Genomic DNA, 72,089 nt, shown 5'->3' with positions numbered 1-72,089 from the left:
CCCTCATGGAGTCTGTTTCTGACCGTTTGAGCAGACACATGCACATTTGTGGCCTGCTGGAGGTCATTTTGCAGGGCTCTGGCAGTGCTCCTCCTTGCACAAAGGCGGAGGTAGCGGTCCTGCTGCTGGGTTGTTGCCCTCCTACGGCCTCCTCCACGTCTCCTGATGTACTGGCCTGTCTCCTGGTAGCACCTCCATGCTCTGGACACTACGCTGACAGACCACTAGAGTGAAAGCACTGCCAGCATTCAAGTGACCAAAACATCAGCCAGGAAGCATAGGAACTGAGAAGTGGTCTGTGGTTACCACCTGCAGAACCACTCCTTTATTGGGGGTGTCTTGCTAATTGCCTATAATTTCCACCTGTTGTCTATTCCATTTGCACAACAGCATGTGAAATGTATTGTCAATCAGTGTTGCTTCCTAAGTGGACAGTTTGATTTCACAGAAGTGTGATTGACTTGGAGTTACATTGTGTTGTTTAAGTGTTCCCTTTATTTTTTTTGAGCAGTATATATATGGGTGTGTCTATCTATCCATCTATGTCCTTAAATCAGTATAAAGGAGGAAATGTTGCTTACTTGTTGAGCAAACCCAGAGACAACTGCAAGTCTTGACAGGTGGTCTTGCAGTCAGCAACCATCTTCTGGTAGACAGATCGCTCACTGAACAAGCAGGAGATGCTGCTCTTGCTTCTTCAGCTTGACTAATTAAACAGCTTCTGGCAGATTATCAGGTCTTCAGATCTGCCAGTTGTTCCCCTGGCACTGCCAGCACAGGTCTGTCCTGGGCTTAGTGCTTGAGCTGTGGCGCTGCAATTTTCTCCATAGATTCCTGAAGGAAGACAGCCCGACTACACGTACATCTGGAAAATACAGAAATAATGTGAGATCAATAAAAGTAGTGCCAATCATGTTGGAGGTCAATTAAATAATCAAAATGTGTTTATGCTTTACATTACAAGGAATCAATGACAACACTTGGTGAGACGCCACACTGCTGCTTTTGCCACATGGGATGGCAGTAGCTTGCCTCCAAAGTGTTTGTGTCCTTGGTGTCGTTCTGGCAATACTATGTCATTGTCCTCTGCGTATTTGTTGATAAAGTTCACCACTCGCTGCAAGTCCCCATGCTTCAGGTGTAACCTGTACTTGCTTGGGCCAGCTCTCTTTTTGATGGGAGGCATTAGACCATTCTCCTTGTGTGACTGGTGGAGGAGAGTCAGGTGTGTTCTACTGTTGCTGAAAGACTAATTCCAGGTACAAAAATGTTAGCATTATACAATAGATGCGAAATGGCATTCTGAGATATCACTACATACAGTTCATACACGTAATGTTAACTAGCAAGCCAGCCATCTAATGTCAGCTAGCTAGCTAACAGCAAGCTTTAACTTGGGGTATTTTGTTTAGACATGTTGCTACCTAGCCAGCTAAACAATGAACCATAATCCCAATCCATAGAGTACTAGCATAGAAACCGATTGGCATAGCTAGCTAAAGTTAACCAAATAGGTTCAATGTTGCTAGTTAGCTAGCTAACATTAGGCTATAACTAGCCATGCGAAATGGCATTCTGAGAAAACACCCCTAACGTTACACAGTTCATAAACGTAAGATAATGTTAGTTAGCATGTAAGTCAGTTAGCTAAACAAGGAACTATAATCCCAATCCATAGAGTACTAGCAATACAAACACATTGTGAAAGCTAGCTAAAGTTAACCAAATAGGTTCAATGTTAGCTAGCAAACCAGCGATCGAACTTCAGCTAGCTAGCTAACAGCAAGCTTAAACTTGCAATGAAAACATTCTGACAAAATTAGAAATGTATAATATCTGAATCTGTAGCTAGACCCTTACCCGTATACATGGATGAAAGCGTCACAGCAGACTGCAACCCCTTCCATTAAATAAGACATCCTGTGTTGTTTTCATTTAGTTTGCACAGACATTCCACTGATTTCAAAACTCGGTCAACTTCTTCCATGACAACACTGTTGATTTCCGTTTCTTCCCCATCACTGGCATCAGAAGACAGTGTCTTCAATTAAAATGTTTTTCATCAGAGATCGTCCTCCAGAAAGTAGTCCATCAACTTTTTCCCACTGACCTTTGTCGAAAGCGCCTGATAAATTCAGGGCAGCAATGTTATTGGAAGCGATAGCAACATATTTGTAGTTTTCCATAGCCAACGTTATATCCTTTGAAAAAAACTGCAGTACAAAGGATTATCTACGCATAACGAGCAGCTCATTTTAGAGACACAAGATGCTACACCGCAGACCAATCTGAAACGCATCTCTCGGCATGTCCAGCACACTTAGCCAATCATGGCTAGCGGGAAGGTTCCTCCCTTTTTCTTTGGCTAAACCAACTAGGCTCGTAATTTAACAATTTTATTCGTATTTACAGATGGCATAAAAGTTTGTTATTAAGGCACATGAAAGTTCACATGTTCAAAAAGGCATTTCTGCCCCCCCCCCCCCCCCCCCCCAAAAAAAAGCATTTTGATAAAAAACATTTTACATTCAAATGGCTCTCCTGTGAAGTCGTGACTTACACCTAGTTTCCTGAAACGGGTCAGAATATATGGCGAGCGACTGAAGCTCATTGGTTGAACTCAAATTGCTAGGGGCTGTCCCACTTGGGGGGGAAATGACACAGCACAGCTTCCAGAGAAACAGTTGCTTAAAAACTAGGGATTTTGTGGCAAAACAGAAATTCTGCTCACAGATTATGCATGTATGAACTTCACATTGACGCATACATCCCAAAGCGTGAGGTAAAAAAAAAAATATTTTAAATGCCAGGGTTGGCATTCCTGTCGTATTAAAACATTCTTGTTGAACAGGACCTGTTCTCCAGCAGAAGGCTGAATGGATATGATCAACAACGAGGTGCCACCAGAGACAATCATGATGAATGTGGTTTCTGTTGTTTGGCACGCTAAGTATTAGAGATTGATCACTCTCCCACATGTCAGAATGCCAGGTATTATGTTGTACTTTCCTGGGGGTTCTGACCATGCCATGCCATAACAACATGCCACTGACCTGGCATGGACTTTTCCTAGAAACAGTGCTCACTAAAGAACTAACCTGCCTGTATTCAATGTTTGGATCAACACACAGAGTAGATGCCCTTGCAAAGGGTATTTTGATTGAAATGCATTGTAGATCTGTTATGTTGTGATACTGATATATTATGTGTGAATATGAATGAGTCTATTGCACAATTGCTGGATTTGATTCAATCCAACCTACAGTAGGTTCTGCCTTCTGAGCTGAAACTACAACAGGGATTTCCATACCATACCCTGGCCAATGTTAAATCATCCAAATGTGGAAAAAAGTGAAAGGGATGCCTAGCCATCTGACATCGGAGGTGCAGGAAATATCCTAAGCCATCCATTCCTAAACAGAAATGTATACAGAAGAGGAGCTGTGGTCAGCATGTCAATGCCTCTGGGAGCGCGGGGGAACGAGAGCACAGCACCAATGCAGACATTGTTCCTCCTCACAGCTGTGTTTTCAACTTAAATCCACAAGTCAATACCTCAGCAAGGCAGTGGCTGAAACTGGACTGCTGCCTCCAATTCCTACAGTACATATTGCATGACTGGCCTTTTTCTCTATAGTAAAGTTTTATTGTTTAACGTGTTGGGGATGGAGGGTAGCCTTAATCCCCCAGTTGGGATTGCTAGCAAGGTGGGAAATTCAAAACATCAAAAATCTAATCATTTCAATTTCTCAAACAATCAACTATTTTACACCATTTTAAAAGATAAACATCTCCTTAATCTAACCACATTGTTTGATTTTCAAAGAGGCTTTACGGCGAAAGCATAAAGTTAGATTATGTTAGGACAGTACATAGCCAAAAAAGTACAAACATCCATTTTCAATTCAAGGACAGGCGTCACCAAAAGCAGAAAACCAGCTAAAATTATGCACTAACCTTTGACAATCTTCATCAGATGACACTCCTAGGACATTATGTTATACAATACATGCATTTTTGTTCCATCAAGTTCATATTTATATCCAAAAACAGCATTTTAAAGTGGCAGAATTTTTTTCTCCCTCAAATGCTTCCGGTGAATCAGCGTTACAATTTACAAAATTACTATTCGAAAACATTGGTAAATTATAATATTGTCATTCAAAGAATTATAGATTAACATCTCGTAAATGCTACCGCATTGCCAGATTTCAAAATAACTTTACTGGGAAATCACACTTTGCAATAAACGGGGTCCTATGCTAAGAACAATAGGCTAGGATATACAGGTTAGCACCATCTAATATCAATAATACTATTGTTAATAATCCCTTACCTTTGATTATCTTCATCAGAAGGCACTTCCAGGAATCCCAGGTCCACAACAAATGTGGTTTCTTTTGACAAAGTTCATAATTTATGTCCAAATAACTCCAAATTGTTCCATGTTGTTAGGCGTTCGGTAGGCTCCTCAAAATGTAGGGGGGGGGGGGGGAAGTCACGACGAAAAGTTTAAAAAAAAATCTATTTACGTTCGTTCAAACATGTCAAACGTTGTTTAGCATCAATCTTTAGGGCCATTTTTAACGTGAAACATCAGTAATATTTCAACCCGACCTCTCCTGTGTCTTGAAAACCGTTTTTGAAAAATGTCTCGCCTCACATGCACGCGCAGGTGCGCGCAATAATGAAGTGACGACATCCCAGGGACGTCAACTTCTCTTCGTTGTCATCTGGTCTCTGTTCATCATAGACGCTTCAAACAACTTTATAAAGATCGTTGACATCTAGTGGAAGCCGTAGGAAGTGCGAAATGAATCCTTTGTCACTGTGTGATCTATTAGCAATGACTCGAAAATAGTACAGCCACAAAATTCTACTTTCCTGGTTGTATTTTTCTCAGGTTTTTGCCTGCCATATGAGTTTTGTTATACTTACAGACACCATTCAAACAGTTTTAGAAAATGCTGTGTTTTCTATCCAAATCTGTTAATAATATGCATATCCTAGCTTCTGAGTTGGTGTAGGAGGCAGTTAAAAATGGGCACATATTGTTTTCAAAATTCTCAATACTGCCCCCTAGCATTACAATGCTTTAGGATGGAGTTCTGATGTTTTGCTGTATGATGCTCAAGTTCGTTTCTCACTGAGTATAAAATGAATGCAGGTCTATGAAGGCAGCCAGGTACAGTACAGAGGCAGAGGTAGGATCCTGTACTATATTTCAGATGTGTTGGCTTTGTTTGAGTTCAGCCTGAAGTGGTTATAGAGGTGACTGCGCTGCACCATGCACAGAGACAATATGAAAGCATAAACACAGAGAGTGCATTGTCAGGAAATAACTCACCTCAGCAGTGTGAGACGGCCCTCTGCAAACCCTCCTCGGTTAGCCCTCTACGGTGACAATGTTATTGGGGATGCAGGAATGTTAGATTCGTCTTTTAACAGAGCTATGAACCCCTCATGTGAAGCCAGCTCCTCTCTCCCAGATGGCCGTAGTCCACTCCAACGCACGCCCAGTCAGCAGAGAAATAACCGTGGCAACCTTGGACCTCTCAGTGGTGGGGGCTCTCATCTAAATAGACTGAGCACTGCAGTAGGAAGCCACGGCATTTAGATGGGGTTCCTTCATATTTATCCGGGAGGGACAAACGGGCATCACTGACCTGGGCGGACTGCTGAATGGACTGATGTGCTGGCTCGCTGGGTCGACTGGTGGAAGAGTATCCTCCGCTAGTGGAACAACGGGCATGTTCGAGACATTGAAGACTGCGAAGAACCTCTTCCATAGCCGACCCCAGTGCATGCAGCTGGTCATGGTACTTACGAAGTAAGTATCCTGTTAGTCGACCATCTGGGAGATGTTCGGATTTCCTGCTGCTTCCATTTGGTGAGGCAATATTCTGTAACGTGGACGCTGGGAAGCAAGTGGTGAGTTTAATAATAAACGGCTCATGGACCTGAACCACGAGTAGCGTACAGACATGAAACACATAGTGCCATTCTGCCAGGCAGTATTGCACTAAGGGAGTGACAGATATAGGGGAGGTAATCCGTGAAGTGATGGAGTGTGCCTAATGATGACGTGCAGGTGCGTGTAATGACAAATGCCAGGACCGGTGGTTAGTAAGCCGGCGACTTCGAACGCTGGAGGGGAGGAGCGGGAGTAGACGTGACAGCAGTTAGGTGATGTGGCCTTTAAATCAAATCAAACCAAACTTTGTGTTATTAGCACCACTGTGTTTGAATGGTTAAAAACCCTGCAGGGGAATTTTCTGGGGGATTTTCCTAGATTCAAAAATGAGAAAGTAGCTAGAAGGGCAATTCTTAACATTTAAAATAAGATAATATTTTTTGACCAAAAGTAAAATCGAAAAGGGCACCTTTCTCATAGGAGGGCAAAAGGGCAGGTGCTCAGGAACCCCTAGATCTGTATCTGTGGGCCACTCCGGCAGTTCAGCGCAGTCTGGCCACTCCGGCAGTTCAGCGCAGTCTGGCCACTCCGGCAGTTCAGCGCAGTCTGACCTCTCTGGCGACTGTTGACTGGCGGGCAGCTCTGACGACTGTTGACTGGCGGGCAGCTCTGACGACTGTTGACTGGCGGGCAGCTCTGACGACTGTTGACTGGCGGGCAGCTCTGACGATGACTGTTGACTGGCGGGCAGCTCTGACGATGACTGTTGACTGGCGGGCAGCTCTGACGATGACTGTTGACTGGCGGGCAGCTCTGACGATGACTGTTGACTGGCGGGCAGCTCTGACGATGACTGTTGACTGGCGGGCAGCTCTGACGATGACTGTTGACTGGCGGGCAGCTCTGACGATGACTGTTGACTGGCGGGCAGCTCTGACGATGACTGTTGACTGGCGGGCAGCTCTGACGATGACTGTTGACTGGCGGGCAGCTCGGACGATGACTGTTGACTGGCGGGCAGGTCGGACGATGACTGTTGACTGGCGGGCAGCTCGGACGATGACTGTTGACTGGCGGGCAGCTCGGACGATGACTGTTGACTGGCGGGCAGCTCTGATGATGACTGTTGACTGGCGGGCAGCTCTGATGATGACTGTTGACTGGCGGGCAGCTCTGATGATGACTGTTGACTGGCGGGCAGCTCTGATGATGACTGTTGACTGGCGGGCAGCTCTGATGAAGACTGTTGACTGGCGAGGCTGGGTTGACGCACTTGTAGCCTGGTGCGTGGTGCTGGTACTGGGATTACCAGATTATGTACACGCACCTCCAGGCTAGTGCGGGGAGCGGGAACAGGACGAGTCGGACTGGGTTGACGCACTTCCGGGTCCGCACGAGAGACAGGAGCTGGAAACCCAGGGCTATGGAGGCGCACAGCCGGTCTAGATCTTACCTCCTGCACAACCCGCCTTGGCTGGATGGAACTAGTAGCCCTGTACGAGCGGGGTGCTCGTACAGGGCAGACTGGGCTGTGTAGGGGCCTGATGGTAGCCGTGCGTAGAGCGGGAGTTGGGTAGCCTGGTCCTCGGAGGCGTACCGGCGACCAGATGCGCTGCGCAGGCATCCTCCTACCAGGCTGGATGCCCGCTCTAGCACGGCACCTGCGAGGGGCTGGAATAACGCGCACCGGACTGTGCGTGCGTATGGGTGAGATAATGCGCTCCTCAGCGAAACATAGCGCTCTCCACCCCATACGCTCCTCCATATAACCACGAGTAGCTGGCTTCCGGCTCTTCTTACGCCTAGCCAAACTACCCGTGTGCCCCCCCCCAAAATTTTCTTGGGGGTGCCTCTCGTGCTTCTCCTTCAGCGCGTACTTGGCCTCGTACCACCGCCTCTCTGCCTTGGCTGCCTCAATTTCCCCCTGCGGGCGTCAATAATCCCCAGCCTGATGCCAGGGTCCGGCCCCGTCCAGAACTTCCTCCCAAGTCCACTTCTCCCGCCAGGCCAACTCGAACTCCGTCTGCTCCTTCCTCTGCTGCTTGGTCCTTTGGTGGTGGGTGATTCTGTCACGGCTGTTGTCGGTGAATGAGGACCAAAACGCAGCAGGTACGTGAATGCTCATCTTGCTTTTTAATTATCTTTCAAAACGAACATACAAAATAACAAAAACACGAACGATCAACAAAAACAGTCTGGTAAGGCACAAGGCGAAACACAGAACAATCACCCACCAATCACACATACAAACACACCCTAATATATGGAACTCTCAATCAAAGGCAGATAGACAACACCTGCCTTCAACTGAGAGTCCCAACCCCAATCAACCAAACATAGAAACACACAACCTAGACTAACCATAGAATTACTAAACATAAACCAAAACCCGGAATTACTAAATCAAACACCCTTTACACAAAACACACCACCCCGAACCACAGAAAACAAATACCCCCTGCCACGCCCTGACCAAACTACAAAACAATTAACCTTATATACTGGCCAGGACGTGACAATCTGTGCATGTGCCTGGGACAGGCCAAAATGCTATTCTTTTTGTATATGCCAAGCTCTACTGTTTATAGTTTAAGAGTTACATATCTGTGGTTCATCACCTCCATGGAATGAAAAACTGTTTAACATTCAAATACTGCATGGTTTTGATCAATAGCATCCTTGTTCTCTTATCAATTTTTCCAGCCAATGAAACAATGACCCCCCACTTTGCATCACTGCATTGCCATCGGACACAATTTCAAAGTGATTGTGCCAAACTTCAGTTTCACTTAATTCTAGTCTGTTTAACTGTAAAGAAATTGCATTAAAGTTACAGCATTAACAGTGGGCCAGGTTCCTGGCAGCCCATGCGGTTGGATGTGATAGTAACACGTTTGGGAGCTTTCACGCTGTCAGTCACAGCCGTCACTTGGTGCCGCTCACCCTGCGGGTTTAATACCATAATCACATTATCAGGCCACATTGAATTCAAAAAGTCTGATTTGGGAAAGAGACGTTCCTATGTGAGCAGTAATTCAGCAGATCCAGTGGGCGCTCTGAAAGATTAGGCTAAGACATGGTATCCCTGCCCACTTCAACAGACTGTCTATGCGGCTACTCTTCCCATCAATGGCTCCCATCCAGTTGACACTATTGAACTCAATGTTGTTTTTTAAGACTGTTATGACTGCTACAATTACAAGTCTTGCACAAGGTCAAAAGTGTTCAAGCCATCAACAGTGAAAATGGTTTATGTGCAGCTATACTACAAACCGGAAACTTTTTTTCTACTTTCTTCCTACTTTTAAGTGAACACTCTAAGTGTGACATGAGCGTTGGTTGGACTTGGAAAGGTCATCATTTCTATTGTGTTTTGTTCCCTCCCATCCAGCGGGGGCCCCGTGCACACTGCTGTGCAACTGTCATCTGCAGTAAGCCTGTCGGTCCCTGGTGGTCCCTGTCGGCCCCTGGCGGTCCCTTTCGGGCTCTGACACAGTGGGGCTGCCAGCGGGACCCAGGCCAGCTTATTCTCCAGGCCTTGACAGCTACAGAATAGAGCCCCTGACCCAGAACACTAAACTATATCTAATATGACAAAGGAGCAGGGCCCAGGCAGCTGGAGCAGCGGGGGGGGGAAAATTAAGCAGGATTTGTGGGTTTAAAGAGAACCCTTTGCCCCTCCAACCGCTCCTGTACTGTACACACCCTGTTTACTGTGATGCTCAGTTTAGGTCTGTGCTGTCTTCATCTTGTTAAGTTCATTCAAGAGACCATGGAATTAAAATGATGTGTTAGACACTGCACTGTCTCCATCTAGTAAAGGTCATTCAAGAGACCATGGAATTAAAATGTCTTAGACACTACAATGCATTTTTAAAGTTTAGAAGCATCACTTCTGTATTATGAAGTTAAATTATTGAGGATAAGAATGATGTGGTCCTATAAACTACCCTACTTTGACGTATTTTTATTGAACCTTTATTTAACTAGTCAAGTCAGTCCAAACCCTCCCCTAACCCAGACGGCGCTGAGCCAATTGTGCACCGCCCTATGGGACTCCCGATCACGGCTGGTTGTGAGACATCCCGGGATCAAACCAGGGTCTGTAGTGACGCCTCTAGCACTGAGATGTAGTGCCTTAGACGGCTGCGTCACTCGGGAGCAGACCTGGCATGAGAAACAGAACACACAGTGCTCACAACGATAATTCATTTAGGACAAATTATCACACTGTATTTATTTTATTGATTTATTAAGTTTATTTGAGCAGGGACAATTATTTGAGCAGGGACAAAAACATTAGTCTCAGTACACTTGAGAGAAGATTTAGCTAGCAGCTAATTTCCATCTGCAGTCCCATGTTTGGAGCCCAATCAAAGGATCAGAGAAAAATAACACTGTTTCTGCTGTATTCCTTTTACTCCTCTTGACATCCAGCGTTTTTGGAGTAAGGAATCTAAAATAAAGGCTGTATTTGAGCTAGAGTAAAGGTGCTGATAACCCCACGCCTCCCCCTACTCCCTCTCTCTTTCTCTTACACTCACACTCCTTCTCCAGCTGCCTCATATCAATACACTGGCTTGGACTGGAAAGGGTGTTAGGTTATCTTTTCAATTTCTCTCACAGCTGAGAGTGATTAGGTCATCGTGTTGTCCTTTTGTTAAGCATGGGACGACAAGTGAGAGGGGGAACAGGCCCAGTGCTGCTAACTGATGACATACAGAACTGATACTACTACTTTCCCCAAAGTGGTCTGTCACATCCATTTTGAGTCAAACGGGGTGCTTGGATGTGCTGTCTCCAAACTGCGGTGTTACACCCCTCCCCACCTCCTGTCACCACCACCACACCACAGCTCCACAGTCCACTGTGTCCATGTTATGATGTTATGAAATAATACATGCCCTCTGAAACCTTCAGCAGGAGAAGAATGACTCACTAAGTCTTCATTTGCTCTACTGGACATGTAAACAGAGGATTTGGTGGAAGTGTTGAGAGGTTTTTGGAAGTTGGAGACTACACAGCAGGAGGCTTTCTTAGTGTGTTGCACATCCAATCCCACTGGGTACAGATGTAGTTTCAACGTCTAGCTTTAATTTACATTGGGTTGAGTTGTCAACTAAATTGAATTCAACGTGAAATCAACATCAAATGTCACCATGTCATTGGATTTAAGTTAAAAGTTTTGTGAAAAAAGAAGAAATCCCCTTAAGTTCATGACATTATGCAAATTAAATCAGTTTACCATGTTGATATAACACCATCTCATAGATTTTTTGTTGTTGAAATTACATGGTCATTTTTTTTTTAAATATGTGCTTTGGCATGTTGCTATTGTTGCCAATCCATAGGAAACTTCGATATCTGGGAAGCATTAAAATTTAGGTAAGACCCCCTGAGCACTGCACTACTACTTGGGCAGTGTCCAGACCAGGGGAGGCTGGTGGGAGAAGCTATAGGAGGACGGGCTCATTGTAATGGCTGGACCAGAATACATTTAATGTTATCAAACACATCGAACATTTGGAAAGTTTGGAAACCATGTTTGACTCCTTTCCATTCAACTGCGGCGGTTCCGAGGAAAGGCTATTTACCATTTTCTCATAGAGAATAATATTATGTGAAAAAGTCAATACCCCCGGTGTGTCACAGTAGTAAAGAGAGACCAGTGTATTTCTCAACAACTGTCCCCTGACAGGATCCCAGCTGGAAAGGACAACGAGGCCACTGAGGTTAGAGCCTTGTGCCTCATACAAAGATGTAATGTAGGCAGCAGGATATAGCCATTTGTCAATGCATGTGAATAGAAAGTCTATATTCTCCTATCAGCCCTATTTGTATAGAACCAAAGAACAGAAGAACTGCTAAGCACTGAATACTATGGATGACAAATCACAACGGCAGGTAGCCTAGTGGTTAGAGCATTGGGCCAGAAACAGAAAGGTTGCTAGATTGAATCCCTGAGCTGACAACGTAAAATTATGTTGTTCTTCCCCTGAACAAGGCAGTTAACCCAGTGTTACTAGGCTGTCATTGTAAATAAGAATTTGTTCTTAACTGACTTGCCTAGTTAAATAATAGTAAAAAAAAAAAAAGAACAGCACACATGGACCTCTCCCAATAATGAAGACAAGTTCAGTACACCAAGGACGTTAGTCATAAGGGGAGGGGATGTTAAAAGCATAGCAATTATGTTTCTCTCTTTGAAACCCCAGGCCAGGATTTAGCCACCATTCAAGCTTTCCAGTCCTTATCGCCTGTCATCAGAACTGGAGGGGAAGTGAAGTTTACACTGTCATGAGGAGGCTGTCCTCTGTATGCTGTCAGATGCTTGTTACTGTCCCTGCAGGCCAGGCCAGGCTCCATTGACCTCAGTGACTGTCCACTGACTGCCAACCACCAAGTCAACTGCCACCCACCAAGTCAACTGCCAACCACCAAGTCAACTGCCAACCACCAAGTCAACTACCCACCACCAAGTCAACTGTCAACCACCAGGTCAACTACCAACCACCAAGTCAACTACCAACCACCAAGTCAACTACCAACCACCAAGTCAACTACCAACCACCAGGTCAACTACCAACCACCAAGTCAACTACCAACCACCAAGTCAACTACCAACCACCAAGTCAACTGCCACCCACCAAGTCAACTGCCAACCACCAAGTCAACTGCCAACCACCAAGTCAACTACCAACCACCAAGTCAACTGCCAACCACCAGGTAAACTACCAACCACCAGGTCAACTACCAACCACCAAGTCAACTACCAACCACCAAGTCAACTACCAACCACCAGGTCAACTACCAACCACCAAGTCAACTACCAACCACCAGGTCAACTACCAACCACCAAGTCAACTACCAACCACCAAGTCAACCTGTCAGACTTCAGTGCAGCTTTTCACATTTCACATAGTCTGCTGCTGGAAAAACGTATGTGTTATGGATTTACACCCCCTGCTATAATGTGGATAAAGAGTTACTTGTCTAACAGAACACAGAGGCTGTTCTTTAATGGAAGCCTCTCAAACATAATCCAGGTAGAATCAGGAATTCCCCAGGGTAGCTGTTTAGGCCCCTTGCTTTTTTCAAACTTTACTATCGTCATCCCACCTGCTTTGAGTAAGGCCAGTGTGTCTATGTATGCGGATGACTCAACACTATACACGTCAGCTACTACAGCCACTGAAATGACTGCACCACTTAACAAACAGCTGCAGTTAGTTTTGGAATGGGTAGCAAGGAATAAGACAGTCCTAAATATTTCTAAAACTATAAGCATTGTATTTGGGACAAATCATTCACTAAACGCTAAACCTCAACTATGTCTTATTATGAATAATTTGGAAATTTAGCAAGTTGAGGTGACTAAACTGCTTGAAGTAACCCTGGATTGTAAACTGTCATGGTCAAAAAATATTCATACAACAGTAGCTAAGATGGGGAGAAGTCTGTCTATAATAAAGCGCTGCTCAGCCTTCTTAACAACACTATCAACAAGGCAGGTCCTACAGGCCCTAGTTTTGTCGCACCTAGACTACTGTTCAGTAGTGTGGTCAGGTGCCACAAAGAGGGACTTGGGAAAATTGCAGTTGGCTCAGAACAGGGCAGCACGGCTGGCCATTAAAAGTACACTTAGAGCTAATATTAATGACATGCATGTCAATCTCTCATGGCTCAATGTGGAAGAGAGATTGACTTCATCATTACTTGTTTTTGTAAGAGGTGTTGACAAGCTAAATGTACCAAGCTGTCTGTTTAAAATACTAGCACACAGCTCGGACACCCATGCATACCCCACAAGACATGCCACCAGAGGTCTCTTCACAGTCCCCAAATCCAGAACAGACTATGGGAGGCGCACAGTACTACATAGAGCCATGACTACATGGAACTCTATTCCAGATCAGGTAACTGATGCAAGCAGTAGAATCAGCAGCAGCTAATGGGGATCCCTAATAAATGCAAATACAAAAACTGCCTACCACCAAGTCAACTGTCAACAACCAAGTCAACTACCCACCACAAAGTCAACTGCCAACCACCAAGTCAACTACCAACCACCAAGTCAACTGCCAACCACCAGGTCAACTGTCAACAACAAAGTCAACTGCCAACCACAAAGTCAACTGCCAACCACCAAGTCAACTGTCAACCACCAAGTCAACTGTCAACAACCAAGTCAACTACCCACCACAAAGTCAACTGCCAACCACCAAGTCAACTGCCAACCACCAGGTCAACTACCAACCACCAAGTCAACTGCCAACCACCAAGTCAACTGCCAACCACCAGGTCAACTACCAACCACCAAGTCAACTGTCAACCACCAGGTCAACTACCAACCACCAGGTCAACTACCAACCACCAAGTCAACTGCCAACCACCAGGTCAACTACCAACCACCAAGTCAACTGCCAACCACCAAGTCAACTACCAACCACCAAGTCAACTACCAACCACCAAGTCAACTGCCAACCACCAAGTCAACTACCAACCACCAAGGCAACTCCCAACCACCAAGTCAACTGCCAACCACCAGGTCAACTACCAACCACCAAGTCAACTGCCAACCACCAAGTCAACTACCACCCACCAGGTCAACTACCAACCACCAAGTCAACTACCAACCACCAAGTCAACTGCCAACCACCAAGTCAACTGTCAACCACCAAGTCAACTACCAACAACCAGGTCAACTACCACCCACCAGGTCAACTACCAACCACCAAGTCAACTACCAACCACCAAGGCAACTACCAACCACCAAGTCAACTGCCAACCACCAGGTCAACTACCAACCACCAGGTCAACTGCCAACCACCAAGTCAACTACCAACCATCAAGTCAACTGCACCACCACCATTGTATTTAAAGCTGAATGTGATGCCTTGTGGCAATATAGATATTTGTATCTTCCCCAAGACCCCTGTTGTAAAAAGGTTTATGGAGAGTTCTGGGAAAGGGATAATTGTAACTGATGGGTTACATTTAAAGGGTTAAGGTTACTGGATGTAGGATCCACCACTGTACTGGGCCCACAGTGCATTTTAATAATAGTGTGTTTTACTGTCTGTTCATAAGTCCAACACAGCAAGAAGATCTAGAGGGATCATGGTTCCTGTCTTACTACTGCATGTTTGGAGAGATTGTAGGTATTTCAAAAAATCTGCCGTCAACAACAGCAAAAAAAGAAACGTCCTCTCACTGTCAACTGCATTTATTTTCAGCAAACTTAACATGTGTAAATATTTGTATGAACATAACAAGATTCAACAACTGAGACATAAACTGAACAAGTTCCACAGATTTGTGACTAACAGAAATTGAATAATGTGTCCCTGAACAAAGGGGGGGTCAAAATCAAAAGTAACAGTCAGTATCTGGTGTGGCCACCAGCTGCATTAAGTACTGCAGTGCATCTCCTCCTCATGGACTGCACCAGATTTGCCAGTTCTTGCTGTGAGATGTTACCCCACTCTTCCACCAAAGGCACCTGCAAGTTCCCAGACATTTCTGGATGGAATGGCCCTAGCCCTCACCCTCCGATCCAACAAGTCCCAGATGTGCTCAATGGGATTGAGATCCGGGCTCTTCGCTTGCCATGGCAGAACACTGACATTCCTGTCTAGCAGGAAATCATGCACAGGACGAGCAGTATGGCTGGTGGCATTGTCATGCTGGAGGGTCATATCAGGATGTGCCTGCAGGAAAGGTACCACATGAGGGAGGAGGATGTCTTCCCTGTAACGCACAGCGTTGAGATTGAATGCAATAGCAACAAGCTCAGTCTGATGATGCTGTGACACACCGCCCCAGACCATGACGGACCCTCCACCTCCAAATCGATCCCGCTCCATGGTACAGACCTCGGTGTAACGCTCATTCCTTCGACGATAAACGCAAATCCGAAGATCACCCCTGGTGAGACAAAACCGCGACTCGTCAGTGAAGAGCACTTTTTTGTTTCCATAGGTGACGTTGTTGCCAGTGATGTCTGGTGAGGACCTGCCTTACAACAGGCCTACAAGCCCTCAGTCCAGCCTCTCTCAGCCTATTGCGGACAGTCTAAGCACTGATGGAGGGATTGTGCGTTCCTGGTGTAACTCGGGCAGTTGTTGTTGCCATCCTGTACCTGTCCCGCAGGTGTGATGTTCGGATATATCGATCCTGTGCAGGTGTTGTTACACGTGGTCTGCCACTGTGAGGATGATCAGCCGTCCGTCCTGTCTTCCTGTAGCGCTGTCTTAGGCGTCTCACAGTACGGACATTGCAATTTATTGCCCTGGCCACATCTGCGGTCCTCATCCCTCCTTGCAGCATGCCTAAGGCACGTTCACGCAGATGAGCAGGGACACCGGGCATCTTTCTTTGGCGTTTTTCAGAGTCAGTAGAAAGGTCTCTTTAGTGTCCTTAAGTTTTCATAACTGTGACCTTAATTGCCTACTGTCTGTAAGCTGTTGGTGTCTTAACGACCGTTCCTCAGGTGCATGTTCATTAATTGTTTATGATTCATTGAACAAGCATGGGAAACAGTGATAAACCCTTTACAATGAATCTGTGAAGTTATTTGGATTTTTACGAATTATCTTTGAAAGACAGGGTCCTGAAAAAGGGACGTTTCTTTTTATTTTGAGTTTATGTACATGTAAATGCCTTTGAGTTTGGTCCCAGATTGGCTTAGCAAAGCATGTATCTAATGTATCCATAGTATCTAATGATGGAAGTTGAGATCTATTGAGTCAGATAATTAAACAGATTTTGTCATCATTTAGAAGACAACAAGTAATGATTTATAAAATGAATCAATAGAGGCTTGAACTTGTACAAGCTGGTTGGCTATCATAATTTTGTTTGCCTGTTTTCCATTTAAACATCCCTTGCTTTAATGTGTGTTTTTCTGAGCCTACCACAGCCATTTCCTATGGGGCTATTGTTTTAGGTGGGCACCTGCAAACCATGTTAATGGTTCTAATGGTCATGTGTGTTGATTGTACCGAAGAAATGAGCTGTAACGTCCCATCTGCTAACATTTATCACTACGTAAGGTCTCTGAGGAGGAGACCAGTGAAATGCTTACTTCTAGCCCTGCTTTATGTTGTAACAAGGATATTTAGACTACTTTTAATCTCAAGAATATGACTGCCTGGTGAAAACGTATTTCTTCATATCCTATTTTATTGACAGAGCCTTCTAGGCTACTTATCTTTCACGTATGATAATGTTGAAGAACAAACTGTGTCTTTGCATAATATGATTGTGTGTGTGTGTGTGTGTGTGTGTCTGTGTGTGTGTGTGTGTGTGTGTGTGTGTGTGTGTGTGTGTGTGTGTGTGTGTGTGTGTGTGTGTGTGTGTGTGTGTGTCTGTGTCTGTGTGTGTGTGTGTGTGTGTGAGAGAGAGAGAGTTGGGGATGACATTTAAAGGAACTCAATGACTTTCAATTCTAAATGTAAAGATACTCCAATCCTCATTTGTGAAGACACAGTGAATGAGGTAGAATCCGTAGAATAGCCCGTAGCCTAAATGTGGAGTAGCTTGAAGCCCTTTGAGCTTAACTGCGGTGTCTATACAAAAAACCCAATGTAGGCTAAAGTCAGGAGGAGGATGTAGCCTAATAAAGCGACTATCAGTAACAGTAAACGATGCCATTATAATGTATTTTTAACTCAAATGTTGACATTTCTCATTGCTCATCCAGCTACTAACTTCATGGTTTCTTCATGGAGAACTGCAACACCACCGCCAGCAATCATAATTGAAGATGTTTCTCAAGTAATTGCAGTGATACCACAATAATAAGTCAATTATGTCTGTCAAGTCACTCTCTAAGAAACGGGAGTGGCTTGGTTGAGGGGCGTGCTCCAGTAATGTAACCTACCTTTTCACTAAACCCGCCCCAACATCGGCAGTCTGGTGCCTGCAGTGTAGCCCACCATAGTTGTCTGTCTGTAGTCTACAACCGGCCCCTCTCTCTGCAGTATGCATGTTCGCCAGGGGATCCGCGAACCGCTCACGACCCAACGCACGTTACCGGTGAGAAACCCCCCAGCAACCAAGAGTCAAGCATAATCGATTTGGATGTGGCAGATGCGCAAGCACTTAAGAGTTGGAATACGTTGGAAAGCCAGAGTGACCGGAGCAGCTGTGTGCAAGAGGAATACTTGTATTCGGGGGTGCTGCTCTCTACTTAACGTGGACAATCATGCATGTGCTGTTTTGGGGACTAGGGTTTCTGCTATTTCTCCCTGACGATTTGAATGTAGTGTTATCCACGGAGAAATCGCTATTGAATTCAAGAAAAGGTAAAGTATTTCGACCTGCCCCAAAAACATTTTTACCCTGTGATGTGTTATTTTGTAACCGGCAGACGGAGAATGAATGACTTTTTTTCAGCATCAGCAAAGCACATGACTTACAATACATGTATAATGGTCTTATGTTTCTTGAATGGCTTCATTTCACAGGGCAAACGTAATTAACTAATTTAACATTAATATTATTATTATTGTTATTATTATTATTTATTATCATTGCTTATGCTATAGCCGTTATACCATGGCTTTCTTCACCAGCTAAAGTGTCTGAGCAGCTTGGCGCATACGAGATTGTAACTCCGGCGCGAGTGAATGAAGCCGGTGACAACTTTCCCACGAGCGTGCACTTCAAAAGAAAACGGCGGAGTGTGGACGATATCCCTGGCAACTCCTCTGATCAATGGGACTCTCCAACAATCCATTACAAAATATCTGCTTTCGGACAGAGCTATCACCTCAACCTGACACTCGAGTCCGGATTTATTGCTCCCCTATACACTGTGACAGTACTAGGAGCACTTACCGATAGTAACATAACGGATTTCACACCGGAGGTGGAGGCGGAGGAGGATACGGAGTATCAGCATTGCTTCTATAAAGGACATGTGAATGCTCAAACGGAGCACACCGCAGTCATCAGTCTCTGCTCTGGATTGGTGAGTCCAAGCACTTTGAGTAGCCCTCCCTTGATACAGTGTGCAAGAATGTTTCTCTAGTCTGCACTATGATAGGCGCACATGTTGTATGACTAGATATGATACTGGAATGCCAATTGTTTACCATGTAGCTGTTCACATAATAATACTATGGCAACATGAGAACATTAGGGGAACCTTTCCCTGGCAACGGAGTGCATTTCTACTTCTGCACAAAGCGTGCCTTTCCAGCTTTGTGGATTTGTGTTCAAAATGCAATTGGTGACTGTTAGTGAGAATAAGGCATTATGTTAGCTCTTGTATCCCTGACAATCTAAAACGAGCTTCTAAGATAAATAACGTCGAGCCTAGAAGTCCTCTCTCTTGTGCTCATCCACTTCATCCATCATTCACTCTGCAATGCATGCTCCTCCGGTCGCTGGTGACGTCCTACGCACAATAGTGAAGAGGGAGCGCCAGTGGTGTTGACGTCATCACGATTCACAGTCCGACTCCGAACATAATCTCCATGCATCCATGACGTTGTGGAGTAGAAGCAGTGGTGGAAAAAGTACCCATTTGTCATACTTGAGTAAAAGTAAAGATACCTTCATAGAAAATTACTCAAGTAAAAATTAAAGTCACCCAGTAATATACAAATTGAGTAAAAGTCTAAAAGGCCATCATTGTAAATAGGAATTTGTTCTTAACTGACTTGCTTAGTTAAATAAAGGCTGATTAAAAATGATATATATATATTTGGTTTTAAGTATACCTAAGTATCAAAAGTAAATGTAATTGCCCAAATATACTTAAGTACAAAAGTAAAAGTATACATTATTCCAAATTCCTTATATTAAGCAAACCAGATGGCACCATTTTATTTTTGTATTTAATTACAAACAAAGCATGCATGTTTAGTGAGTCTGCCAGATCAGAGGCAGTGGGGATGACCAGGGATGTTCTCTTGATAAGTGCGTGAATTGGACAATGTTTCTGTCATGCTAAGCATTCAAAATGTAATGAGTACTTTTGGGTGTCAGGGAAAATATATGGAGTAAAAAGTACAGAATTTTCTTTAGGAATGTAGTGAAGTAAAAGTAAAAGTTGTCAAAAATATAAATAGTAAAGTAAAGTACAGATACCCCCCAAAACGACTTAGGTAGTCCTTTAAAGTATTTTTACATAAGTACTTTACACCACTGAGGAGAAGTCCCCTAGGGATACTTACAGATTGATACAGTTATTAACTAACTGCCTGATGTGAACATCATTGAGGTCATCACAAATCAAACAAATGGGACTTGCCTGCACCGTAGGCCTAGTTGGTATGCTTGTGGATATCATTTCACATTGAAAGAAAGCAAAGTTAATGTTGGTCTGGGTGTGATTCAGGCCAATACAATGCACTGTTAAAAGGTGAAAATGATGAAGCATTTATATGTATCTATTTATTCATACATCCAAGGACTTGTAACTTGCTCTGGACCTAGTCACAGGGAAACAGTCAGAAGTAGGTATATGCACACTGATAAATTATGAATCATATCCACTTACCATGAATTAACCACTTTCTCATTTCAATTCCACTTTGCATTTTAATATTACATGAGTCATCATCCTCGGTCATAGTGAGAGTGGCTCCCACAACTAAATCAATACTTAGTGTTGTCATTATATAGTATCTTGTTTGCATGTGAGCACAATGGTGAATATTCCCGATGGTCATTACATTTAGCATACTACAGTATATTTATGAGATTCCCTTTTCCCTAATTTGAGGTGGTTTCAATCTCATACATAAACAATGAAATGCATTTTCATGGATAATAAGGTTCACTCTGGGCCACCCTATTGGTCGGTAGCATTACCCAGTGCAGCATTCTCCAACTCAATCAAAATTAGAAATGAGTGCTGTTTCCACATTGCTTAGCTTTGTACTTTGCTTGTCTGGTGTATCTTTGACCTCCAAGTTCGCTAGTAGTGCAGCCTGTGCTTTGTGAAATGCAACAAGGCTTCCACCAAGTCTACCAACTGTGCCAAGAAACAAACAAAAATAGTTGCATTGTTTTCTGATAGGCATCATATGCCTCATTCTTCTCCTTTTCCCTATCTTTTTCAGGGACAATTTTACTAATATGCATGCAAATACATGCATTTCAACACATTCTCATCAAATGAATAGCTGTGTAAAAAAGCCTAGCCAATGGGGCCCTGGCAAGGACCATTTCAACTAATCTTTGCTTTGGACTGTGTCCATGCAGTACGAATCCACGCTCCAATGTTACTGCAGTTATTTCAAACAATTCTGATTCCTCCTTTTTTATCCCCCTCAGCTTGGCACTTTCAGGTCATCAGAAGGGGAGTTTTTTGTGGAGCCCCTTCACAGCTACAATGGAGAACACTATGAAGAAGAACACACCAAACCTCATATTGTGTACAGGAAGAAGGCCCCAAAGAAAGAGGCAGCCAGGGAGGACACTGCTTGTGACACATCAGGTACAATGAAATGATGAGAGGAGAGATGCAATGGAGATTTTTGTTCTGATGCTTTTTTTTGTTGTTTTTTTTGTGAGAGAGAGAGCGTGAGAGCGAGAGCAGAGCGCGAGAGAGCTGAGTCAGTTTCATTACGTAAGCCAGTTTATCAGCTGACAGAGTCAGCCTTCACCTGGTGTCTGATGGCTCTAAGTGGAGAGGAGAAGAGAGAGGATGGGACTCCCTGTTGAGAGCTGCTAAATGTGTAAACAAATGTGTATGTGTGTGTGTCTTAGTCTGCCTGATAACATATCCAGCCTAACAAGTTCACACAGACATAAGCAAGGAAGGATAATCATTGTCTCTCAATTACAGTATTATATCCCAAAACTCCAGTATATGATTTGCAATAGGAACTTATTATAGTCATTTTACTATTACAGTCATGACCAATGACCATACTACTGCGCTTGTTTAGACTTTGGTGTAAAGCAGTGGCATCATTTTGCTCATAGAACTGAGGAAACACAGTAAAAACTGTTTGAAGTTGTGAATGAATGTTGGAAATCACCACACTGTCTGTGTGTGTGGACCATTTCAGTTTGTCGGTGATGTGTACACCGAGGAACTTAAAACTTTCCACCTTCTCCACTGCTGTCCCGTCGATGTGGATAGAGGGGTGCTCCCTTTGCTGTTTCCTGAAGTCCACGATCATCTCTTTTGTTTTGCTGCCATTCAGTGAGAAGTTATTTTCCTGACACCACACTCCGAGGGTCCTCACCTCCTCCCTGTAGGCTGTCTTGTCATTGTTGGTAATCAAGCCTACCACTGTTGTGTCGTCTGCAAACTTGATGATTGAGTTGGAGGCGTGCATGGCCATGCAGTCATGGGTGAACAGGGAGTACAGGAGGGGGCTGAGAACGCACCCTTGTGGGGCCCCAGTGTTGAGGATCAGCGGAGTGGAGATGTTGTTTCCTACCTTCACCACCTGGGGGCGGCCCGTCAGGAAGTCCAGGACCCAATTGCACAGGGCGGGGTCGAGACCCAGGGTCTCAAGCTTAATGATGAGTTTGGAGGGTACTATGGTGTTGAATGCTGAGCTGTAGTCAATGAACAGCATTCTTACATAGGTATTCCTCTTGCCCAGATGGGATAGGGCAGTGTGCAGTGTGCAGTGTGATGGCGACTGCATCGTCTGTGGACCTATTGGGGCGGTAAGCAAATTGAAGTGGGTCTAGGGTGACAGGTAGGGTGGAGGTGATATGATCCTTGACTAGTCTCTCAAAGCACTTCATGATGACAGAAGTGAGTGCTACGGGGCGATTGTCATTTAGTTCAGTTACCTTAGCTTTCTTGGGAACAGGAACAACGGTGGCCATCTTGAAGCATGTGGGGACAGCAGACTGGGATAGGGATTGATTGAATATGTCCGTAAACACACCAGCCATCTGGTCTGCACATGCTCTGAGGATGCAGCTAAACATGCCGTCTGAGCTGGCAACCTTGCGAGGGTTAACACGTTTAAATGTTTTGCTCACGTCGGCCATGGAGAAGGAGAGCCCACAGTCTTTGGCAGCAGACCGCGTCAGTGGCACTGCATTGTCCTCAATGCACGCAAATACGTTTTTAATTTTTCTGGATGCAAGACGTCGATGTCCGCGACGGTGCTGGTTTTCTTTTTATAATCCGTGATTGTCTGTAGACCCTGCCACATACGTCTCGTGTTTGAGCCGTTGAATTGCGACTTCACTTTGTCTCTATACACTTTGCGTGTTTGATTGCCTTATGGAGGAAATAACTACACTGTTTGTATTCTGCCTTATTTCCAGTCGCCTTGGCATGATTAAATGCGCTGGTACGTGCTTCCAGTTTTGCGCGAATGCAATCCACGGTTTTAAGTCACAGTGGGTACACTTCCTTATAAACTTGCCCACCGAGTCAGTGTATACGTCAATGTTATTATCTGAGGCAACCCAGAACATATCCCAGTCGACGTGATCGAAGCAATCTTGAAGTGTGGAATCCGATTGGTCAGAACAGCGTTGGATAGACCTAAACACGGGCGCTTCCTGTTTTAGTTTCTACCTATAGGGGAGCAACAAGATGGAGTCATGGTTAGATTTGCCAAAATGAGGCCTTGTATGCATTGTGGAAGTTAGAGTAGCAATGGTCGAGCGTGTTACTCGCTCGTGTACAGCAATCGATATGCTGATAGAATTTAGGTAGCCTTGTTCTCAAATTAGCTTTGTTAAAATCCCCAGCTACAATAAATGCAGCCTCAGGATATATGGTTTCCAGTTTGCATAAAGTCCAATGAAGTTCCTTCATGGGCAGATATAACAAGTTATGAGTGGTTCTTTAGTGACTGACATACAGTATCTGAAAGACAATGTAACTGTAACCAGTCATTCTTATGATCTCACCATCCTTCAGTCAAACACATTGTGGCACAGCAATTTCACATGAACAACTGATTGCACAGAGTTGTATGCAGATGCTATGCACACCACAAAGCAGTATGTCCAAAAAGTCAGAGGTTATTCAAGTTTTCAAGTGCAAGGGGCAGGATATTGATGCATTTTACGTCTAATTTCCTGTAACTGGGTACTTTTTCAGCTCATGCACAGGACAACCATTTTGGAAGTTCTTCCTAGTATCGCCAAATCTCAGTTTATTTCTAAAAGTTCCTGTTGACTCTTGTACTTCCTGTGATCATTTGATAAGAAAACACGATAGGCACACTACCATGAAGACACTGTGTAAATTCTATTGTAGGAAAGTGATGCCAACTTCAAACATTTAAATATTAATTACTATGAAAATAAATCTGAATGATGTTGAGTAATATGCAAGACATTTCACTGCTCATAGGTGTGTGTGTGTGTGTGTGTGTATTTTTGAGTGTGTTACAGCTCAGATTTTATGACCTGAACATTTATTTGAGTTCATATATGTTTTTGAAAATGTGGGGATGAAAACAGTGGCTTGCGAAAGTATTCACCCCCCTTGGCATTTTTCCAATTTTGTTGCCTTACAATCTGGAATTAAAATAGATTTTTTTGGGGGGGGGGTTGTATTATTTGATTTACACAACATGCCTACCATTTTGACGATGCAACATATTTTTTTATTGTGAAACAAACACGAAATAAGACAAAAAACTGAAAACTTGAGCATGCATAACTATTCACCCCCCCCCCCCCCCCCCCCCCCCAAAGTCAATACTTTGTAGAGCCACCTTTTGCAGCAATTACAGCTGCAAGTCTCTTGGGGTATGTCTCTATAAGCTTGGCACATCTAGCCACTGGGATTTTTGTCCATTCTTCAATGCAAAACTGCTCCAGCTTCTTCAAGTTGGATGGGTTCTGCTGGTGTACAGCAATCTTTAAGTCATACGACATATTCTCAATTGGATTGAGGTCTGGGCTTTGACTAGGCCATTCCAAGACATTTAAATGTTTCCCCTTAAACCACTCAAGTGTTGCTTTAGCAATGCTTAGGGTCATTGTCCTGTTGGAAGGTGAACCTCCGTCCCAGTCTCAAATCTCTGGAAGACTGAAACAGATTTCACTCAAGAATTTCCCTGTATTTAGCACCATCCATCATTTCTTCAATTCTGATCAGTTTCCCCTGTTCCTGCCGATGAAAAACATCCCCACAGCATGATTCTGCCACCACCACGCTTCCCTATGGGGATGGTGTTCTCGGGGTGATGAGAGGTGTTGGGTTTGCGCCAGACATAACGTTTTCCTTGATGGCCAAAAAGCTTAATTTTAGTCTCATGTGACCAGAGTACCTTCTTCTATATGTTTGGGGAGTCTCCCACATGCCTTTTGGTGAACACCAAATGTGTTTGCTTACTTTTTTCTTTTCTGGCCACTCTTCTGTAAAGCCCAGCTCTGTGGAGTGTACTGCTTAAAATGGTCCTATGGACAGATACGCCAATCTCCCCTGTGGAGCTTTGCAGCTCCTTCAGGGTTATCTTTGGTCTCTTTGTTGCCTCTCTGATCAATGCCCTTCTTGCCTGGTCCGTGTGTTTTGGTGGGTGGCCCTCTCTTGGCAGGTTTGTTGTGGTGCCATATTCTTTAAAAATGTTTATAAATGATTTAATGGTGCTCCGTGGGATGTTCAAAGTTTCAGATATTTTTTTATAACCCAATCCTGATCTGTACTTCTCCACAATTGTGTCCCTGACCTGTTTGTAGAGCTCCTTAGTCTTCATGGTGCCGCTTGCTTGGTGGTGCCCCTTGCTTAGTGGTGTTGCAGACTCTGGGGCCTTTCAGAACAGGTGTATATATACTGAGATCATGTGACAGATCAGGTGACACTTTGATTGCACACAGGTGGACTTTATTTAACTAACTATGTGACTTCTGAAGGTAATTGGTTGCACCAGATCTTATTTAGGGGCTTCATAGCAACGGGAGTGAATACATATGCACCCACCACCTTTCTGGGGGTTTTTTTCATTATTTTTTTCCCATTTCACTTAACCAATTTGGACTATTTTGTGTATGTCCATTAAATGAAATTCAAATAAAAATCCATTTAAATTACAGGTTGTAATACAACAAAATAGGAAACACTTCAAGGGGGATGAATAATTTTGCAAGGCACTGTATAAGACATTGTGCAAGCTTTTACAAAGACCCTTTGTAGCTCTGGATTTTCAAAAAGGTTATATCTTTCAGTCTGATAAGAATCATGGGTAGCAGAAACAGCTCAACTTTTGTGCTAGAGACGGGGTCGAAAAGAAGAGTGGAGGGGTATTTGTGCTACTCCATTACATTTGGTTGTCATGTCAAGATTAAAATCATACTCAGAAGTCACCCTGAGTCATCCTTGGTGCTCCTCCTTGAGATGTTGGGGCTTTTCTCCATCTTTGGTGCTTGGCCGAGTGCCAGACTTACCTAAAGTGAACGCAACCCACCCCCTCATCTCTCCTCCTCTCCTCCCCACTCCTTCACTTTCCAGGCCCTTGGACGTCAACACATTTGTTTTGTCTCATTCTTTCAGCAATAATATACAAAGAGCAGTAGCATATTCCCTTTGTATGCATTCACAAGCATCCCCTGGCAGTAGCAGAACAACTGTGCTTTCAAGTAGGCTTGAGCGGTATACTGTATATACTGTATATCGGGGTACTTTGAAATACTGACGTTACGGTTTTCAATACCGTCAAAACAATTGATTTAAAAAACAAACATTTATTGCGGGCCCTTAAAGCTCTGGGATGCGTACTACACCACTAACTATCTAAGATTTTCCAAATAAGTGATCTCCTGCTCAGGGCTCCAGCTATGCATTTGGTTTTCTAACTTGCTAGTTAAGTGGCAAGCTTGCCAGATCAAGCTTATTGGTTACAACAGAGACAATCTAGTCCTTCTTGGATCAAGATCCCTGCTGTTTGGAAAGAAATACCGCCTCTTGTGTGCACTGCCGTTAATACAGTAGATCCCAGTATGGGACAGGAACTGATACCACTTAACCCTACTTTCTAGGAAGAGAATGACAGTTTATTGTCTGATAAATGTAATAGCCTTTCATACAAGCTTGCAGTATAAGCTTGTGTTTTATATTGAGAGTATTATATTCATGACCATCTCTTTTCCAGGACATAAACACAGACACAAAAGGAACAGGGACAAGGTGAGGAGACGTCCGATGGCCAGCAGCAGCGGCATGCTGAATGACCTGGAGAGCCTGTCTGCCGATCCCTTCTCCAGATCAGAAAGAGAGAGCAGCAGACAGCCGGCTAATGAAAGCAGCGGTGACTCAGGACCTCACAGGAGATCAAAGCGCTTCCTCTCCTATCCCCGCTTTGTAGAAGTCATGGTGGTGGCAGACAGCAAGATGGTGGAACATCACGGGAGCAACCTTCAGCACTACATTCTCACGTTAATGTCCATTGTAAGTTCTGCTCAGTTAACCACCCGCCCAATGGCCAGCCAGCCTTTTTGATTGTAGGGGAGTGGGGCTGTATTCTGTTGTGTCCCAGGCCATGGGCAGCAGGCGGAGAGCTCAGAGGGTAAGGCCCATGGCAGGAGTAAACAAAAATGTTCAAACGGTCAGGAGAGGGGCAGCATGAGGTTTACCTGTCTGACAGCTTTGATGAAAGTGAAAAAATGAGCTCAGGTATGTCACATAGACGGCATATTCCTGGCCACTTCATATAAAGGCCTCCTCTGGAGTCTGTGGCTGAGAACCTAGGGGGTAGCTAGCCTGGCCTATATTCTGATCTTGGCAGTCTGCATTCGCTACAGGATCTGAGTACAGCCATAATAAACCTCTCAAACAAGACAATGAGACCAGGTTTTCTTCCCCATAAAACTGCATGTTGATTTTGAATGTCTGAACCACTGATTGAGTACACTCCTAAAGGGTTTGATGAATGTTGGATACTGAAATGTATTGATGTTAAAAAAACGGTTGATTTTTCTGTCTATAATCTTTTCCTTCAGGTGTCTTCCATCTACAAGGATCCCAGCATCGGAAATCTGATTAACATTGTGATTGTGAAGTTAGTCATAATCAACAATGAGCTGGTAAGATTACAACACTAACTCTAATCCTAATCCTTTTCAGAGAAATACAATGCATTTGAGTCATTCATAAGCCCCGTGAGCACAGTACAGTACTGTAAACCTCTCCCTTGTTCTCTCTACTGTAGGATGGCCCTACCATTTCCTTCAATGCACAGACCACTTTAAAGAACTTCTGTATCTGGCAACAGAGGCAAAATCACCAAGATGAGAACCATCACTCCCACCACGACACAGCCATTCTCATCACCAGGTACACTGTCACTGCTACCACGACACAGCCATTCTCATCACCAGGTACACTGTCACTGCTACCACGACACAGCCATTCTCATCACCAGGTACACTGTCACTGCTACCACGACACAGCCATTCTCATCACCAGGTACACTGTCACTGCTACCACGACACAGCCATTCTCATCACCAGGTACACTGTCACTGCTACCACGACACAGCCATTCTCATCACCAGGTACACTGTCACTGCTACCACGACACAGCCATTCTCATCACCAGGTACACTGTCACTGCTACCACGACACAGCCATTCTCATCACCAGGTACACTGTCACTGCTACCACGACACAGCCATTCTCATCACCAGGTACACTGTCACTGCTACCACGACACAGCCATTCTCATCACCAGGTACACTGTCACTGCTACCACGACACAGCCATTCTCATCACCATCTCTCGGAGTAACGGCTAAAGTGTTGTGTTGACAGTCTTAGCTTCGAGCCACGGTTGGGGCTACCCCCAAAATCCGCTATAATATGTTGTCTTTTATTTATTCTCTGGTGTCACAGTGCAATGGGATTCTGGGGTGTGAAACCAGTGACATAACTTCCATCTGTGTGTTCTTCACAGGCAGGACATCTGTCGAGCGCGGGACAAGTGTGACACATTAGGTAAGAGGAGCTCTCTAGACACATGCAATAAAGACTGCAACATAACGTTTGATTGGTGACAGTTTCATAATAATATTGATGTACTTATTATGATGCTGCTTTTTAGGGTGCTAATGACAATGTAATGATGATGAAGGTGATGATGGTGATGACAATGCTCTAATAACAAATATGATGATGATTATACTCTTGGTTTGCAGGGCTTGCAGAGCTGGGTACAGTGTGTGATCCATACAGAAGTTGCAGTATTAGTGAGGACAATGGACTCAGCACTGCGTTTACTATCGCCCATGAACTGGGCCATGTGTGAGTACAGCATGCTCTCTATTCTTTGATTGATTTCATGTAATCACAATTTTGCAGCTGTATTAGTTTGTCATGCTATCTCAGACAAGTGTCTTGTATGGCCCTGGTTTTGCTCTCAAAATCTTTCTAAGATCCAAGACTTAATTCAGCATGTAAAAAGTCCCAAGTCAGCATGTAAAAAGTCCCAAGTCAGCATGTAAAAAGTCCCAAGTCAGCATGCGCCAGCCAGCCTTCATCCAGCTTGGCCAAACAACTCCAGGCCGCTACATTGGAGACTGTTACTGACTTTAACAACCCCTGTGTCTTAAGACAAATACAATTTTTTCGCAACACACACAAAAGGTGGGATTGTTGAATTCCATTCTTACTGGCGTCAAGCGGTGACACCGCTGCTGAAGTCTGCTTAGCGACAATGCTTGTGGAATGCAGTACCTGTCATACTGTACCATAGAGGTGCCATACAGTACAGTACAGTACCATGGGAGAGAACTACCGTACTATATAATAAGTATCCCCTCTGACCCTACTATCCCAGACACTGGCCCCGGCACAGACCAGCTTGTAATGTTAACCCCAACCAGCTCAGTCAGTTAACCCTGTGTGTTACCATTCTGCTGCCTAAAGGATGAGGTTTAGTAGTTAGCTTAGCAATCAGCCCAACATGTAGGTTTATTGATGGTGGGTTAGAGGGTTAGACCTGTGTGTTGTGGTGAATATATGTTCTCACTTGTGGTTTGGCCTCCTGACAGATTCAACATGCCCCATGATGACAGCAACAAGTGCAAAGAGGAGGGGGTTAAAATACAGCAGCATGTGATGGCACCCACACTCAACCACTACACTAACCCCTGGATGTGGTCCAAGTGTAGCAGGAAATACATCACAGAGTTCCTTGAGTATGTAAAGGACATTGTTTTCTAGTATAGACATTCATGTCATTATGGAGAAGTGTTATTGTCGTTAGCGTTAGTAGCACCAGGCTCTTATCGCAGTAAGGGTTAAATGACCAGTCAACTATTCAATCAAAACTGGTATCTGGACATTTCTGGGTTAAAGGGAAACAACATTACTTCTGTGTTGTGAGTGAATGTTTGGAATTTGTAATACTTTCAGATATGTTTGTTTGTAGAGCGCCAGGTATTGTTTTCATAGCAATAGCCTTGTAGTACTGTACATACATTACAGTAGTGGTTCTGTTATTGTACAGAATGCTGCCTGTCCACCTGTACTGAGTGTGTTTTCTGTCTGTTTGTGTCTTTGTTTTTTTTGTTTTTTCTTTAAGTCATTTTATTTTTATTTCTTAATAGCACAGGGTATGGCGAGTGCTTACTTGATGAGCCCATTTCTAGGCCATACAGTCTGTCACAGCAGCTGCCTGGACGGATATACAATGTCAATAAACAATGTGAATTGATATTTGGGCCGGGAACACAGGTGTGCCCATATATGGTAAGAGAATGCACCATGCGGTATTAAAATGTTATGTTTTGTACGTTGGTCTGTCAAAGACGAAAAAGTACCCAGACACTCAGTTCACTGTCTAGTCCTACATTAATGTAGTCTATGGCTCCAGACATTCAATACTAGAGTCACCTTAATCTGTTATGTAATATCCAATTGCTGTCCCAGTTGGCTCTCAGCTAGGCCTTCTGCATGTGTTCAATATTTTGTTTACATGCTACACCTCCTGTGAAGCCCTGCAAGCTACTGGGCTTGATGTTTCTCAGGGATTAGTTTCAGCTTTTGTTTAAAGGTAACACACCTTGTAAGAAATACAAGAGTATACAGCACTGTGTCTGTGTTTGTGGATGGAGCTCAGGCAGGGGGATGGTAACAGTGTGTGTTCTCCAGGTCCAGTGCCGCAGGCTGTGGTGCACCAGCCCTGAGGGGGCCCAGAGGGGCTGCAGGACCCAACACATGCCCTGGGCCGACGGAACAGAGTGCTCTCCAGGAAAGGTAAGTAGCAGAGAGATCTACCACAATATATAGGGATCTGACAGGGAGAAGGACGAAAATGAACAGATTGTGATAATTGGAGAGGGTGAGATAAAGAGAAAGATCAAATTAAAAGTGGGAAAATAAAAGGGACTAGCACCAGATACTTATGTTGTGTGTACACAGAGAGAGAGAGAGAGAGAGCGGCAGATATAATCAAATAGTTTAATTTGCCTGTGCATGAACATACAAACACACTCACATACACCCCAAGCCAGCTTAATCACTATGCTGGAGCATACTGGAAATGTTCAATGTTATGAACTGTCAAAAACACCCCATAAATAACCACAAAGGAAACTTTGATTTGAACTTTCTTTGTTTCTGCTGCTATTTGAATGACTCATGACTATAAAATCTGTTATTATTTCATCAAAAGCACAAATTACAAAATAAAAAATAAGTTCAGAGAAGCCTGCCACAAAATCAATTTACCAATGACAACTCGATATGAACTCATAATTGAACATGAGTGGGGCACACGTGGTAGTTGCTCCAAATCCCTCCATTTGTTCAAACATATTTGCAACTTGGGTTAGGATGGATTTGTTTTCTCCAGAGCTGGTATTACTATGAGGCAGTAATAGGCTTATGGTAGAATAGAGGCTTGCTTATGGTGTGAATAGAGGCTTGTGGAGATTGCCCTATCCATTACTGGTTTAGTGTAGCTTCTAATTAGGCCCTCTACCAAACTCTTCACTTCCTGGCTGTCTGTCTGACATAAAAGAGCTGAGGTCCCACAGCACACATGTTCAGAGCCTGCTCTGTTTACACATTGTATTCCTGCACACAAACCAACCAACCTGCTCAACCCTTCAACACTGAGGCTGCCGACTTTTACAATGCAGTTGTTGTTGCCAACGAAAATGGATCCTCCGCTATAACCTGAAACATATCTTCTCCTTTGAGTTCACTTACCCTCGGACAGACACATTTATAATGGATGTCTTTTTTGGGTTCTGTCTTTTTCCATTCGTTTTGTAATTTTTCCCAGATTAACATCAAAGGAGGTTGTGAAGTACTTTCAGATAGATGTGTTGCCAGTGTGCAGGCTAAGGTTTCATTATCTCATGCTCTTCTTCTCTCTCTCTCTCTCTCTCTCTCTCTCTCTCTCTCTCTCTCTCTCCACAGCACTGTAAACATGGCCAGTGCATTACCAAAGAGCACGATGCCACGCCAGTGCAGGGGGCGTGGGGAGGCTGGTCTCCGTTTGGCTCCTGCTCGCGGACGTGTGGCGGGGGCATCAAAATCGCCGACCGCGAGTGCAACCAACCCATGTAAGCACAGCCTTTGTAGTCATGCACATCTACTGGACTGTGTCTCCCTTGGAGCTGCCGTGGTCAATGTACCATACCATCAAGCCTCCTTAAATGAATTCTTTCCATATCAATCCGAAAGTACAAGATTTGACTATGTATTTATTTACCACCTTTATCCAGGCCCAAGAACGGGGGGAAGTACTGTGTGGGGCGCAGGATGAAGTTCCGCTCATGTAACTCAGAGCCCTGCTCCAAGCAGAAGAGAGACTTCAGAGAGGAGCAGTGTGCGGCCTTTGATGGCCGGCACTTCAACATCAACGGTCTACCTCCTAATGTGCGCTGGGTACCCAAGTACAGCGGAAGTAAGAACATCTTCTCTCTCTTGACACCTGGTTTTTGCATCTTTCTAACACATAGAAAAATCTCTATATGTACTGGACTGTTTAGACCTTTAGAAATGGTGCTGTAAGTAAACTAAGGCTTCCTGTAGATGTGCTCAAAGCACTCTGTGTGCTCTGTGAATCAATGTGATCCAGATTGAGGACGCTAAGTAAACTTGTTAGAGCATCCATATGGTTGAATTCATTAGCCCCTTTAATGTGGTCAGTGGACTGTTTTCACCATTCCCCTTTCCTCTCCTGTCCTGTAGTTCAGATGAAGGATCGCTGTAAGCTGTTCTGCAGGGTGGCTGGCAGCACCGCCTACTATCAGCTCAGGGATCGGGTCATCGACGGCACGCCATGTGGCCCCGACACCAACGACATCTGTGTGCAGGGCCTGTGCAGGGTGAGACTGACACACAGCCTTTAACAGCTTCAGTCTGACAGCTAACTTAATATATCATTCATAACAGTAATAAGATAATAATGACATTGTTTTAAAATGAGAAGAATATTGATCACAGAGGTCCCTATTAGAGGGAACTTGAACTAAACCCAACTATATCAGAATAGAGTTTCACTTTGGTGCTGTTTACGATAGAGAATTCCTGTCAGATGTGGTACAGTGATATGGACTTAACACACTTAACCGGGTTAGGTTCTGTGTATTAGGCAACTATTTTCTTAGGTCATATGGTTTTTATCCCTGCAGGCTAGCAGAGTGTTGCAGAGTACAGTACAGGATTTCATTAGAATGCCACTACTTTAGTTACATTATCTCACAAATACTAAAATCCTAGCTGCATCAATGTGTATCAATGAGAATCTGCCAAGCAGATGACTTTTATGTTGTAGCACAAGTTGGATATTTATCCTTTCATGTCCTATACCCCCCTTTCCCTCCCTCTCATCATCTGCCTTCTCCTCTTCTTCCTCCTCCACTTCCTTCTCCTCTTCCTCCTCGACTTCCTTTTCCTCATTAACCACCTCTCCATTCTCCTTCTCATACCTGTGCAGCAAGCGGGATGTGACCATGTGTTGAATTCCAAGGCGAGGAGAGATAAGTGTGGTGTGTGTGGCGGTGACAACTCCTCGTGCAAGACCGTGGCAGGCACCTTCAACATGGTGCGCTACGGTGAGCCTAGGGCCAGTCGTGGTGTTCAAACTATGTATCATCACAATGACTGAAAAGGGTCACTGAAAGCTTTTCATTAGCCCATTATACACTACTGTTCAAAAGTTTGGGGTCACTTAGAAATGTCCTTGTTTTTGAAAGAAAAGCACATTTTTGTCCATTAAAATAACATCAAATTGATCAGAAATACAGCTGATAATGGGCCTCTGTACGCCTCTGTAGATATTCCATTAAAAATCAGCCATTTCCAGCTACAATAGTCATTTACAACATTAGACATAGTTAATGTTGTAAATGACTATTGTAGCTGGAAATGGCTGATTTTTTATGGTATATCTACAGAGGCATACAGAGGCCCATTATCAGCTGTATTTCTGATCAATTTGATGTTATTATAATGGACAAAAATGTGATTTTCTTTCAAAAACACATTTCTAAGTGACCCCAAACTTTTTATCAGCAACCATCACTCCCGTGTTCCAATGGCACGTTGTGTTAGCTAATCCAAGTTTAATACTTTAAAAGGCTAATTGATCATCAGATCATTAATTGATCATTATGTTAGCACAGCTGAAAACTGTAGTCGTGCCCCGGGGCCTCCCACACCTCTTTCTATTCTGGTTAGAGCCAGTTTGCGCTGTTCTGTGAAGGGAGTAGTACACAGCATTGAACAAGATCTTCAGTTTCTTGGCAATTTCTCGCATGGAATAGCCTTCATTTCTCAGAACAAGAATAGACTGATGAGTTTCAGAAGAAAGTGCTTTGTTTCAGGCCATTTTGAGCCTGTAATCTAACCCACAAATGCTGATGCTCCAGATACTCAACTAGTCTAAAGAAGGCCAGTTTTATTGCTTCTTTAATCAGAACAACAGTTTTCAGCTGTGCTAACATAATTGCAAAAGGGTTTTCTAATGATCAATTAGCCTTTTAAAATGATAAACTTGGATTAGCTAACACAACGTGCCATTGGAACACAGGAGTGATGGTTGCTGATAATGGGCCACTGTATGCCTGTGTAGATATTCCATAAAAAAGCTACATTAGTCATTTACAACATTAACATTGTCTACACTGTATTTCTGATCAATTCTATGTTATTTAAATGGACAAAAAATTTGCTTTTCTTTCAAAAACAAGGACATTTCTAAGTGACCCCAAACTTTTGAACAGTAATGTACACTTAAGCAATAAGGCCTGAGGAGGTGTGGTATATGGCCAATATACCACGGCTAAGGGCTGTTCCCATGCACGACGCAATGCAGAGTGCCTGGATACAGCCCTTAGCCATGGTATATTGGTCATATATCACAAACCTCTGACGTGCCTTATTGCTATTATAACTGGTTAGCAACGTAGAGCAACGTAGAGCAGTAAAAATAAATGTTTTGTCATACCCGTGGTATACGATCTGATATACCATGGCTGTCAGCCAATCAGCATTCAGGGCTCGAACCACCCAGCTTATAATGACCACTAACTTAGTCATGTCCACTCAGAGACGTTGAGTTCTCTTCTGCTTGTTGTGCTGCAGGATACAACGAAGTGGTGAGAATACCCAGTGGTGCTACAAATATTGATGTTCGTCAACACAGCTACTCAGGGAAACCAGAAGACGATAACTACCTCGGTAAGACTCAGACTCACTATCAAAACACTATTTTAGGGTCTTGTTGGCTGTTGGATTTAAACATGTTGTCACGCCCTGACCATAGAGAGCCCTTGGTTTTCTATGGTGTTGTAGGTCAGGGCGTGATTAGGGGGTGTTCTAGTCTTTTCATTTCTATGTTGGTGCTCTCGGTATGGTTCCCAATTAGAGGCAGCTGATGTTCATTGTCTCTGATTGGGGATCTTACTTAAGTTATCCATTGTTCCCACCTGGGTTGTGGGATATTGTTTTGTGTATGTGTATGTAGCACCACTACTTTCACGTTTCGTTGTTGGTTTATTGTTTTGTAGAAGTTTCACTGTTTATTACAAGATGTGGAACTCTAATCACGCTGCGCCTTGGTCCGTCCATTCAAACGAACGTGACACATGTCTACCTTTCAGAGGTGTCGAAAGGTTTAGTATTCTCTTCTTGAGCAGATATGAGATGGTTCAATGGCGCCAGAAGGGATGGCTGCCGTTTTACGGGATCCTAAACAATTGTGCTATTTTGTGTGTTTTTTCACGTTGTTTGTAAGTTATTTTGTACATGATGTTTTTGCCACTGTCTCTTATGACAGAAAGATATTCTGGTTATCAGAACAGCAATTACTCACATCGAACTGGACAAAGATTCTTTCTTTACTGAGAAAGATGGGAAAGATCCAGGTGCCTTGTGAGAATTCGCCAGCGAGTGGGTAACCCACCTCTACCATCCGTCCTATTGGCCAGCATGCAATCATTGGAGCATAAACTGGATAAACTGGATGAGGTCCGTTCGAGGCTATCCTACCAATGGGACATTAAAAACTGTAATATCTTATGTTTCACCGAGTCGTGGCTGAGCGACGACATGGATAATATACAGTTGGCTGGGTTTTCCATGCATCGGCAAGACAGAACAGCTACCTCCGGTAAGACAAGGGGTGGTGGTCTGTGTCCATTTGTCAATAACAGCTGGTGCGCAAAATCTAATATTAAAGAAGTCTCAAGGTTTTGCTCGCCTGAGGTAGATTACCGCATGATAAGCTGAAGACCACAATATTTCCCTAGATAATTTGTATCTATATTTTTCATAGCTGTCTATATACCACCACAAACCGATCCTGGCACTAAGACCACACTTAACGAGCTGTTGTCACAGGCGTCAAAATGAGTAGACCAAGGTGCAGCGTGGAATATGTTCATTTTGTCGTTTAATGCAAAAATGAACACTTTACAAATTAAACAAAAATGACAGCCGACAGTTCTGTCAGGTACTTACAACTAAACAGAAAGCAACTACCCACAAAACCCAAAGGAAAAAAAGGCTGCCTAAGTATGGTTCCTAATCAGAGACAACGATAGACAGCTGCCTCTGGTTAGGAACCATACTCGGCCCAACATAAAGAAATACAAAAACATAGAATGTCCACCCCACACCCTGACCTAACCACATAGAGAAACAAACCCTCTCTCTCAGGTCAGGGCGTGACAGCTGTATAAGGCCATTAGCAAACAAGAAAATGGTCATCCAGAGGCGGCACTCCTAGCGGCCGGAGACTTTAATGCAGGAAAACTTAAATCTGTTTTACCTAATTTCTACCAGCATGTTCAACCAGAGGGGAAAAAAGATCACTATTTTTACTTCTCACACAGAGACGCGTTCAAGCAAAAACTCAGAATTACCAGTGACTCGCTCAATACGGGAGTGGTCAGATGATGCAGATGCTAAGCTAGAGGACAGCTTTCCTAGCACAGACTGGAATATGTTCCGGGATTCATTTGATGGTATTGAAGAGTATACCACATCAGTCATCAGCTTCATCAATATGTGCATCAATGACGTCGTCCCCACCGTACGTACATACCCCAACCAGAAGCCATGGATTACAGGCAACATCCGCACTGAGCTAAAGGGTAGAGCTGCCTCTTTCAAGGAGCGGGACTCTAACCCGGACACTTATAAGTAATCCCGCTTTGCCCTCTGACGAACCATCAAACAGGCAAAGAGTCAATACAGGACTAAGTTTGAATCCTACTACACCGGCAGGGCTTCCGAACTATTACGGACTACAAAGGGAAGCCCAGCCGCGAGCTGCCCAGTGACATGAGCCTACCAGACGAGCTAAATTACTTCTATGCACGCTTCGAGGCAAGCAACACTGAAGCATGCATGAGAGGACTAGTTGTTGCGGACGACTGTGTGATCACGCTCTCTGTAGCCCATGTGCGTAATACCTTTAAACAGATCAACATTCACAAGGCCGCAGGGCCAGACGGATTACCAGGACATGTACTGCGAGCATGCGCTGACCAACTAGCAAGTGTCTTCACTGATATTTTCAACCTCTCCCTGACCGAGTTTGTAATACCAACATGTCTTAAGCAGTCCACCATAGTGTCTGTGCCCAAGAACACTAAGGTAACTTGCCTTAATGACTACTGACCTGTAGCACTCACGTCTGTAGCCATGAAGTGCTTTGAAAGACTGGGCATGGCTCACATCAACACCATCATCCCAGAAACCCCACTCCAATTCACTTACCGCCCCGAACAGATCCACAGATGACGCCTACATCAGAATGCTGTTCATTGACTACAGCTCAGCGTTCAACACCATAGTGCCCTCAAAGCTCATCACTAAGCTAAGTACCCTGGGACTAAACACCTCCCTCTACAACTGGATCCTGGAATTCCTGACGGGCCGCGCCCAGGGGGTAAGGGTAGGCAACAACACATCTGACACGCTGATCCTCAACACGTGGGCCGCTCAGGGGCTCAGTCCCCTCCTTTACTCCCTGTTAACCTACGACTGCATGGCCAAGCACTACTCCAACACTACCATTAAGTTTGCAGACGACACAACGGTGGTAGGCCTTATCACCGACAATGATGAGACAGCCTATAGGGAGGAGAAGGTCAGAGACCTGGCAGTATGGTGCCAGGACAACAACCTCTCCCTCAACGTGAGAAAGATAAATGAGATGATTGTGGATTACAGAAAAAGGAGGGCTGAGCACGCCCCATTTACATCGACGGGGCTGTAGTGGAGCAGGTTGAGAGCTTCAAGATTTTTGGTGTCCACATCACCAACAAACTATCATGGTCCAAACACACCAAGAGAGTATTGAAGCAGGCATGACAATGCCTATTCTCCCTCAGCAGACTGAAAAGATTTGGCATGGGTCCTCAGATCCTCAAAAGGTTCTAAAGATGCACAATCGAGAGCATCCTGACCGGTTGCATCACCGCCTGGTATGGCAACTGTTCGGCCTCCTTCCGCAAGGTGCTACAGAGGGTAGTGCATATGGCCAAGTACATTAATGGGGCCAAGCTTCCTGCGATCCAGGACCTCTATACCAGGCGGTGTCAGAGGAAGGCCCAAAAAATTGTCAAATAGTCCAGCCACCCTAGTCATAGACTGTTCTCTCTGCTACTGCACGGCAAGCTGTACCGGAGCGCCAAGTCTAGGTCCAAAAGGCACCTTAACTGCTTCTATCCCCAAGCCACAAGACTGCTGAACAGTTAATCAAATGGCTGCCCGGACTATTTGCATTGACTTCCTGTTTTTTTACACTGCTGCTACTCACTCTGTATGATCTATGCATAGTCACTTTACCCCTACCTACATGTACATATTACCTCAATTACCTCGACTAACCTGTACCCCCGCACATTGACTCGGTACCACCCCTGTATATGGTTGTTATTTTATTGTGTTAGTTTCTTTTTACTTCAGTTTATTTAGTTAATATTTTCTTAATAATACATTGTTGTTTAAGGGCTTGTAAGTAAGCATTTCATGGTAAGGTTGTAATTAGCGCATGTGACAAATAAAATAGATTTTATTTGATTAGATTTATGGTTGGTGGTTCTACTGTACAGTAGTGTTCTGCATGTCTTCAGCTGAGAGCTTTGAAGGGCCCATTGAACCTGGCCTGTACGAGAGTTTAGGGCCCACGTGCTAACGCGTTAATGATCCAGAACTCATATAGCCCTCTGTGGGCCATTTCATTCTCTCTGTGCTACTCGTAAAGGTCACTATGCCTGTGTTTCTTTGTGTGCGTGCTTGTTTGTGTGTGTGTGCGTACGTGCATGTGTGACTGTCTGGGGCCTTCTCTCTGTGCTACTCGTAAAGGTCACTATGTTTGTGTTTCTTTGTGTGTGTGTTTGTGTGCGTGTGTGTGACTGTCTCTGCGGTTGAGCTGGGGCCTGAGGAGGAACAGGGGGTAAGAGGGCTTGCGGGAAGTGGGCCGGTCTCTGCGGCCACATAACTATGATGTGTGAAATGGCGAGGAAAGTAACTCAGGAAATTAGCTCCATAATCGCATTAGTGTGAATGTGTGCAGCAGACAAACTGATGAACAGAACAGGAGGAATGAGATTCCTCCAGGAGGAATGCAGGATTATTTTACCCCAATTAGGTTTATCTGTTCTCTGTTGCAGGCCTTGTTGTAAATGAAAACATCAGCTGTTTTGAGGCTCTTTTTTTATCACTGAGTTAAGTGAGAGTTTGTTTACAGTTGACCGACTCTCAGTGTAGCCAACTCTACAGTATGTCCATGTAAACACTCAGCCAACTCTACAGTATGTCCATGTAAACACTCAGCCAACTCTACAGTATGTCCATGTAAACACTCAGCCAACTCTACAGTATGTCCATGTAAACACTCAGCCAACTCTACAGTATGTCCATGTAAACAGTCTGTTTGATTTCCTCAACAAAAGGAAAAATGACTTTAGAGTAGCTGAGCTCATCAAAGACACGTGTGTTTTCTCACCCTGTCCCATACTGTACTTTCAGACTCCTATGCCATCCTTTTTATTCATGCCAGTGTCATCTCCTCTCTCTTTATGTGCAGCTGTTTCAAACATCAGAGGGGAGTATCTGCTCAATGGAGAGTTTGTGGTTAGCATGTTTAAAAGGGAAATCAAACTGGGCAACACCATCATCGAGTACAGCGGATCTGACCACATCATTGAGAGAATCAATTGCACTGACCGCATCGAAGAGGAGATCATTGTCCAGGTAACAATTCCTTACCTGACTGTTGAGAAGGTGACACAGTAAAATGGTTATGATGCAAATGGAACAGAGGAACTGTACCTATTGTTCTATTCCTCTGCCCCCCTCTCACTCCGCAGGTGCTTTCTGTAGGTAACTTGTACAACCCAGACGTCCGGTACTCCTATAACATCCCCATCGAGGATAAACCCCAGCAGTTCATCTGGGACGCCTACGGGCCCTGGCAGGAGTGTAGCAGGCCCTGCCAAGGTGAGGGCTGGGGGAGGGATGTGAAGGGAACGGAGGAGAGGGGGTGTAGGGGTTATGGGGGTAAAGAGAAGATAGTGGAGGAGTGTGGGAAAGGAGGTGTGGTTGAGGTGAAAGGTCGGGGGAGAGAGGAGTTGAGGCTGTATGTGGTTGTATCTGACCACCATGAAGTCCTCTTGTCTATAGTCGCCAACACGAAAAAAGCTCCTGCAACCAAGGGTTTTATAGAAAGTTGAAAAGTAGACATTTCTTTTTAAATTGTATAGAATAGTGGACTCTACGTTCTTGTCAGGGTGTGTGAAGCATCAGGAGTCAGATGGAATTCAGGTGCAAAATTGTGATATTTATTAACAGGTGCAGAAGGTGAGCTGGATCTATGACAAGATGTTGACAGACTCTGACTTATACAGATACACTAAATGGCCAATATACTGAAGCTTCAATTAGCTTCTAAGACAGAGCACCTTTAAACTAGGCAGAGCTCCTATAACTTTGACAAAGCATCAATGATTGCACACAGCTGAGTTTAGTAGGCCTAGACTAGAGCATTGGATAACATGTCACTCCATGTCACTCCAGCCTATGCTCTCCTGAAAATGGGCACCTGAAGCCCAACCTGTAACACTGAGATAATACAAAATGCACCTAAACAGGTATTTCATCAATTATTATTAGCCTAATAATTCCCTTTACAATCAATACTTCTCAATAGTTGTCTTATCAATGTAGATAGGCTATTATTAGGAAAACACCCCTCGACATAAAAGATTTGGAGAATCATAATTGTGTTTCCTTGATTCCTCCGGTGCTCTCTCCCCGCCGCCTCCTCAAAACACATTGGATGAGGAGTTCAGAGGAATCAAGGAAATGCTATTGAGATTCTCCCATTGTAATTACTTGGCGCATGTGAGCGGCCGGCGCGCTCTCTCCAAATCAGTAAGCAACCTGCGGTGGTGAGTACAGCTCAGGGATACAAATGGAACTTAACTTCTTAATAAACAATGTTAAACATTTCTACTCGCGTGTATAGTTGCAAAGCTAGCTGTAATTTACCAAGGTTATCGGAATCTTCAGTAAGATTCTTTGGTAATTTATGCTTGAATAACTTATATATACTCATGAACAATATGGAAATAGATATAATAAATGGTTACCGTATTCATTTATTATATCTATTTCCATATTGTTCATGAGTTTCTAGTAGATAGAACATTTGGTTTAAGAGAAAATAGCCTAATTAATGAAAATAGCATCTGATCAATAATGTCATTATTTTCAATTAACAGCAACTCTTCAACTAGTGACTTTTTTCACAACTACCACCAGGTTGACGACAAAACAATTACATATTGACATAATAATTTTTTTTAAATATAAAGAACGTTTCATGCTCAACTAAGTTTATGGTTTATATTTAGGATAATGATTACAGCTTTCTCCTATTAAATCATCCTTTTAAATGATGTCATATATTTTACATTAAGCATCTCCAATCCAAAGTTAAATCTAGAACCGGCTATTTCACAACAAAGCCTCCTTTACTCATGCTGCCAAACATACCCTCGTAAAATTGACTATCCTACCGATCTTTGACTTCGGCGATGTCATTTACAAAATAGCCTCCAACACTCTACTCAGCAAATTGGATGCAGTCTATCACAGTGCCATCCGTTTTGTCACCAAAGCCCCATATACTACCCACCACTGCGACCTGTATGCTCTTGTTGGCTGGTCCTCGCTACATATTTGTTGCCAAACCCACTGGCTCCAGGTCATCTATAAGTCTTTGCTAGGTAAAGCCCTGTCTTATCTCAGCTCACTGATCACCATAGCAACACTCACACGTAGCACGCGCTCCAGCAGGTATATTTCACTGGTCATCCCCAAAGCCAACACTTCCTTTGGCCGCCTTTCCTTCCAGTTCTCTGCTGCCAATGACTGGAATGAATTGCAAAAATCACTGAAGTTGGAGCATTATATCTCCCTCACTCACTTTAAGCGTCAGCTGTCAGAGCAGTTTACCGATCACTGCAGCTGTAAACAGCCCATCTGTAAATAGCCCATCTAACCAACTACCTACCTCATCCCCATATTTGTTTTAGTTTTTCTGCTCTTTTGCACACCAGTATTTCTACTTGCACATCCTCATCTGCACATATATCACTCCAGTGTAAATTGCTAAATTGTAATTAATTCGCCACTATTGGCCTATTTATTGCCTTACCTCCTTACTTAATTTGCACACACTGTTTACAGATTTTTCTATTGTGTTATTGACTGCACGTTTGTTTATCCAATGTGTAACTCTGTGTTGTTGTTTTTGTCGCACTGCTTTGCTTTATCTTGGCCAGGTCGCAGTTGTAAATGAGAACTTGTTCTCAACTGGTCTACCTGGTTAAGTAATTGTGTATATATATATATTTTATGTGATAAGGCCACACAGAGGGCCAGAGATTTTTACAGACACTTCTGATAATCTGAAGTACCCAAAAGGGCCACTAGATGTATTGTGATCGATTACATAAAATCCTTGAAAGATACCAAAATTCTGGTAGTTTACTGGTAAACTTAGAAAGTTTTAGTAATATACCCTCCCTTTGCAACCCTATTAGCTTGTGACCTTTTCTATAACAACGGTGTGACATCTTTAGCGATAGGAATTTGCTTGAAAACGTTAGCAACACCTACAACCATTAGCAAACATTTACAATCTGAGTTTGGCACTAAAATAGCCAAGTACCTTAACTCCTCCACAGAGTTGAGCGCAGACTTTCCCATTCATAGATGTTAACTACTCTAATTATCACAGAGTCGCCTCTGTCTTCCGTCTGTTTTCTGTAAACAAGCGCTGTAACATGGAAATATGGCCGTGTGGGAACACTAACCTTATAAACATGTGTAGTAGTTTAACCTTTTTTTTGTATTATTATTTCTTGCTGATATGAATTATACGTTCCTTATGTTTTCAAAACCGTACCACAAGCAATGCGTTTTAACTCTCCCTTCCAAAAAATTATGCAGGAATCCTGCAGGATATATATCCATTTTCCTGTAGGACAACCTGCTGGATCCCTACCTCATCCTTCAGAAAATTTAACTAGTAGACAACTGGGACTAATGGAGTTGCAAATGAGACAAAGAAACAGATGAATTAGTAAATGTATTGTTTTCTCATGCACTGACCAACTCTGTGGTGTGGTGGCCTTTTGCTAAACTGTTAGATATACAAGGCAAATAATTATAGTGTGTGTGTTTTCTGTGCTCCCTGTAGTCTAAGCTGTAAGGGAAAAGAAGAGAACTCACATGGTGGAGGTGGGGAAACAATCCAAGCAAGCTACAAGTAAAACAGAGAGAAAGTGATGTTAAAATTATTCATTTTTATTTAAATCAAACTGTTTGTTTATTCAATTGTGACCTTATTATTTCAGTGAAAATAATGTGATATTTCATAGATAAACAATGTTTTAAACCCCTCTTTACTATTTAAATGCAATCACGTCCTTATTTATGACAGGTCATGATCGGTCATGTGACTTGGTTACTGTCTTCAAATGCTTGCCAAGGAACCATTAGCCTAGTCATTCAAAATTAGAATCTATCACCATCCGTTTCAAAACACTTAAAAGTTATAGCCTATCTTGCGACAACAGTACTAAAGTATCAAATCTCATTTGTCACTTTCCATGGAAACAAAAGTTTAAAATGTTTTTTTTTGTCAAAGCTAGCTAGCTAGCAGCCAGTGGTAGAGAACATGTTAGCTAAGCTAGCTAACTTATTTATACAAAATGTTATACAAACACAACACATTAAAAACTAACTATGCCACCCCCTAACATGTTCATATAAACATTTGTTGTAGTTTTAGTATGTTTCTCTGACCCCTTACCTGTCAACATTTGTTTTAATATTAGCAGTACTTGAATTAGCTAAACTGACTGGCAGCCATTTCCTCAACTTCCAACTATCAACTGTTGCTATGGTGACCAATATGTCACATAACTGTTCATCTTCTTGTTGTAAATTGTAAAGGAGAGTTAAAAATACATATTTTTGGAATAGAAAACTAGCTGGCTATATACATCTGCACCATGTCCACATACATTTTATCTCCTCCTTCAGCAGTTTGCCATATCCTGCAGGAATATCAAAATCCTGCAGGTTTTGGTCCTGCAGGATACCTGCAGGAATGTACTACATGATTCCTGTAGGACACCTGCACAATTACTTCACAAAGGGTCAAATTCCTGCAGGATTCCTGTATAACTGTTTTTGTAAGGGTTAGGAGCAAGCGTCGGGGCTCTTAACAAACCCCCCCAGCAAGACGATACAATCGTCAATAGGCGCTAAAGGTAGTTAGCGTCTATGAATTGGCTAGGAGTTGAAGTACTTGGCCAGTGCTAAAAAGGACAAAGATTTTACATGTAAATATGCAATGGAGTGAAATGTCGACGTCACAGGCGCTCTTCAGTGGCAAAGTCACAAATAGCTAAAGAGAATAAGGGCTGAAGATGTAGTGTCTTTCTTCACTAACACATTTCTATTTATCCATGTAGATTTACTGGCAGTTTTACTGATTTACTGCTCTTAATCTTTGGTTATAAAAATTGAGAACAGAAGGTATAGGTGGAAGATCCAGCTTTAAGAGCAAGGTTTCTGGGAACGCTTTTTGAAATAAGAACGATTTTACAATGATTTAAACCATGGACGTCAAACCTGTCTCTTCGAGGAACACACTCCTGCTGGTTTTCATTCTTGCCTTTTGACAAGTGTCTGATTTAGACTCCAAAGAATCCAAGCGTGCATGGACTTTCTAGCCAATCGATTCAATCCCAGGGAGAAACCAAAAGCAGCAGGACCATGACCAAGGAACTAAACCTTCTCTCACACTCCATCAGGAGAGCGTAAGAGGAAGATCCTGTGTAGTAGAGAGTCGGACCGTGTGGTGGTCTCAGACCAGAGGTGCCATGGGGCTGCCAGACCAGCCATGGTCACAGAACCCTGCAATGCAGACTGTGAAATCAGGTACTGCCTAAACCACTCTCCATCTGTCCATATCACAGATTCTTCATCACTGTCAGTCTTTATATATGCGATCTGTATGTTTCCTGTCAGCGTCTCTCACCTATGACCTTTCCTGTCTGTGCAGGTGGCATGTAGCGCGGAAGAGTGAGTGTACAGTCCCATGTGGAGTGGGATATCGTACACTGGAGATCTACTGCGCCAAACTCAGCCGTACCGATGGAAAGACCCAGAAGGTGGACGAGCGTTACTGCAGCAGTCAACGTAAACCTGAGGACAAGGAGAGTTGCCATGGAGACTGTAACCCGGCCGGTTGGGAGTACTCCTCTTGGTCAGAGGTGAGACCACCTGTTTTTGGGTGGGCTAAGAAAAAGAGAAGGCAAAACAGAAAGACAAAGGTTTAATACGTGTGCGTGTGTTTCAGTGCTCCAAAAGCTGTGGCGGAGGGTCCCGGCGTCGTGCAGCCGTGTGTGGGAAGTCCTCTGAGGCAGAAAGTGATGAGAGTAAGTGCAGCCAGAGAGACAAGCTGACCACCGCCCAGAACTGCAATGAGTTCCTGTGTCCTGCGTGGAAGACTGGAGACTGGTCTGAGGTCAGTTCCATGGAGAATGTTTGGACTACGCTTTGGAAATGTTGATTATCACTTGAAATTAATTGATGAATTGATGAATTTAGAACCCAGATGGCCTTTTTATGCTACGTCTAGTTTGTTGTTAAAGATGTAAAAATTACAGAGCGCCTGTGAAGTGGGTCAAAGATCAAATCCAAATGTTGATAGTTAGTGTCCTTGTTATATCTCGTCATGTACAGTGCAGTATGTGGTGCAATAACTAGTTTTATTGCATAGTTTTCACATTCTGTCCAAGCAGCTCAAAAGGCTATGTGTCACATTCCACAAATGTTTTATATTATAAACCAGGTAGTTTGAGTCCTGGATGCTGATTGGCTGAAAGCTGTGGTACAGTATATCAGACAATATACCATGGGTATGACGCAAAATGACTTGTTTACTGTTCTAATTACATTGGTAACCAGTTTATAATAGCAATAAGGCACCTCTTGTGGTATAAGGCCAATATACCACGGCTAAAGGCTGTACCCAGGCACTCAGCGTTGCGTCGTGATTAATAACAGCCTTTAGCCGTGGTATATTGGCCATATACTACACACCTCGGCCTTGCTTAAATATCCCAAACAAACACATACTGTACACACATAGTAACCTACTGTACATGTCAAAGCTACTGTTAATTGCACACACACTGTTGTCCTCATTCTGAGCGTACTTTCCAGAGGCTTTATGCTATGTGTCCCCATGTTTCTCATTCTGCCTGTTGACTGTTGTTGCAGTGCCCGGTGACGTGTGGGAAAGGGTACAAGCACCGGCAGACATGGTGCCAGTTTGCGGAGGACCGACGGGACGACCGCTTCTGTGACTCTGCGTCCAAGCCTGAGTCGGTCCAGACATGTCAGCAGCAGGACTGTGCCTCGTGGCAGGTCGGACCTTGGGGCCAGGTGAGGCACACCTGTTGACAAACCGTACAGTGACATGTGTATGAGAGTGGTGATGATTATGTATTTGTATTTATTATGGATCCCCCTTGGCAGCAGCTACTCTTCCTGGGGTCCAAAACATTAAGGCACATACATCACACATACAACAAAATATAAAACAGTACATCATTTAACATTATTGCACCATTACATATCTACAATACAAATGGTACAATACCACCATACAACAATATTACAATGTACGTGTGTGTAGAGTGCGTGTGCTCGTGTGTGTGTGCGTATGAGTGTGTCTGAACCTGTGTGTGTGTGTGTGTGTGTGTGTGTGTGTGTGTGTGTGTGTGTGTGTGTGTGTGTGTGTGTGTGTGTGTGTGTGTGTGTGTGTGTGTGTGTGTGTGTGTGTGTGTGTGTGTGTCTCTTCATAGTCCCCGCTGTTCCATAAGGTACATTTTTATCTGTTTTTTAAGTCCGATTCTACTGCTTGCATCAGTTACTTGATGTGGAATAGAGTTCCATGTAGTCATGGCTCTATGTAGTACTGTGCACCTCCCATAGTCTGTTCTGGACTTGGGGATTGTGAAGAGATCTCTGGTGGCATGTCTTGTGAACATATTGTGTTATTCCAAATGTGTCCAACTGTTTAAAATATTAGAATATGACCCAATGGATCACCTATTTATACTACTGTATATTCCATAATAAGCCCATTTTGCTTCAGAGTTTTAGCTATGTGGAATGCTATACTATGCTTTCTCCAGATGTAGAGCATTGACAGAAGAAAGATAATCTAAGCCACTCATTTAGTCTATCCCCCATTCACATACCAAAATAAGCACACAAAATCTGTGCACAATCGTTATGCTTGCTAAAGCATAATCAGTGTAGATCTCTGAGGATGAAAAACAGCTGCTTTGTAGCAATTCTTAGACTCTAGTCTAGAAAGGTATTGCAACATTTTGCAAATCAAAACTAGGCTCTTATAAATCAACTTGTGTGTTCAAACTGCCTATAAACCTACATGTGTGATGGAGATTAGGTGTTCCTATACCATGGAATTGGCCAAAACAGAAAATAAATTGTATAAAACTTCAGTTCCACACAATAAAATGACAGCTCCTCACAATAAAATTACAGCTCTTAATAAAGATTGTTTAAAGTTGCTGCCACACAAGTTTGACCTTGTTTCATTGGAGTCACTGAGGTAGAAAAGAGTGTGGTGTGTCTACCCACTGACTTGGATACAGTGGAAAAAAAGCAATGGAAAGTAGATGAATTACTCATGCATTATGGTAATGAAGCCTGTCATCTGCTGGCACTAGTCTGACCAGGCTCAAAGGGAGTGTACTTTTTCACCTTAGTTAGTCATTTTTGCAATGTTGGCTTTTTGTTGTCCCTCTCTGAATTACTCTTTGTCCCTTTTTTTAATCTTTCTCTCTCTTCCTTTATATCGCTCTTTTCTCTTGTTCTCTCTTTGGTGAACACAGTGCACTACCTCGTGTGGACCAGGCTACCAGATGCGAGCAGTGAAGTGCGTTGTGGGGTCATATGGGTCTGTCATGGACGACACTGAATGTAACGCGGCCACACGGCCCACTGACACTCAGGTAAGGACACAGTCCACTAAGACCCATCTCAACATCTCTATATGTTCCCCATCTCCTCTGCACAGATCTGGAGAATTAACATGGGATAAGTGAAAGCAGTTTTGTGGATGCTTTGGCTACAGCCCTTGTATACTACTCAGTTTTCATGTGACATTTGTGAGGATATAACTTGTAGTGAGGCCTACATGCAATTTTCTCAGTATTAGACCACTCAGGGCTTGATTTGTCAGACTCAGTAGAACACACAAACACCCTTATCCGTTCCTGACACACTACTTAAATGCTTAGTTGTGAGCTGACCATGTGACTTTCCCCTTCCCCTGCATTTGTAGAATGGTGTTACATTTTATAGTGAGGAAAGGGTTTTTTCCTGTGCAGGCTGCGACACAGGTACAGTCAATGACACACTGTGACCCAGTCCATTATCACCTTAACTCAATAAAGCCTTGTTGTCTAAAGGGGGGTCAGTGGGGGGCTGTGTCCGGCCGCGTTTACCCCCAGACGGAGACACATAGCTGGGATTGTCTCCCTCCAGCCGTCCGCCTCCTTACCAAGCATGAAGGAGCAGGAGAAAGGGGCCTTTCCACGGCAGGGGGCGCACGAAAGCTCCTGTCAGGGAGCAGGGGGGTTCTGGGGGTGGGTGATGGAGGGGGAGGGGGAACTGGCTCTAACCCCAGAAACCCAGCCATGGGGCAGGGCTGGTGATGGTGCAAAACATTCCTGGATTATTCTTGGAAACTGTCCTCACCTTGGTTATTATGTAAGTCACACCTACAGTCTGCCAGGGGTATCGTTTGTCTGTCAAGAGTCTTGTACTGTAGTGTAATAGTGTAGTTTCCCACCTTAATGTCGATATGTTAACAGTCCTGTACTGTAGTGTAATAGTGTAGTTTCCCACCTTAATGTCGATATGTTAACAGTATTGTACTGTAGTGTAATAGTGTAGTTTCCCACCTTAATGTCGATATGTTAACAGTCTTGTACTGTAGTGTAATAGTGTAGTTTCCCACCTTAATGTCGATATGTTAACAGTCTTGTACTGTAGTGTAATAGTGTAGTTTCCCACCTTAATGTCGATATGTTAACAGTCTTGTACTGTAGTGTAATAGTGTAGTTTCCCACCTTAATGTCGATATGTTAACAGTCTTGTACTGTAGTGTAATAGTGTAGTTTCCCACCTTAATGTCGATATGTTAACAGTCTTTTACTGTAGTGTAATAGTGTAGTTTCCCACCTTAATGTCGATATGTTAACAGTCTTGTACTGTAGTGTAATAGTGTAGTTTCCCACCTTAATGTCGGTATGTTAACAGTCTTGTACTGTAGTGTAATAGTGTAGTTTCCCACCTTAATGTCGATATGTTAACAGTATTGTACTGTAGTGTAATAGTGTAGTTTCCCACCTTAATGTCGATATGTTAACAGTATTGTACTGTAGTGTAATAGTGTAGTTTCCCACCTTAATGTCGATATGTTAACAGTATTGTACTGTAGTGTAATAGTGTAGTTTCCCACCTTAATGTCGATATGTTAACAGTCCTGTACTGTAGTTTATACCATGGCATTGTTGAATACTCGTTTCTGACTGACTTGAAGGGCATTCTAGAGCGTGCATTATTTCCATATAACACACGGTATATTTGCACGGTAGAATTCAAAGGCTATAGTTCATTCTTACTGTGTTTGAGCTGCTTTTAAAAGCAAAAGTCAAATAGATTTTTTTTTAGCATTGTTGAATTCGATGTTCATAATAACAAGCTCGGATGAATAGTTTGGTTAGCTCAACTAGCAAGTCTGTTTGTTTGGTTACCGAGGCAACTGCTGTCTCTATCTAGTAAACTTGCTAGCTACTTCAGTGGATGTTGAACTCATAAAAGGGATAATCAACTCGTGGCTCTATGCGGTCTATAATGAACAAGATGGAATGTGTGTAGGCTGGTTCTCTCCACCTTATGTGAACCTATCTGAAAAACCTCTTCAGTAAAACAATTCCTGCTGTGTCGAAAATGACCAACACAAACTCACATTCATACAATTGCTGACTAATCGTCACACATTTCATGAACCTCTACTTTTATGGACCTCTCCCCATGCATCAGTTTAGTTTATTAGGGCTTGTTTCTTTCTCTCTCCACGCTAATAGTTGGAAGGCAGAATGGTCTGTTTTCCTGGGGCATGGGGTGGGCAGGCCAGGGTAGGGTGTGGAGTGGTGGGCTGGGCTGGGCTGGGCCATAAACGCAGACTGAGACTCCGGTCCCAGGGAGGCCCCCCTGGTCCCGGCCTTAATTCCCGACTCAGCCGTCAGGCCCAGTGACCCTGAATCAGTCACTTCACCTCCCTGTGATTCCAGCCAGTCATCCGTGAAGTCGGCTCCGAGACCGCCCACCCTAAACTACTGCATGGCTGGAAAAGGGGGAAAGCGAAAAGAATGGAGCTTATCTCTACCTGAGTTGACCAACGAGAAGGAGAAAACCAAAAAATACACAACGACGACTTAACACTTGCCTCCTACCACCTACCCACAGACGTGTACACAACGTACATCAACACACACCCACAGTGTCATAGACAGGCCTTGGCTGCCTTTAGAACCAGAGTACCTTCTCATGTTTCACCTCCTTCGTTCTTTCTCTTCTTCTTCTCCCACCACCTTCACAACCATTTACTGCATGTTTTACGGTGTATTTTACTGCGTGAGTGTGAGGCTGTGGAGGTTGTGTTCCCCCTGCCTTTCTGCCTGCCTGCCTGCCTGCCTGGCTGGCTGGCTGCCAGGGTCCTGTTTGTTTCCACTCAGAGGACTCAGAGTGTGGAATGTGGAGCCCTCTATGGCCCTGCTAAACCTGAGTTAGGCCCCTCTCTGCTCACCCCAGAATTAGGGGTTCAAAGGTCATGAGAGGGCACCATGGAGTAGAGCAGGGCGGAAGGTGGGGAAGGAGCCCAGTGTTGGCATTGGAGACTGGGATACCACTCCACTGTGACACGTTATGACAGGCGTCAGGTTATTCAGAAGGTTGGCCTCATGTGGAGGGGCTTAACGTTGTGTGTTTCTGGGATCTGTCAGAGTAACACTGTTACTTTTAGTCTGGTGAGTACCCTTCTGTCAGAGCTGTCTAGGTTGTGTCCAGTAAGTCGATGAAAGTGTAGTACTGTGTGGTGTGTTTCTGTCAGTGTGATTGGTTTGATGGATGTGTCTGTTTGTCCCTGTAGGACTGTGAACCGGCCCAGTGTCCTGTCAGCCACCCAGTTCCCCCTGGGACCAAAGTCCCCTCACACCTTTCACACAAAACCCAGTGGAGGTTCGGCTCTTGGACACAGGTTGGTTTTATTGGTTGCACTACCACTCGCTGTAGCTATTAAATACTGTGTGTGTGTGTTGCACTGTACTGTACTGATTTCTTCCTTCTTCACCACAGTGTAGTGCCACCTGCGGCAAAGGGACCCGGATGCGCTACGTTAGTTGCCGTGACATCCAGGGTGGGGTTGCAGAGGATTCTGCCTGCTCCCACCTGGTCAAGCCCCCGGCCAGCGACTGGTGCATTGTAGTCCACTGCGGACAGTGGAAGGTCCTAGAATGGACATCAGTAAGTAACTACTGTCTTTCAATCCACCACCATGTTAAATGCACATACTGTGTACACTTAAAATATATTGAATGTATACAATATCCACTTAATATTTGACATTACTAGAGGGTCTTGTGGCTACGGATATGGTGTTTTCCTCCATTGCTATAGCCTTTAACCTTTGTGAACAGTTCTTCTAGAGGGAAATCTGTCTACCATTATATGCTCTCTCTGCACTGTTCATTAACTTGTATTTCTAGCCAGCTCAGTGGCCTATAATATCTGAAGTTTATTTAGCTGTGGTTTGTGCTTTTCAGACCACAATTCATAATGACTTTGTGTGATTGGGTGTTTCTCTGGTCCAAGGGGAGGAGGTGATAAAACAGGCTCAGGGGTGTTTGGAAGGTTGGCAGGGGTATGGAAGAAGGTGTGAGGGGTGGAGGGAGGCGAGAGGGGTCTAGGGAGGCGTGAGTGGTGGAGGGAGGCGTGAGGGGTGGAGGGAGGCGTGAGGGGTCTAGGGAGGTGTGAGGAGTGGAGGGAGGCGTGAGGGGTGGAGGGAGGCGTGAGGGGTGGAGGGAGGCGTGAGGGGTCTAGGGAGGCGTGAGGGGTGGAGGGAGGCGTGAGGGGTCTAGGGAGGCGTGAGGGATGGAAGGAGGTGTTAGGGATGGAGGTGTGAGGGGTGGAGGGAGGCGTTAGGGATGGAGGTAGGCATGGGGCTGGAGGGAGGCGTGAGGGATGGAGGGAAGCGTGAGGGATAGAGGGAGGGTTGAGTGACGAGGGGCTGTAGAGAGGGGCTAGGATCCTTGTGGTTTACAGATTTTTCTCATCAGACAGAGATCACTAGTCATACTCCCACCATGCTGCAGCTATGGCCACCATGCACACACACACACACACACACACACACACACACACACACACACACACACACACACACACACACACACACACACACACACACACACACACACACACACACACATAGATAGATATATACAGGCTGTGACAGGGAGAGTCTTCCTGACTGCTTATTTATGCCAGAGCGACTCAGTGACCTCCAGGCAGACAGGAAGCAGCTCAGCCCAAGGCCACAGCAAACAGAAGCACAGAGAAAGAGACGGATCTGACTCTGAAAGTTCCCTTTAGACACTCCTGATATGGAATGGAACCGGAAATGAACCCATGATGGAGGGGGTGATAACTACAGAATGGCATGGCGGATGGATGGGCCAGTTAGTTCATGAAGTTTAATGACTGTGTTCTACCGTTATGAGACCCAACTATTAAAGCAGCCTCAGTGTTCTAGTTTTAGCTTGTACATGCGCATACACGGTGCCTGTTAAAAGTTCCAATGATCTGACAAACTGGGTCCCTTAAAGTACTGTAACTACGCTATCTGTTTGTGTCAGCCATGTTTAAAGTGACAAGACACTGACCTAAGCTGCTACGACATTGTTTGTATGTTGTTTGTATGTTGTTTGTCTTACTGTGTGTGCCTGTGTGCGTGTGTGTGTGTGTGTGTGTACGCAGTGCTCTGTATCCTGCGGGCAGGGGAAGACAACTCGCCAGGTGGTGTGTTTGAACCTCAGTGACCAGATAGTGGATGTGGTGGAGTGTGACCCTGACGACCGTCCAGCCACAGAGCAGGAGTGTGCCATGTCCCAGTGTTCTGCTCTCCGCTCCAGTGATTCTCGACCCTTCCCCTCGCCCAGCGGGGGCGTCCGCAACAACCTGCCCACGGCTGCCGATGGGCGCAGCGGAGGACGAACCCAGGCCCACCAATGGAGGACAGGACCCTGGGGAGCGGTGAATTTCTTATTAACCATTTACAATCATCTTGCAGTCCTAGGGTTCTTAACATTGAATTAATGCATACAACCTATATCTGGGGTCGGCAACAGGTGGCCCGATGGACAAAAAAAGTTTCTTACTGATTTTTGGGAGTGGATAGATTTTCGTTTTTGGTCAAAAAAGACTGTAAAATCACCAGGAATTTACTTAAAAATGTGTTTAATTTAAGAAATCTGTTCCTAAGTATTCTAACAAATGAAAAAAATCACGTGATCGTGTCTCAATGTTATCAAGGTATGAAATTATTGTTATTTTCAAATATAATCCCTTTTTGGGCTGAGTTGTGGTCAATTTGCAGTGTATAAATTATTATAATTATGTTCCGGTCCCCTGACCATCTGCTCCAACAAAAATTGTCCATCGGCTGAGTCTCGTTGCCTACCCCTGACTAAGGTCAATGAGTTGTGCTGATGGCTTTGGCGGTTAATAGCCTATTGTACAGCTGTTATTAAAAACTGGGTTATTATAGTTGCACAACAATCTGTGTCCCCAAATAGCTGGTGTTATTTAATGGATCATGGGAAATTATTTTCTTCTTGAGGATATGTGTTTTAATATAGCAGTGCATTATCCATCCAGTTTCCCAAAGCACATAGTCTCTGTGGTCAATCGGACCTTTGCCAGAATGATGTATGTGTGTTTTTGTATACTTGTCTGTCAATGGGGACCTTTTTTCACATACTGTAGGTTGGTGTGTTTGTATTTGTTTATGGTGAGTGAGTGTTTATATGTGCGCTTGTTTCATTGTAACTGATGTCTGTATGTGCAAAGGTCTACAATATGTGACACTGTGACTCTGGGTAAATGTATTATTGCAGGATCCCCTTGTCTCAGTGAGTTATGTGTGCATAGATGAGCACCATACATTTTCATGTATGTGTTTGAACATGTTTTTGTTATTGTGTCCATACATGCTCATGAATGTATGCGTATTAGTGTTTGAATGTCTACTTGCCTGTCTCTGAGTTAGTGCATAAATACCTGTACATGTGAGAGTGTGTGAACCGTTTGTCTCACTCTGTGTTCTCCTCCCTGTGACGTCAGTGCTCGAGCACGTGTGCGGGTGGCTTCCAGAGGCGTGTGGTGGTATGCCAAGATGAGAATGGTTATGCTGCCAACAACTGTGAAGATCGCTCCAAACCCATCGAGCAGCGCTCCTGTGAATCCGGACCCTGTCCACAGTGGGTCTACGGGAACTGGGGAGAGGTGAGAGAACCCAAGCCATCCTACAGCACTAATACACTGAGGGGGTTTAGTCACACTTTGAATGCATCATCTCATTGTTATGAACCTTGGCGTTATCATAGCGGTTATTATTCTACAATTCCATTCTTCTGAAATTGCTTTGCTGGGCTGTATGTCATCATGTACCTCCTGGGTTGTGCTGGAGGTGAGGGGTTAAAGGTCAGAGGTCATAGATAACTGTATTGTGACAATGGAGTGAATCAACTGTCCTGGCTCTGTTTACACACTATTCCTTCATCTGCTCTGTCCTGCAGTGTACCAAGCCGTGTGGGGGAGGAGTAAAGACACGACTGGTGGCGTGTCAGAGGCCCAACGGAGAGCGCTTTAACGATCTGAGCTGTGAGATTCTAGACAAACCGCCCGACCGTGAGCAGTGCAATACTCATGCGTGCCCGTCTAACCCGCATTGGAGCACAGACCCATGGAGCTCAGTACGCTCGTAAATATACGCGTTTTCTTCCACCATCTTTTTTAAAAGTCCTCTCATTTCACTACACACAGAGTTTGACAAACAAACAATCAAACTTGAGAGAGCAGGTTGTTTCTGTAGCGCTTACATGCTGGAAAGTCCACTTTCCATTTCACTGTTACCCTTCCCGTGGCACCTGAGACTGGTCATCCTTCTAGAGACTGTTGGGAATTGATTTCTGTTCCACATAAGAGACAGGACACACACAATACACACAACACACCAAAAAGTATGAAAAGCTTAATTGACAGTTGTGACCATAAGAACACTTTCCCTGTTATCAGTCTTAGTGTTAAAAATTCAGGATCAGTTTGTATCAGAATCAAAGATAGTTTGTAAAATATTGTTTTAAAAGATAATTTATTACTTAAGAGATGTTCTTCTTCGTTTCCTATGTATATAGAATTGACATCCAATGATTCTGTTATTGCTCTTTGTATTCGCACACTTAGTCATTCGTTGTTCATATGCAAATATTGATCAATGTTTCTGTATATCAGGAGTTTAAGATGCATTGTTTTTTTTTGTTAACACCCAAAGAATGGACATATTCTCGAGTGTTGTTGCTATTCATACTCTTTTTTTTTTTACATGTGGCAAAGAAAATGGGTTTTTATATACTCTAGAGATGGATACATCATTCTGATGCTAAAGCTTTATTGACCATCATAACTGTAAAAATGTCATTTGTCTTAAAGTGTGTAATATGCAGTTCAAACAATAACAAAGCGCCACCCCCCCAACTCTGTTTCAGTAAACAGCTAAGGGGTGGGGCTGGATAAATGTAACCACTCTTAAATGCATAGACAGAGCTATGGATGCTAGGACTGACCATCCATGACATGAAAATTATAGTTTTAACCATGTTTTGAGGCTATACAGTGTTTTGTTTACAATTACATTGTCTACGAACAAAGAAGTAAATAAAGGTTATATGTTGGGTTCTGATGGGGTTAGACAGTTAAACTAAGCTCCTTAGTTAATATAAGTTACATTCTTCAAGAATCAATGGCTATATAGAATGACAAAAGTAAAAGAAAAAATGGATGTAGCAATCGCAGATTGCCCCTTTAAGGCACATGCAGTTTTTATAGAGAATTTACTAATCATCGTATGTTTACACCTTATTTTATAGTCCTCTATTTACCTGGTATTAATTCAGAAATGTCATTGTAAATGGTAATTACATGATAATGACCTAATAATTACTTTTTAGTAATGTAAGTGCCGGGTAGTTACCAATTATGCTAAATTCTTAAAAAGAAACAATAGTGTCAACACCAGCTGAAATAGGACTGTAGAATAAAGTGATAACTGTATTATTTGATCAATTATGTGATTCTTCGGGATAATAGTCATTTTATCACAGCTTGAAGTCCTGACCCAGATTCCTTCCTTTTTACTAGCACAGACATAAGAACCCGGCCCAACCAGTAGGTCCAAGGCCCACCGCTCAAAAGGTGTTTGATATGAGTGTATTTATGTAATGTTAGATATGTCTATATATTCGCTTTTGTAAATAGTTTATTTTGGTGCGATCACCAGTGCTCAATACACATGTGAAAATATGCTATGCTCAACCATACCTCACTTGGAACAAACACAACTCAACTAGCCATTAACTTATACTTACAATGGTGCTTTTGCAAAACAAGGGAGAAATGAGATATAAACATCAAAGAATCACTATGTATTTTATTTCAAACTTAAGGTCATAAATGGTTTATTGTGACATAGAGATATGTACGTATGTAAACTGGTGTTTTGAGAAGTTGTTTATATTCTTTTTTTTGTCATGTTTTTTTACAAAGAGTTGATTATTGATTTTGTCCCCCAAAAATATTGTAATGTTAGGTGAAAATATGTTGTAGTTTTTAAAAAGGTAAAGATCATTTTTTAAGTGTGTTCGATTTATTCACCACCAAACCTCTGTCTGTTGGAGCTCAAAGAGAATGCCCCGTGTCCTAGCTTTGTGAACACACAGTTAGTGCCTGCGACCACAGGGAGAGTTTATAGTCTTCTATATACCTGAAGCTCATCCTCTGAGCCAGTCGTATGTTTCTACCTCATTCTCTTCTAACATCACTCCCCACCCACCTATTATCTCCTGCCGGAGGGCTGCATCCTCATTCACGTTCATCATGATCTAGGGTCTGTGTTTTGTTCTACCTCAATGGCTACGAGTGAAATTGGGGTAGTGAAAGCTGATCTTGGATCTGTGGTAAAGGTGCAACCTCTGCCTGGAGCCCACCCAGTCATTTCTAAGGCTAATTGTTACCTCCTGGTCATTAATGCCTGTGCATACATTGCAAACATCACACCTTATTTTAAGGGCCTGTTAACACAGCTGTCAAGCAGGCAGTGAGTGTATTTCTCACCACACCTTGTTCAGTAAAGAAAACGATCATTTCTAACTATCTCTAATATGAGTAATGAAAAGGAAGCATAAGGTTTGGGTTGATTATGATGAATCCAAAAAGAGTGTGAGTAACTTTTTACACTACTTGAAACAACTCCACATGCACATAAGTCTCATGTCACTGTGAAATTGTCGATCATTTGATTTGTAGAATAAATTGCAAAACACAGTTATACAGTATATGCATGATGATGCATTTACAATGTGTTTGATACCAACAGACTCTAGAAATAAAGTACTCTATGCCTCTCATTCCATATGGCAGTATCAGTTCGGGTTTCAAATACATTTGTGTATATTTATATAATGATCTGTATTTATTTCTACTTCATTATAATGTCATGTCAATATTTAATGTTATATAAACGTGCTGAATTTATGCTAGCTCACAGAAAGGTAACGATTAAAATTAACTAGAGGTGCTCTTAAAAAGTTTATTTCATTTATTTTATTTACTGTAAAAGAACATGTTCATGAACTATCACGAACGATTGCTTATGCTCAAATTAAGTTTCAAAACATCAATTTATATGGATTGTCTTTCAAGTCTATCCTCTAGTTTATGTAGCATACAGCTAGGTAGTTTTATTGCATGACTGTCTAAAGTGAAAAATGAAGCTCATATGAGAGAAGATAATAGGTGGAAGCCCTCATTGCCATTGAGGGCTTCCACCATTTTAATGTAGTCAACTGGGTGGGGATTCCTATGGGTTGGGAGTGATCAGCCAATGATCAGAACATTATCTTCTTCAAATTGGTTAGCCTAGTTTGTAAATGGCTTTAAGCTATATGACCGCCATCTAGTAGCCACAATAAATTCATGATACACAAGCTTTGGTTCAAGAATCCAGCACTGCAGGTGGTGGTAAATTACCAATATTAGCTTTACACGTTTTTTCAAACATCAAAGCAGAAGAAAATGGACTACTTTAAATGGAGATGCAGATGCCATAATGGCACAGATACAATGTTGCGAACTCTATACATCTGTATGGAGTAGAGAGGCAAAACATCTGCGCTCTTGAGCTCATCTTAGTTACAGGAGGACTAGTGTCTAGGGGAATAACTGCTAAACGTACACTCCGGGACACTGGTTTCTAGAAAATAGTTTCATTAAATGAGATAATTGCCGTGAGGAAACACTAAGAGTGAAGCAAACACATTCACTTACACTACCACAGGCAAGCTTGTAGTCCTGTTAAAAATCGAATCAACAAATCTGTGCTTTAATTAAGACGATTTCCTTCAGACTTTACACTAATTACACTAGGAACGTGGAAGTGGTCATTATAATGAACCAAATGACCTACTATGGATTAAATAGGAAATTATCTCTACAGAGAGCATTACTCGAGCTCTCTAACTGGTGTTTGGAAAGGGGCGTTTTCAGTGAATGAAAATGTACAAATCACTGAGCAATATCTTGTCTTATGAGGTCAGGGCCCCAGTGACCTATTCGAGCAATCAGGATTTTTCTGTCGGCCAAAGTTCAAAGCCTTTTGTACCAAGGGAAATCTTTATTCTCTGTGACACTGACAAGATGGATCCCCCACTTACTGCGCTTATTCACTCCTCATGCCTCGCATGTTTTTTTTGTGTGCCTTGCGACACGTGCTCTTCAACTACGTTGCCCCCTCATCTGCCCCTCGCCAGTCCCCCCTCGCCCAATGCGGTTTGATGACATTGTTTTGATGGTGGGGGGCTGGTGACAGTGACTCAAATGAAAGCCCGTCAGAAAGACAAGGGTCACGTTTGATCTGGGATGGACCCCTTCGCTGTACAGCTAATCAGCATGGATGGACTTCTGGGAAAGGGCTGTGATCCAAGGAAAAAAAGCCGGGAAAGCCCTGTTGTCTGTGGGGGCCCGGAAGGCCCAGTCGCCTTTGATTCCGGGACGGAATGCAGGCTTTGGAATGTGGTTTATTTTAGGCACAACTTGCTGTCTGTCCGGGGCATTGTTATATTTGACACTGTAAATAAAAGCATCTGATTTGAATGGTACATTCGAATTGCGTCTGACTGCATGATAGTTGAAAATAGTGTGATAGTTGAGAGTTGTGTTGTAGATAAAAGGTAGTTTTGTGATGATTACACTTTACATTGATATCAATATATCAATTTCACTCAGAGTATGCTAAAATATAAGGCCATTTATACACGGTTGCCTTAATACTCCCTTTGTCCTGATCTTGTCCAGATTCTGATTGTGCCCACATTTTTAAACAGGTTTAGACGATTGAAAGACCCATTGTGATTGTGATCCGATCTTCCTGACCATCTCTGAAGGTTGTCAGGCACACATTGTGTCTGGAAATCTTACAAGTGTAGATGGATCTGGCCAGTGAAACCATTTAAATCATTATCCTGTTCTCTAAAATCATTGACACGTGGCACTACTGCCTTAAGGCTTCAATATGTGTCTTAAAATAAATAAATAAATAAATAAATATCTGTCAAATAAGTTGCATAGGGAGAGACCAGAAGCTCTGGTCACAATGCAGAAACAGTGAACAGATAAGACACATGTTAATACCATGCATACATGCATTTCTGAAGATGTGGGCACAATCAGAAAGTGGACAAGATCAAGACATACTTGGTAGTGACAGGTATAAACAAGGCTATAGTGTCTAGTTTATGTAATGGTTGTGGGGTAAATTTCCGCATGAATCACATTAACTAACTGCATGTAATAAAGGTGTCTAGTTGACACCCACATCATTTGCGGATATAGAGAATTGGTGGGTGATTTACTTCTGTTCACTAACTGGTGCTTAGTGACAGTGCTGTAGTGATTGAAATCCAGGGTAATAGCAAGTTATTGGAGCAGAGTAAAATATCTGGAAAGCTCAGTTAAAGAGTATATAAAACCTTGAGGAATGATCTGATATTTGAAAAGCAGCACAGTCTGGCTGCCTGCCCTCTGTTGTAAATGCCTTTTATTCAATTATTTAAACTGTTGTATAATACACTGCTCAAAAAAATAAAGGGAACACTTAAACAACACAATCTAACTCCAAGTCAATCACACTTCTGTGAAATCAAACTGTCCACTTAGGAAGCAACACTGATTGACAATAGATTTCACATGCTGTTGTGCAAATGGAATAGACAACGTGGAAATTATAGGCAATTAGCAAGACACCCCCAATAAAGGAGTGGTTCTGCAGGTGGGGACCACAGACTACTTCTCAGTTCCTATGCTTCCTGGCTGATGTTTTGGTCACTTTTGAATGCTGGCGGTGCTTTCACTCTAGTGGTAGCATGAGACGGAGTCTACAACCCACACAAGTGGCTCAGGTAGTGCAGCTCATCCAGGATGGCACATCAATGCGAGCTGTGGCAAGAAGGTTTGCTGTGTCTGTCAGCGTAGTGTCCAGAGCATGGAGGCGCTACCAGGAGACAGGCCAGTACATCAGGAGACGTGGAGGAGGCCGTAGGAGGGCAACAACCCAGCAGCAGGACCGCTACCTCCGCCTTTGTGCAAGGAGGAGCAGGAGAAGTACTGCCAGAGCCCTGCAAAATGACCTCCAGCAGGCCACAAATGTGCATGTGTCTGCTCAAATGGTCAGAAACAGACTCCATGAGGGTGGTATGAGGGCCCGACGTCCACAGGTGGGGGTTGTGCTTACAGCCCAACACCGTGCAGGACGTTTGGCATTTGCCAGAGAACACCAAGATTGGCAAATTCGCCACTGGCGCCCTGTGCTCTTCACAGATGAAAGCAGGTTCACACTGAGCACGTGACAGACGTGACAGAGTCTGGAGACGCCGTGGAGAATGTTCTGCTGCCTGCAACATCCTCCAGCATGACCGGTTTGGCGGTGGGTCAGTCATGGTGTGGGGTGGCATTTCTTTGGGGGGCCGCACAGCCCTCCATGTGCTCGCCAGAGGTAGCCTGACTGCCATTAGGTACCGAGATGAGATCCTCAGACCCCTTGTGAGACCATATGCTGGTGCGGTTGGCCCTGGGTTCCTCCTAATGCAAGACAATGCTAGACCTCATGTGGCTGGAGTGTGTCAGCAGTTCCTGCAAGAGGAAGGCATTGATGCTATGGACTGGCCCGCCCGTTCCCCAGACCTGAATCCAATTGAGCACATCTGGGACAACATGTCTCGCTCCATCCACCAACGCCACGTTGCACCACAGACTGTCCAGGAGTTGGCGGATGCTTTAGTCCAGGTCTGGGAGGAGATCCCTCAGGAGACCATCTGCCACCTCATCAGGAGCATGCCCAGGCGTTGTAGGGAGGTCATACAGGCACGTGGAGGCCACACACACTACTGAGCCTCATTTTGACTTGTTTTAAGGACATTACATAAAAGTTGGATCAGCCTGTAGTGTGGTTTTCCACTTTAATTTTGAGTGTGACTCCAAATCCAGACCTCCATGGGTTGATAAATTGGATTTCCATTGATTATTTTTGTGTGATTTTGTTGTCAGCACATTCAACTATGTAAAGAAAAGAGTATTTAATAAGATTATTTCTTTCATTCAGATCTAGGATGTGTTGTTTAAGTGTTCCCTTTATTTTTTTGAGCAGTATACTATTTCTCCTAAACGGCCCTCCAGTACCATGATCCTAGCCTGTGTGTCGGTCTCTGTGTCTACCTCAATCCTAATTCCAAACACCACTGTAATGCCTGCTCGTTGGCCAGTGGGTGAAACAATAATATCTCATTTTGAATGTTACCTAAAACACCATAGATGGGCAATAAGTGCACCTTAAAAGTAGAAGTGGCCTGCATGCTCTTAGAGTCCTCATGCAGGCTGATGGCTGGCCTCAAGTGGTACTTATAAAGGAGGGCTAACTGTAACTGGTAATAGAACCTCGCAATGCTAGGCCCAATAACAGCCTCTTACAGATGTATGCATGTGAGGAACATCTGGAGACTAAGGCCTAGATTAAGCGTTAACCAACGTTGGCCGACATCCGCATAGCAGATGTTTTGGCGGTGTTGGAGGTGTAACTGTGGTTTGAGCTGACATATCGGTGAGCGGCTTTTCTTGTGTGCAAAAAAACACCCTTCCTTATTATCCCTTCCGTGTTAGAAGCTCAAAACGGAGCTAGAAAGTGTAGGCTCTATCGATGTTAGAAATAATTACTTTCAAATGTCAAACCATTGATGTTAGGCTAATGCATGTTTTCATGCTAATTTGGATGTGGGGGATTTATGCCTATCAGTCTAATTCAAGTGTTTGAACTTGTAACACGGCTGCATGAACTTTAACCCAGCTGCATAGGATTTGTCGGATTATAGTCAGGTGTGGTTTTGTTGCATCCGATGGCGTTATATAAGGTCACACAACGAGCTGCTTGTGAATTTGACAGCTTTAACGCAGTTCCACTTCCGACACCGCCAAAACAATCTGATTGAAATTAGCCTTAAGCCAAAACACCAAAATGTAATGGGATGCTCCTCACAGAAAGACATGTATACATTACAGTACATACATTAAAATGGTCTCCCTTATGCTTATTGAAATTCATTAGAACAAAAAATTTTCAAATGTATAGCGGTACAGAGAGTAATCACACATTGTTGGTGTTTTGCCATAATTTTTTATTTGATCATGTCATTCTCAATCAAGTTCATTATGCGAAATTGGTGTCTGTGGTTATTATCGCAAACAATTTGTGATTCATCACTGTACACTATCAATCTCTTAAAGATGCAATATGCTAAAATTCTAATAGTACGCCTCATTTCAGTTTATGTGATAAAACAAGCAAAGTGTAGAGAATCATTGTACCATCTAAACCGCTGTGAAATATATTTTCAATAACCAAAAATATTGTATTTTCAGCTGTTGGATCCTGGTGTACCAAACTGAACAAAACAGAATAAATCTAATACTTTTTAGACTTGCTTTCAAAGAGAATGGCAGATCTACACCTCAAATTTCTATGTGAATTTGGTGGTCCCAAAATGTTACATATTGCAGCTTTAAATTTAATGATTTTAGTAACTTTAGATTTGTCATTCCTTTTCATTTTGTGCTTTTGTTTTCATTTGCTAATATAAAATGATATGCCAATAATAGTGCATAATGCATATAAAAGAAATCCATTGACAACGTGCTCACTTCTACAGTAATTTCCGGTGGGAAGTAACTTCCAGTTGTTGTCCTCTGGACCCTGGGGACATTTAGTCCCGCCCTCCCTCTCCTAAATGAGGTGAAAGGTTGTCGTGGGTTCCTGTCCGGCGCGGTCCCTCACTGAGCAGTACAGTGCGCCATGCTGGGATACGTACTCGTTCAACCGAGAGCCTGTCGCATCCTATCTGCACTTGCAACTCTACACTGCTCATGGGGCATTTAAGCCCTGAACAGCGCCTGACAGGCAGTCCTGTCTCCCAGGCTGTGTGCCACCCCCAAGACCAAAGCCAATCGCATGCAAGGAACAACGAGCAATGAAGCCACATTCAAACAGAGCCAGAAAGCTGAAGCATAGAGGATAAAAGGTAATATAGCTTGTATCTTTCAAAATTAAGACAACTGCTGCCGGAAGTGGCAGCAGTTTATGGCCACCTAACCAATTGTGCTATTATGTGGGGCTTTTTTGCGTTATTTGTAACTTATTTTGTACATAATGTTTCTGCCACTGTATCTTACGGCAAAAAATTGCTTCTGGATATCAGGACAGCGATCACTCACCTCGAATTAGACAGAGTTTTTCTTCAACAAGCAGGATGCACAGGATGTACTTCGAACACCTGACAAGGCCAACATCCCCGTCATTGGCAAGAGACGCAGGTACAGAGGACACAGAGCGGGGATCCTCGTAAGGATCCACAGACAGCGAGTGGGAAAGCAGCCGTTACCGTCAATATTACTTGCCAACGTGAAATCATTGGACAATAAATTAGACAAGGTACGATCACGAATATCCTACTAACGGGACATCTGAAACTGTAACATCTTATGTTTCACGAAATCGTTGCTGAATGATGACATGGATATTCAACTAGCGGGATATACGCTGCACCGGCAAGATAGAACAGCACACTCCGGTAAGACGAGGGTGGGGCGGTCTGTGCATATTTGTAAACAACAGCTGGTGCATGAATTCTAAGGAAGTCTCCTTATTTTGCTCGCCTGAAGTAGAGTATCTTATGATAAACTGTAGACCACACTACTTGCCAAGAGAGTTTTCATCCATACTTTTCGTGGCTGTTCATTTACCACCACAGACGGATGCTGGCAATAAGACTGCACTCAGTCAGCTGTATAAGGAAATAAGCAAACAGGAAACCGCTCACCCAGAGGCGGCGCTCCTAGTGGTCGTGGATTTTAATGCAGGGAAACTTAAATCAGTTTTACCTCATTTCTATCAACATGTTAAATGCGCAACCAGAGGGAAAACAAATCTAGATCACCTGTACTCCACAAACAGAGACGCATACAAAGCTCTCCCTCGCCCTCCATTTGTTAAATCTGACCACAATTCTACCCTCCTGATTCCTGCTTACAAGCAAAAATTAAAGCAGGAAGCACCAGTGGCTCAGTCTATGAAAAAGTGATCAGATGAAGCAGATGCTAAACTACAGGACTGTTTTCCTAGCACAGACTGGAACATGTTCCGGGATTCTTCCAATGGCATTAAGGAGTACATCACATCAGTCACTGGCTTTATCAATATACCCCAACCAACATACCCCAACCAGAAGCCATCGATTACAGGCAATATTCGCACTGAGCTAAAGGGTAGAGCTGCCGCATTCAAGGTGCGGGACTCTAACCAGGAAGCTTATAAGAAATCCTGCTATGTCCTCCAACGAACCATCAAATAGGCAAAGCGCCAATACAGGGCTAAGATTGAATTGTACTACACCGGCTCCAATGCTCGTCTTATGTGGCAGGGCTTGCAAACTATTACAGACTACAAAGGGAAGCACAGCCGCAAGCTGCCCAGTGACACAAGCCTACCAGACGAGCTAAATCACTTCTATGCTCGCTTCGAGGCGAGCAACACTGAGGCATGCATGAGAGCATCAGCTGTTCCGGACAACTGTGTGATCACGCTCTCCGTAGCCGATGTGAGCAAGACCTTTAAACAAGTCAACATTCACAAGGCCACGGGGCCAGACGGATTACCAGGACGTGTGCTCCGGGCAGGTGCTGACCAACTGGCAGGTGCCTTCACTGACATTTTCAACATGTCCCTGATTGAGTCTGTAATACCAACATGTTTCAAGCACACCACCATAGTCCCTGTGCCCAAGAACACTAAGGCAACCTGCCTAAATGACTACAGACCTGTAGCACTCACGTCCGTAGCCATGAAGTGCTTTGAAAGGCTGGCAATGGCTCATATTAACACCATTATCCCAGAAACCCTAGACCCACTCCAATATGCATTCCACCCAATCAGCTCGGGGATTCATATGATGCATATGACACTGTGGGTGAGCGCTATTCCAGCCAGGCTGATCAGATTCAATAGCAGACTCAGAGGCTCATAAGTCAGGATGCTGCCATTCTTGGTTCCATGTTGAATCATTTAACCCCTTCCCTTCTCTCTGCTAGTGATGTTGATGTGGAAAATTGATGTCTCTAACTGTGAATGGGAAGATATGATTGAGATGTAAACCATGTTTGGCTAGTTTGGAATAAATTTGCCAACCCTTTTTATCACAAGGCACTTTTTTATATTTTACTGTTCATATCATGGAACAAAAGTATAACATAAAGGGTGTGTGTCTTAAAATGACACTCTATATACCCTGTATAGTGCACAACTAGTCCTGGCCATAGGTAGTGGGAATAAAGAGCCATTTCAGATGTAGATGCTCATTGCATGCTTGTTTACCTACTAGTAGAAAGATGCCATAGCAACCCAGAATGATCCTGAACTGTAACACTAACATGTAAATCTGCTTGTTGATGAAGGTCCTTCTGAGCTAGGCACTGTGCAGATGTCTTAACCTTTGTATGATATGGATCAGTGCATGCCCAGTTTGGGAGTTGAGGTGTTTTGTAGATTAAATAATTTGTGAAAAAACAATCTCAAACTGGACCTCTAGAAGAAGCACAGTGGCTACTATAGAGGGTATTCTCTTTTGAAAGTATCTTTTAGAATATTGCCAATAGAAATGTAATGCATTTAATCATGTATGGTGTTTACGGACATATTCAATCAATCCTTATCTCAGTCTGCTGTGCCCACACGCTTTAAGATGTCCACCATTGTTCCTGTTCCCAAGAAAGCTAAGGTAACTGAACTAAATGACTATCGCCCCGTAGCACTCACTTCTGTCATCATGGAGTGCTTTGCGAGACTAGTCAAGGATCATATCACCTCCATATCACCTGATATCCTATACCCACTCCAATTTGCTTACCACCCCAATAGGTCCACAGACGACACAATTGCCATCACACTGCACACTCCCATATCCCATATGGACAAGAGGAATACCTATGTAAGAATGCTGTTCATTGACTACAGCTCAGCATTTAACACCATAGTACCCTCCAAACTCGTCATTAAGCTCGAGACCCTGGGTCTCGACCCCGCCCTGTGCAACTGGGTGCTGGACTTTCTGACGGGCCGCCCCCTGGTGGTGAGGGCCTCATTTCATTCATGATTATCATACACTAAATATCTGCTCCGAGCACATGGAATAGAGCAGCCTTTTAAAATAAATACCACCACTAATACTGACCGTTGTCATTGACAGTTATTTACTTGGGACCAGGTTATGATTCTGTCATTTCTCGAAGCATGTTGACGTCCCGTGCATGTGCTACACAAAAACAAATAGAATTCTGTTCAGGGACACCCCTGGCTATAACTATTCACAACTTATGACTTTCTTGTACACCTCATTGTGCCAGATTAGAGCAACTGAGAACAGGAGCTGGAAAGTGGTTGCTGATCACAGGAGAGTTTATTTTTCATGGTCTTAGACTGCATTTACACAGGCAGCCCAATAAAACATTTTTGCCCAATTATTGGCAAATGATCTGATCTGATTGGTCAAAAGACCAATATTAGGCTGCCTGTTTAAACACAGCCCTATTGTAGGTAGGCCGTCATTGTAAATAAGTTAAATAAAGGTTAAATACAAAATATTGTGTGCTGTGGGGAGTGATCTGAATGTTCAGAGTCTGCAGCTATACATCTGTGATGTCACCACGGAGGTACATAATGTAGAATATCCCTTAACTATAACTCAAGTATGTAAAGGACAAAACAGACCAACACGAACGTCAGCTGTGAGCAGTAGATCACCTGCTGGGTGTCGACGAACAGTGGCCATTCAACATGTAGAATCATTGGGAAATAATCAGAAAATGGCTGCAAATATTCTGAAGCTGTGCAAGACCGATGTTAGCGTTGGTCGGTTGTGTCCATTATAGGGAACAAAGTTGGATGAGACAAGCCATTATCTTCAACAGTGCATTTATTGTCACAGGACGAATTCAACATTGCCTCCACAGTGCTTCTTATCTGAACACAAGCCGGAAGGAAAAATAACACCAAAATGTACACAAGCACCAGTTGGAAAAGCAAAAAACAAACAACAATGCTTAAATAAGAGTTAAGGTGCAACCCTTTTCAACAGGAGGCAAATGTAAACTGGGGGAGTCCTTTGTAGTCTTGGTAAGAGAACTCATCTCCCCACAGCTAAGGCAGGGAAGTCCTTACGGTGGTCTGGGTTTGGGGCTACAACATAAGCCTGTAGAGCAGCACAACAGTACATATGAATATACAATAAGTGGTGTTAGGGGATAGGATAGGATTCTATAATACAGCTTTTCTTCATGCTTCTAGAAAGAGAGGTTGCAGCACCTCACAAAATTGACAGATATTTACGTCTTGTCATTGGTTTCCAGCATCTTGTCTAAAGGAGAGGATACCTATCCTCTAAGTCTTCTCTGCTCTCTCTGGGCGACTAGTCGTTCCCCCTTTTCGACCCCCTGCCTCGTCTCATCGACTAGGGCGCTGCTGTCTTCTTGGGCAGGACGCTACAAGCTTGGCACTCCTGTATTTGGGGAGTTTCTCCCATTCTTCTTTGCAGAACCTCTCAAGCTCTGTCAGGTTGGATGGGGATTGTTGCTGCACAGCTATTTTCAGGTCTCTTCAGAGATGTTTGATAGGGTTCAAGTCAGGGCTTTGGCTGGGCCACTCAAGGACATTCAGAGACTGAAGCCACACCTGCGTTGTCCTGGCTGTGTTCTTAGGTTTGTTGTCCTGCTTGAAGGTGAACCTTCGCCCCAGTCTGAGGTCCTGAAGGCTCTGGAGCAGGTTTTCATCAAGAATCTCTCTGTACTTTTCTCCGTTCATCTTTCCCTCAGTCCTGACTAGTCTCCCAGTCCCTGCTGCTGAAAAACATCCCCACAGCATGATGCTTCCACCACCATGCTTCACCGTAGGCATGGTGCCAGGTGTCCTCCAGACGTGAAGCTTGGCATTCGGACCAAAAAGTTCAATCTTGGTTTCATCAGACCAGAGAATCTTATTTCTCATGGTCTGACAGTCCTTTAGGTACCTTTTGGCAAACTCCAAGCAGGCTATCATGTGCCTTATACTGAGGAGTGGCTTTCGTCTGGCCCCTCTACCATAAAGGCCTGATTGGGGGAGTGCTACAGAGATGGTTGTCCTTCTGGAAGGTTCTCCCATCTCCACAGAGGAACTCTGGAGATCTGTCAGAGTGATCATTGGGTTCTTGGTCACCTACCTGACCAAGGCCCTTCTCCCCTGATTGCTCAGTTTGGCCGGGCGGCCAGCTCTAGGAAGAGTCTTGGTGGTTCCAAACTTCTTCCATTTAAGAATGATGGAGTCCACTGTGTTCTTGGGGACTTTCAATGCTGCAGAAATGTTTTGGTACCCTTCCCCAGATCTGTGCCTCGACACAATCCTGTCTCAGAGCTTTACAGTGAATTCCTTCAACCTCATGGCTTGGTTTTTAATCTGACATGCACTGTCAACTGTGTGACCTTATATAGACAGGTGTGTGCCTTTCCAAGTAATGTCCAATTAATTGAATTTACCACAGTTTGACTCCAATCAAGTTGTAGAAACATCTCAAGGATGATCAATGGAAACAGGATGCACTTGATCTCAATTTCGAGTCTCATAGCAAAGGGTCTGAACACTTATGTAAATAAGGTATTTCTGTTTTTTATTTGTAATAAATTTGCAAACATTTCTAAAAACCTGTTTTCACTTTGTCATAATGGGGTAGTGTGTGTAGACTGAGGAGGAAAAAAAGTAATTGAATCAATTTTAGAATAAGGCTGTAACTTAACAAAATGTGGAAAAAGTCAAGCGGACAGAATACTTTCCGAATGCACTGTATGAACAAGAATATAAATACATAATCTTTAACACAAATACATGCCACATTGCTTTGACCCAATTCATATGGATATTAAAAAAAATCTTCATGAAACCTATCTTATGAGCTCTGCTATCTCTGAGGCTGCTATTGAATCTGATCAGCCTGGCAGCAATACAGTTCACCCACTGGATCATGTACATCAGCAATGTAGGCCAATCTTTGCTAAAAAAAAAGTATTTTATTTATTCAACAGAAAATAAAAGTTGCACACCCTCAATACCCCTGACTGGCCGTTTGTTATGGACGATGGATGCGATGGGTGCAGATTGGGTCGTCAGGGCAGGTCCCTTGCAGTTCAGATCCAACATGGCAGTGGTAAAGTAGCTACTTTACTTGCTCCATTCAGGATGAGAAAACTAATTTAAGTTCCTAATTAGCTAGCTAGCTTAAATTAACATGTAATAAAAATAAGCCTAAATTGTTTTAAAACGTTAACTGTCACCTTAAGGTTTGATTGGTGGTAAAACTGTTTTTCCCTGCGGTGAAGACAGTTTCATTATCTAGCCCTTCTGGCTGCTGGCAAACTTAGCATAAAATCTTGATTTTAGTTACTAGGATAAATAAAACATCTCAAACACACACACACACACCAATAGATTAATGGACAACAGATGGCAACAGGGCAACAGATGCTACTGAGCCAGATGTCTATGTGTCAGGGGAGAAGCTCCAGGTGGTATCTGATTTTAAGTACCTTGGAATCATACTTGATTCCAACCTCTCTTTTAAAAAGCATGTGAAAAAGGTAATTCAAATAACCAAATTCAACCTAGCTAATTTCCGATTTATACGAAATTGTTTGACCACAGAGGTAGCAAAACTGTATTTCAAATCGATGATACTCCCCCACTTAACATACTGCTTGACTAGTTGGACCCAAGCTTGCTATACAGCATTAAAACCTATTCAGTCTGTCTACAAACAGGCTCTCAAAGTGCTCGATAGAAAGCCCAATAGCCATCATCACTGTTACATCCTCAGAAAGCATGAGCTCCTGAGTTGGGAAAATCTTGTGCAATACACCGACGCATGTCTTGTATTCAAGATCCTAAATGGCCTAGCTCCCCCTCCACTCAGTATTTTTGTAAAACAGAAAACCCAAACATATGGCAGCAGATCCACAAGGTCTGCCATGAGAGGTGACTGTATAGTTCCCTTAAGGAAAAGCACCTTTAGTAAATCTGCTTTCTCTGTGAGAGCTTCCCATGTCTGGAATACACTGCCATCAGACACACATAACTGCACCACATATCACACTTTCACAAAATGCATGAAGACATGGCTAAA

General features: G+C 43.5%; 1 protein-coding gene across 1 annotated transcript; it reads left to right on the top strand.

Moving 5' to 3' along the window:
* Nucleotides 1-17,841: 17,841 nt before the first annotated feature.
* On the top strand, nt 17,842-60,452 carry adamts9 (ADAM metallopeptidase with thrombospondin type 1 motif, 9). The gene is made up of 28 exons (XM_014133425.3): nt 17,842-18,222; nt 18,493-18,890; nt 21,206-21,368; nt 26,959-27,254; nt 27,806-27,889; nt 28,015-28,139; nt 28,757-28,797; nt 28,998-29,103; nt 29,853-29,999; nt 30,411-30,552; nt 30,955-31,059; nt 32,230-32,375; nt 32,538-32,719; nt 33,007-33,143; nt 33,755-33,872; nt 35,404-35,499; nt 40,361-40,527; nt 40,644-40,773; nt 45,666-45,792; nt 45,917-46,127; nt 46,214-46,381; nt 47,140-47,304; nt 48,786-48,905; nt 52,112-52,219; nt 52,318-52,485; nt 53,998-54,273; nt 55,363-55,524; nt 55,818-60,452. Exons 1-28 carry the CDS (start codon nt 18,123-18,125, stop codon nt 56,004-56,006), a joined length of 4,377 nt encoding a protein of 1,458 aa, XP_013988900.1. The 5' UTR covers nt 17,842-18,122; the 3' UTR covers nt 56,007-60,452.
* The last annotated feature ends 11,637 nt before the right edge of the window (nt 60,453-72,089 follow it).

Source organism: Salmo salar, chromosome 12 (assembly GCF_965601325.2).
Source record: "Salmo salar chromosome 12, fSalSal1, whole genome shotgun sequence".
NCBI lineage: Eukaryota > Metazoa > Chordata > Actinopteri > Salmoniformes > Salmonidae > Salmo > Salmo salar.
Note: the sequence above shows the minus strand (reverse complement) of the source record. Positions and strands in the feature narration are given on the sequence as shown.

Coding starts and splice junctions, on each gene's coding strand:
- adamts9 (XM_014133425.3), top strand. CDS start 18,123: ATGCATGTGCTGTTTTGGGGACTAGGGTTTCTGCTATTTCTCCCTGAC. Junction 35,500..40,360: donor AGAAGACGATAACTACCTCG/GTAAGACTCAGA, acceptor CTTTATGTGCAG/CTGTTTCAAACATCAGAGGG. Junction 45,793..45,916: donor AATGCAGACTGTGAAATCAG/GTACTGCCTAAA, acceptor CTGTCTGTGCAG/GTGGCATGTAGCGCGGAAGA.